The 72089-nt window shown below is 41.8% G+C and overlaps 1 protein-coding gene across 1 annotated transcript; it reads left to right on the top strand.

Moving 5' to 3' along the window:
* Positions 1-24148: 24148 nt before the first annotated feature.
* Positions 24149-41307, top strand: LOC127217946 (sodium- and chloride-dependent transporter XTRP3-like). Its single transcript, XM_051178943.1, has 5 exons — positions 24149-24257; positions 25749-25840; positions 27549-27775; positions 40665-40830; positions 41149-41307. The coding sequence occupies exons 1-5, from the start codon at positions 24149-24151 to the stop codon at positions 41296-41298; spliced, it is 744 nt and encodes a 247-aa protein (XP_051034900.1). The 3' UTR covers positions 41299-41307.
* Positions 41308-72089: the final 30782 nt, after the last annotated feature.

Below are 72089 nucleotides of genomic sequence, written 5' to 3'. Positions count from 1 at the left end.
AAGAGAAACTGTGGAAGAGTATCGTTCCTTGTAATACTGCAGGAAATAGGTATAACAAAACTGCTCCTAGGTAGTTCTTGAGCTATTTCCAGGCAATGTGGCATCTCAGCAAGCAGGGGAAAGTTTTGGGCTCCATGAATTCATGAGAAGAAATCTGTGTGGCATGTATAACAAAACTATATTCAATATAATTCAGAGTGATGGTGCACACTTATAATCCTAGCACACCCAGGAGAGGCAGGATATGAAATCTCTCTCTCTCTCTCTCTCTCTCTCTCTCTCTTGCTGTCCCTCTCTCTTTATCTCTCTCTCTCCCTCCTTCCCTTCCCCTCCATCCCCACTTACTTGATCTGAATTTATTTTGCAGAAGAAATTTTAAAAGTAGAAAAATCAGAATGGTGGCAGTGATGGTATTGGGAGATTGGAAAATGGAGGAGGGTTTCAGAAGGGAAAAGTTCAATGATATACATAAAGGTTAATAAAATGATTGATGCAGGTGGTGGTGTACACCTTTAATCCCAGCACAGGGAGGCAGGCAGATCTCTCTGTGTGGAGGCCAGCCTGGTCTACAGAGTGAGTTCCAGGACAGCCAAGGCTTATACAGAGAAACCCTGTCTCTAAAAAACAAAAATAATTAAAATAAGATGTGTGATAGGGAAGTACTGGTAGGACTCTTGCTTCCTGAAAAGGGCAGTATATTCCAGTTGCCATGACACCCTTAAGATGCCAGATACTTAGGGACAACCTATCAACCTCATTTTCCCCCCTTGAGACAAGCATCTGTAGATTTGGGATGTTGAGGTTATTGTTTTATTTTTTAGACAAGACTGCTGTTAATCCCCTTTGGATGTGATTGTGATGTTATCTTGCTTGTACAAATAAGGGCTGCCTGAAGGTCAGAGAATGGAGTTTGCCACTAGCTAACCATAGAGATCTGGAGGTCTGTACAGACAAACAGGAAGTAAAGTAGCTGGGCAGAAACAGGACATAAATCTGGGAAAACCTGAAATTGCTCTCTTGTCTGCTGAGGCACTAAGGAGATAAGGTGTGACGGCGGCTTGCTCCTTCTCTCTGATTGTTCAACATTTTCCTCTATATCTGACTCCTGGTTTTTATTACTTAGAACAATTAAGAGCTCCATTTACAAGTATGTGATCTCTTGATTCTCCTACTTTGACTTCTGGAGTGAGTGCTGGAATAGCAGGTATGCGCCATCTCTCCGAGCTTGCTCTTACTTTTTCAAAGTCTCACAAATGATTCTGATGTGCAGTCAAGTATAAAATCTAATATGCCCAGTTGGGATGCCTATGAACCGAGAGAGAGAAGGCCAGCCTATAATCACTAAGAGTACAAAAGTAGCACACGTACCTTGATAGTAACCAAAAGCTCTCTAATTGAACTTACCTGCTCAACAATATAGAAAGCTTGCCTGGAACTAGAAACCTAGCCAATTACTCAAGGTTAGTTCAGTTGTGGGTCTTAGAAGATAAATTACAACCACCACTGTATTAAAACAACATAATTCCTAACTACATTATAAATATTTGTTCATATACTCACATATATAAGTGTAGTCCTCACCCTCATCCAAGGAACATCTTTTTTTGCAGTGAAGAGAAACCAATACAGAAAAACCACAGCTAAGTAAAATGCCGAATTGTGGGTAAACAATCCAAGGAGTACATGTACAAAACAATTCCTGAAAGTAAGGCTTTGGGGGACTTTGCAGAAGGAGGGGTGGAGAGATTGTTAACAGTCAGGTTTTGAGAGTATGCTGTGAGAATGTGCCTCTTAGTAATGTCAGAAGCTACACCTATAAATTCTCTCCAACATAATTGCCTAAGCATGCTGCTACAGTGGACTGGAGGTATCTCGCAAGGGTTCAACTCTGTACAACTCCAGACAACCAAGGAATACTGAGAAATAGTCTTCTCCAGTGAAGGGCAATCGGTTTTCCAATACTTAGTGGTCAACACTGAAAACATAATAAATGTAATACTATACAAACTAAGCATGCTATATTTAAGAATGCATATGTGTGTGCATATTTAATTGTGTGTATGTGTGTGCATGTAGTAAACATTGATACAAAATAAAAGGCCATGAATTCTAAAGCTAAAGGACGGGGTATATGGGAGGACTTGGAGGGAGGGAAGGGAAGGAGAAAATGTTTAAAATATATTGTAATTTCAAAAACTAAAATATTTTTTTAGGCCAGTATGTGTTTAAGATCTCAACATGGATGTAAAACTCCTGGTATTCTTTAAATTGAACCTGAGAGTCTGTACAAACCTCCCCCCTACACACACACACACACACACACACACACACACACACACACACACACACACCATGATGCCCACATTTTATGACAGACCACATTTTCAGGATTCAGAGGTGAAAGGGATCCAATATACTTTGAACCCTGAGCATGTGATACAAAGCATATGTGCTTCCTGGCAACGTGGGACTCATAGCTTCTGCTGTTGTGAGATGAAAGAGCAAACACACCAGCCCAGCAGGACTCAGTGAGACTCCTTGGGGCTCACTAGTTGAGCCAGCATGGCCCCAACCACATTTTGACCCTGGAAAATATTTCCACAGTGTTCCAACTGTTTTCCCCAGCAGACCATGCCTTCAAGTTAGTCTTGATTCTTGTTCCCATCAAAAATAGTTGAGGTGAAGGAGTAAATTTAGCCAAGACCAACAAAATCTCTGAAGGCCTCACCACAGTTCTCTCAGGCCCCTGTTTCCATAACACGTGGCTGGGTCTTGCCAAACCCATCTCGATCAGCTTAGTGGTCATGGTGAGAAGCCAGAGTGTTTTCTAAATAAGCTTACTCCTTCTTTTGCTTGAACTGACCTAGAAAATATATTTGTTCCATTTGGGCCTTTCTGAGCAAACAATGTCCACTTTGTGTTGTGTATACCACCTAATTATTTCAGATTACACAACGTCCATTCACAGAAAATGATCCAGGCTACTTATACTCTTTTCCCATTTGTCCTTTGGAGGTGAGTATACACATAAAGGAACAAACTATACTGATGTTATCTTAGTTGAAGTCTTAGGGAGCCATGCATTTTTATCTCTGTATGTTAAAGAAATAGATATTTATTGTAGCATTTCCCCCACATTGTTTTTAGATTAAGACCTCTTTGCTTTCAAACCTTATACTTGTTTGATTTTTCTTTCCTCAACTTTGTCAGTCTCACAGCAGAAACAGCAGGAAAAAGCCAGAGCCTGTAGCTGTCACCACAGACCCAGCTCTGTGGTTTCCACCTTGCCTTCAGTTCTGGCTAACAATTTCTTGCTGCCCTGGGGAACTGTCTGCCTCTTATTAATTTTTTTTTTTACATAATCTAAATTTCTTGGAAGTGTTCAGATAAGAGTCAGGGCTGACTGCCCCCAGTTTTTAAAATGCAAAATGTAGACTGATAAAGGTTGTATACTTTTCAAAAAGTATGCATTTTCCCCTAAATTCTGTCAATAACAAATACAACTATTATATAAGTGAATTCCATCCTGTCACTGTGTGCATATACATATGTCATATGAAGATTAAATTAAGAATATTATCTCAAAATGAAACAATTACACCCTACACTCACCTCAAATTTGGAATGATCCTTGTTCCTTTGCTTACTGAGTGCTGGGATTATAGGCATTCCATCACACTCAACCTTTCTTTTATTCTTTGTATTGGTGATGAATTTTTAACAATGTTTCCTTCACCAGACTATGTAAGAATATGAGCAACTTGCCAGGCATCTGTGGCTCATGCCTTAAATCCCAGAACTCGGGAGGTAGAGGCAGGCAGATCTCTGTGAGTTTGAGGCCAGCCTGATCTACAGAATTATTTCTAAGATAGGCTCCAAAGCCACAGAGAAACCTTGTCTGGAAAGACAAAACAAACAAACAAACAAAAAAAGCAACATTTTTCATAATAGCATGAAACTGTAATCAATCCAAATATATGTCAATAGCAAAGCATTTAAGTAATTTATAATTGTATAAATACTGGCAAAAATAAAGAAGGAAAGAAAGAAAGGAAGGAAGAAAGAAATAAAGAAAGAAAGGAAGGAAGAAAGAAATAAAGAAAGAAAGGAAGGAAGAAAGGAAGAAAGAAAAACTCTAAAACTATAGCTCTAACACCAATGTCAATGTGAGGCAAAGTCAGTTACCAAAACAAAAAAAAAAAATAATAATAATGTGAAGTTTGAACGTAGAAAAAATTAAGACGTTTTCAGGAGTTTGTGTTTAGTGGATTTACAGAAAATTAAGGAAGGATCTGTAGAGATAACGCTTAAAGGGAAAGGACTGTTATTGAAAAGTAGAAGACAGGAAGGGGTGCTGGTAGCCCCTTCCGAGACAAATAAAACCATCCTTAGGTTAAGTCACCTTTCCTTTATTTAGAAATTATTGTACACCTAGTGGTAACAGTGTAGGTATGTGTAGAGAATCTGAGATTACCTTGTGGTCCTGGCATGAGAGGAAGCTTAGCCGGGAAGAAGGGTACTCCTCCACCCTTCCCACAGAACAGGGAAAAAAAGAAGGGTTTACTTTGTTTCTGAGTATATTTGAGAGTAGATTCATTATAATTTTGACCTAGATATCATTACCACCATATTCCTTTCTAAAAAAAAAAAAAAAAAAAAAAAAAAAAAAAAAATAAAATAAATAAAGGCATAAATGGAGTGATGAACAGAGGCTACTACAAATGTAGGCTACAAATTTATATAAAGAGTTGGTGGCCTGTAGACCTAAGAGGTTTTAAAAGTTGTTAGTAGACCTTGAGGGTATGTGTAAACAGAGGAAGGGAGGGAACATGGAGGAGAAGGAGATCTATAAGTAATTCCATGAAGAGGAAGGTGAGTTCCTGAAGCTCAAGAGAAAAGTGAGAGCCCATGCCGAAGATAAAAGGAAAGTAAAGTAAACTGCAGATAGGAGAGAGTTTCCCCTTAGCCATCTATGTAATTATTTGGGACCTTTGCTAATCAAGCAGTGGGATAAGAGGTGTGGGAAGAAACATTTGAGGCACACAGAGATAATATGACCCAGAGCCACAGGTCAACAGAGATGATTAATAAAGGAGCAGGGCCCTGCTGACATCTTGCACCTGGGCTTGCCCAAGGATCCAGAGCTCTTGGGGTTTGTGCTGCAGAAGGAATGGGGGAAATGTGGGTAGGAGCAAGATATGTAAACTGTGAGGTCTAGATAGAGAGGGAAACTTTGGAAAAACAGGGAGGGCCAAAAGCAGAGTTTGGTGAGACAGCAGAACCTGGATGGAGCTCATGAGAAATAAAGGTGAAACAGGAGCCCAGGTCTGATAAAGGCACATGACTTTCCCATCCTGTGGTGATTGTTGCTTCAAGGGATGGAGTCACATTTGATACATGTGACCTTCTTGGCAGAGGATGAGGAGCTGTAGCTCTGGAGAACCCTGACATGCATGTCCTTGGTCAGCACCCAAAGAGGGAGCAGAGAGGAGGAGAAAATCACATCCTTTTCTGAGGAAGCAGTGCAGCATGCAAAATAGGACTCCATCCCACACAGCTGCCTGCAGTCTAAGCATAGAGAGGAATGCTGCATGGCAGGTGTTATCAATGAACTTCCAGGCCAGGACTGCCTAGTGGAAATTGTACAATGATATTCTGTGTCTTTCCAGTCCACACACAGAAGCCACCAGCTACAAGTGCCTAAATGATTGTCATAATTAACAGTAAATCCCAGGCTCTTTCTTGACAAAAAAATACGCTGAGCTGCAAGTTTGTGGTGCTGAGGAACACTTGGCAACTGAAATTCCACATCAAAATGCGATGTACACTAGTTACTGTAGTGAGGCTACCCTGGACGTAATATCAAAATCCTGGACACTGTAAAAAATGTGGGCAGCTTCTGAAAAGATCAGAGTAACTAGTGTGAGACATATGACCCAGGAAATACAGGAGAAGAGCCATTTTAAAATTCTTAATATCTATCTAAAAATACATAAGAAAAACAATAGCTTCTTATACATAGTAGTATCAAAGTTTCAGTTTTATTTTCAAAAATGTTTATTTATTTATTAAATGTGCATGCATTGTTCCTGAGTGACAGGAGCCTTCAGAACCCAGAAGAGGGTATCAGATTCCCTGTTAAATGAATTACAGATAGTTGTGAACCACCATGTGCGTGCTAGGAATTGAACCTGGGGTCATCTAAGTGCCCCAAGCCCTGCAGAGCTGCATTTGTTCTGAAAAGTGAATTGTATGTGTTTCTTTGAGACTGTGGCTGATATGTCCTATTCATCCTTAGAGGTAGGTTTCTCACCTGCAGCAAAATGCTGTGTATTTTTAGACTTAAGAGTTACAACTCTGTTTTCTAGAACCCAGGTATGCAAGGGTCAAATTCCTCAGGGCTCAATTTAAAAAAAAATTTTCAAAGCTTTCAAAACAATGCTAAGGAGTGAGTTTGGACTTTGTCTTGTGGGGAACTGGAAGCTCTAGATAGTAGTTAGGTAACAATGGAAATCACCAAGATGAGCAAATGATTGAAAGCTGCATGGCCTTCATAAGGAAAGAATATAGAATCCCGGGATGCACTTAGTGGCCCACACCCATGCAGTCATGGCCCCTTCTTCTCCTTTTTAGGAAAGTGCATAACATAAACTTCAGTGTTGCCATTGTCATAGATGCTGTAAAAGTAAAGTCTGAGGAAAGTGTTCTCCCACAAGCCAGAGTAGGCTCCTCTGAGCACTAAAGCTTGTCTGAAAACTCTGCTCCTGGGACACCAAGCACCCAAAAGAGAAGCAAACACCTAAAAGTGCTGAGTGCTCTCTACTGCCCAATCCTCTACAGAGCTCTGAGTAACTACTTAGGGCATGTGGAAGGATTTTCAGAATTTGTTTTATTAAATACAGTCGTTGCTGAGGACTAAGTTGTTGTATAAATTATCTAAAGCAGAAGTAAAAGTTAAAAATCATTTCCAGTTATTTGCTACTCTTTACAAGCTAAGCTCTTGTAGCCACCCATGACACTGTACCTGCATGGTGAGAACTCAACATGATGGTTTGCCACTAAATGTCCTTTCCACAAAGCCGCCCGCTATGTTGGAAGCTCAAAATAGCCTAAAGTTGAGGTATTTGCACAGAAATTTATAAGCATTGGAGAGATTTTTCTGCAAAATGGTAATATACATCTGTCAGTCTACCATTAATGTTCACACAGTGCATCACTCTCTCTGAGTAGAGGTCCCCCACGACCACACTCTTTGTAATTGTAGTAGTCCATCACTCGATGAATCATTTCAGATAAAAGTTACCAAGTGCATGTTTAGTGTTCTATGGTGATGTGACTACTTTATTTGCATTTACTTGGACTGGGTGATTCTTTATATTACACACACACACACACACACACACACACACACACACCACAGATACACAAACACACACATACCACAGAGACACAAAGGCAGAGGATTTTCACTTACTGGGCCTCACATATTGTGATGGCTTCCCAAGGCAGGTAAGACTAGATCCTGGCCTGGTCCCTGGGGTAAGGACTAAAAGAAGGGCACTGCCACCATTGTACCAACAAATCCCATGGTAACTGTCCTGGGTATCTTTCTGAGGTGTCCAGTTCCTAAATGTCGCTATGTGGCTAAGAACCCTATAGGAGAACTGATTTGTGATACCCAAAACATAAGTATATAGCTAGAGTCAGCAACAGCTCTTTTATACAAACTATTCACCATCATGCCATTTAGGTAGACCCTCTACCAGGACGGCTGGGACTGGAGATGGCTCATTGAGTAAAAGGTCAGGGACAGTGGCACATGACTATTTCTCCCAATACTGAGGAGAGGGAAAATATGAAGACAGGAGGATCCCTGCGGTGCATGAACCAGCCAGCCTAGCAGAATCCTTGAGAACCAGGTTTGGTGAAGGGCAGTTTCTAGGCAGTAACTCATTCACTGCTGAGATTAGTTTTGCTAAGGGGTTGACTCCTCAGGAATATATTCATGACCTTGGACTTGATAGGGAAGAAGTTTTGCTTTTTGTTGTTGTTTGGGTTTTTTTTCTTTTATTTTGTTTTTGTTTGCTTTTTTGTTTTTGTTTTTTGAGACAGGATCTCTGTGTAATCACTATGTTAAACCAGGCTGGTCTTGAACTCACAGATTTTCCTGTCTCCCAATTGCTAGAATTAAAGGCATCTACTACTCTCCTGGTAGGAAAAGATTGTATAAAGTAAGACATGAGGGGAAAAAATGGTCATGAAGACAACTTTTTTTATAACGATTGATAGATTTGTTTTTTTTAATATTTATTTTTATTTTTTTTGTGTGTATATGTCTGTGTGTATATACAAGCACATGCATATAGGTACCATAAAAAAAAAAAAAACCATCAGATCCCCTACTACACCTGGAGTTACAGTTGGTAGTAAGCTTGCCATATGGATGCTGGAAACTAAACTCTAATCCTTCTGCTTACTTGTTTACTTTTTGAGTTAGGGTTGCCAATAACAGGCTAGCCTTGAACCTGCTATGTAGCTGTGTATCTGAGGATGACTTTGAACCTCGGATCTTCTTGCTTCTACCTCCCAAGTTCTGGGATTATAACTATGCACCACCATACATACCCACTTTATGGAGAGCTAGGAATAGAGCCCAGGGTCTCATGCATGTTAGGCAAGCACGCTGAACACTGAGCTACATACATCTCCAGCACAAATTGACCTTTCTTGAAGTTAAGAATTCTCTCCAATAGAATACACTTAAAATGGGCCAGAAAGGCAACACAGTAAGAAATGAAACAGTTGGTATATAAAGCAGACATAGGGCCGATAGCCAAAGTAGGGAAACAAATGCAAATCAGTAGAAAAAGACACCCCAGGAAAAACCAATCAAGGGCTCAGGCAGACATTTCTGAAACCCCCGGGCTCTTTTGATGGCCCAGTGAGCAAGTGGAAAGGTTGCAAACTTGTCATTTGTCAGGGAAATCAACAGGCAAATGGAAACATCAGTGCACAGTCATAAGTCTACACAAAAATTTAAAACTGGAACGGCAGGGTCAGTGAAATGGTAAGGTCACTTGCCTGGCTCCCACAAATTGTCTCTGACTTCAACTCATGCTATGGCACCTGCTCCCTATAAATGCTTGTTTAAAACACACACACACACACACACACACACACCCCACCGAGAGAGAGAGAGAGAGAGAGAGAGAGAGAGAGAGAGAGAGAGAAACATGCTGGAATGTACACACTAGTTCTGTTCATAGTAACCGCAAACTGGAACAACACAAATATCCATCAGTGATAGATTGGAACTAGGCATGGGGGGAAGCAGACAGAGGTTGGGGTGGGGGTGGGGGTGGGGAAACATAATCTGAAGCTTAAGTAGCCTGAGTGCCTTCTGCTGTATTGTGCCTGCTTTCTTTACTGTTTGAAGGTGAAAAGTTCTGGGATAGGTAGTTTAAGCTTGTTGGGGTGGGGGTGGAGTAGCAGGGATTTGTTTTTCTTTTCTATTGCAGATGAAATTGTCAGAGGTGTTAAATGACTTGCCCCAAGTCAGAGAGCTTAACCAGTGGTGGAGGGGAGACAAGGACACAAAGTCACTGGTGGAGTCAGGTTGAGCAAAAGCATGAAAATCTTAGGTTTCGGCCTAGCCTAGGTCCTAGCCTAGGGAATGAGACTCTGTAGCTTGCACAGGCTATCCAGAGCCTGAGCTGGAGCTCCAGCAGGTACCTGGCAGTGGCAGGGAACCTGCTGTCCCCTTGTGTCAAGACAGGCAGGCGCCTCACCCTCTACTGAGGTGTAAAAGTGAGCAACCTGCAGATCGGAAATTTAAGTCCCCAACCACAAGTTGAAACACAAATCAAAAGGGTTGTGAGTTGCTTCTTTACTTTTTATTAATAAAGAAAAAGATTGGTTTGTGGATGTGGGGACTTATTTTGGGTTTGGAATTACAGAATGTGAGGGAAAACAAATAATCCCACACACGGATACTTTGTTTCTTGGTCCTGCTGTTGTTTTGTTTTTACAATGTTTTCTCTGACAGTGAGTTGAAGGGGTACAACAGACAGCTGCAAACTCACCATGCATTCCTGTTAGTGGAACAACAAGCAGGGAACTCCTGGGACTCAGACCCGGACCTTCCTAAGGTCAAGTACCTTTCTGAAGCCTGTATGGCATGGAGTCTCAGCATGTATTTAAAAAAAAATTTCCTCTCCAACTCCATTTCTCTAAAGCCTCGTCTAAAGGACAAGTCAGCATTCTGAGGCACAAAATAACGTAATCACTGTCTTTTAATAAGATCAAAATGTTAACAACATTCTAAGCCCTTCAGAAAAGGGGGTTGGTTTAATAAATTGTGGAACATTCACATAATGGTGCCCTTGACAGCCTTGGAGGTAAAGTTTTAATAAGATTTTATCATATATTAAGTGGAAGGAGAGGAAGTCAGATTCAAAACTGGTAACATTTTAAAGCAGTTGTACTTAAAAGCATGCATGGAAAGGATAACTAAAAAAAGTATTCTAAAGTGTTTACAGTAGTTCCCTGGGTGGCTCTTGTTTACCTAATAGCATGTGTGTGTGCACCTGGGGGAATTAATCAGCCCTTCCTTCTCACCCTCAGAACTGTGCAAGATGCTAAACTGGTATATTACAAAATTTCACCTATTTAAGAAAAATCCCACCCTCCCTCATCCTGTTACTCTATCCAGACCAAAATCAAGTCAACAAAGGGTTAAGATATAGATTTTTTTTTTAAAAGGTCATTCTTAATTATCTGTCTCCTTTATTATAATTTTGAAAGGCCCCCATGAGACACCAAGAGTTTGGAGCCTGTCAGGGGGGAAGGCCCTTGCCCCCAAGAGACAAGACTTGCATACCACTGGATGGAAGTGTAAGAGGTTATTTATTGTTTACACAGGTACCTGTGGATGCTTCAGTCTTTCTGGGACTGAGCATGCTGAGGTTAAAACTCAGGCAGTTTGTATAGGGTTGGGGTGGCAAGAAGCAGGCTTACAGAAGCAGAAGCATGGTTACAGGGATTTCATTGTTTCATCTAATTGTAGCAGTTGTAGTTAACCAAGGACAGTTGGTTATTCGGGTTGGGCACAAAGAATACAAAGAATTCAGTTATGACTATCTCAGCATCCCGGATACTTTCCTGCTGACCTTGCTTTGGTCCAAGCTGCAGACCACAGATATCTGGTTGGTGTTGGATGAGAACAGCACCTGGTTCCCTCCTGTACTTTTCTCATAACTTGACCTTGGCAAATTAGCAAGAGCAATTTAAACAGGCAATAAGCATAGTGAGGTTCTTTCATTCCCCCCTTTTTTCTATAAAATGAATAAAACACTTTATTCATTGTTTCTCAGTTTTTATTTGTTTTAATTGCTGTTACTGCTGGGTCAAAAGTAGGGCCTGAATAACTGACAAGTGTGTGGTGTGTGTTTTAATGAACAGTACCAGTCTATTTAAAATGCATCCAGGCAGCAATCCTGTCTACTGTCAGGGCGGTGGGAGTTGTGAGGAGCACAGAGTAGGATCCCTTCCTGTGGGGCTCTAAGATCTTAGTCTGATGTCTCTGAACCCAGACAGAATCGCCAATCTGGAAAGAGTGGGGCTGACAAATGGTTCTTTGTTCCTCCCGATATGTGGCCGCCAGAGATTTCCAGACCTCTTCTTGGACTATCTGTAAGGCGCGTAGATGCACCTGCATGGAAGGGGTGTTTGCAAAATCAGAAATGTCAACATCAAAGAATGATACAGTTGGCGGTGGACTGCCATATAGGATTTTAAAGGGAGTTAGGCCATGAGGGCCTGGAGTGTTTCTGGCCCAGTAGAAGGCCAGAGGTAGGAGTTGTACAGAGTCCTTAGAGCCAGTTTCAAGCATAATTAGGATAAAGCCTCCTTAATGGTTTTATTTTTTTTTTAACCTGTCCTTAACTCTGGGGTCTGTAGGCACAATGCAGTATCCAATTTATCCCCAGTAACCTGGCCTCCAACTGACTTACCTGGGAGACGAAGGCAGGCCCATTGTCTGATCCTATTACCTGTGACATGTCATATCTTGGAAAGATTTCTTCCAAGAGTTTCTTGGTAATATGCAGTCTCATGTTTGGTAGGGAAAGTTTTCATCCCTTCTGAAAAGGTATCTGTGAAAACTAGTAAATATTTATATCCATACATTCCAGGTTTGACTTCAGTAAAGTCTATTTTTCAATGGACAATCAGGCCTATGGACACAAAGCTGGGTCCCAGAATTCAGTTTTTTTTTTTCTTGCTTGATCTGGGCACAGGCCAGACAGATGGCAGTTACTTGTTGCAGTAATAAATTCTGATGGTGAAGGTAAGTTTCAATTTCTTGCCAATCTAGCAAAGTTTTCATCTTTTTTGGCGCTTGGATGAGTCAGTTTATGGAGGTGGTCTATTAATATTCTTGCCATTTTGGTAGGCAACATAGTCTTTTCTTGGTAGACCCAGCACTGTCAATTGGGGTCATAATCTGCACCCAGTTCTGAACAATGTCCAAATCCGTTATATCATATTCCCAATCTGGAGTCTTATTTGTCTCCTTTTCAGTCAATATGCTTATAGTCAATAGTTGGGGGCCTAAGGTTGCTTATTAGGCTGCTTCATCAGCCAGGCAATTTCCCTTTGCCTCCAGGCTTTCCCCCTTTTGATGTCCAGGGCAATGCATTATGCTCAATTTCTTAGGAAGGAACAGGGCCTTTAATAATGTCAAGATTTCACTTTTATTTTTAATTTTTTTGCCTTCTGATGTTAAAAGGCCCCTTGTCCGATAAATTTCTCCATGGTCAGGGGCAGTGGCTATCAGTGTATAGGTTAAGCTTCTTTTGGAGAGCCTGAGTCAGAGCAATGAGTTCAGCTCCCTGAGCAGAGGTGCCTCCAGGGAGTGCAGTGGCCCATATGACCTCTGTGGCATTCATCACTGCAGCCCCTACCCGTCTCTCACCATTTAGCAAGTAGCTGCTGCCATCCGTGAACCAGGAGTAGTCTGCATCTTTCAAGGGCTGATCAGTCAGATCAGGCCACATTCCATGCATCTCTGTAAGGATCTCTTGACAGTCGGCAGCTTTAACAAGGTGGCTGGTTTCAGGGTTATTATTAGGGGTGGCTGTTGTATGGCCAGCCCCATGCCCCCTGTTTCTGCCCAGGCCAGGGGGTGTTGTTTTATCCATAAGTCCATTCCTTCCTGCTGTTCAGGAGGCTTTTTTTTTAAATGTCTATATTTATTTTCCAATTGTAAAGTCAATATTTGAAGTGGAGCCCCTTGTGGGCCAGAGACTTTAGCTCCTGATCCTTCAAAATGGATCTGGGCTTTTAATTAAGTCAGTAGGTCTCGACCCAGTTATGGATATGGACAGTCCAGTACATGCAAAAAGGAATGTGAGACTTTACCTGATGTGAGATGAACTTTTCTCTCCATGGTCCATCGGTATTGTTTTCCTCTGGTGGCTCCTTGTACATAAGCTGTTTTGGTATTCAATGGCCCATTCTTTTCGGTGAGAACTGAATGTTGGGCTCCAGTGTCCACCAGGAAGGTGACTGGTTGCCCCCCCCCCCCGCTTTTAAGGTTAGCCTGGGCTGGAGGAGGGGGCTCCTGGCCCCAACCGCCCTAATCTTCATCTAGGGCTAGAAGCTGAGTTGGTCTTTGGGGTCCTTCCCCATGCCACTGATTTTTAGGTCTCTTATGGCAATCTTTGACTCAATGGCCTTTTTCTTTGCAGTAGGCACATTGGTCTCCATCTACCCTGGTCCTCGTTTCTTTTTTCCCTTCCTTTCCTGACTTTCTGCACTATGATTATTCTGAGCTACAAGTGACCAGGATTTGTCTTAATTCTCTCCAGTTCCTATGGTCCTTCTCTTTCTCTCTCTCCTCTAGTTCCTTTTTGTTTCTTTGTTTTTTTTTTCACTTGTCCTCTCTTTCCTCCTGCAACTTTTTAAGTCTTTCTTCTTTTTTGTCAGGTGTTTTTCTATTATTAAAGATCTTTTCTGCTTCCTTTACAAGATCCTGCAGGCTATAATCTTGTAAATTATCTAGTCTCTGCAACTTATTCCTAATATCTGGAGCCGAATGACAAATGAAAGCCGTAGAAACATTGCCTATTTGCTCATTACTATCAGGACAAAAGGGTGTATACATAAGGTAGGCTTCCTTTAGCCTCTCCAAAAATGCAGTGTGAGTTTCCTCCAGTCCCTGGGTTATCTGTCCTACCTCAGCCAAATTCATAGGACGACACCCCAGGCCACAGAGACCCGCTATGAGTAACTGATGATAAAGAAGTAGGTGTTAAAGTCCCAGTAGGGACGATTTAGAGCAAAAATTTCCTCAATTTTATTTGGCAACAGAGTGGGCTTTTCATCATCCTCTAAGACGTTTTTCCGGGCTTCCAGATAGATGCGTTTTCTTTTTTTCTTTCTTTCTTTTTTTTTTTTTCCATATTAACTAACTGATTGTGAGCGCGGCTCTGTACCTCATCAATGATCTAAAGTAAACTTAAGGGGGTGGTTAAAGATTGTTCCATATTTTCTTCAAAATAAAGAATCAGACAGATAAACAGAACAGACAAAACACATAGACAGCCGGCAGAAAGACACACTGTGCGTTTTCAGCGTAAAACCGAAACCAGATACTGAGTTGGAGGCACAGAGGGTCTTAAAACCCCAGGCCCCTCCAAAACCACGAATCCCTGGGACTTGTTGTGGGCCCCGAAACATCGGGGGGCCCCAGATCCCTGGAATGTCTCCCAGGGTGGCGGGTAGAAGTCCAAGCCTGTCAGCTCCTTCTCAAGCCACCTACAGACACGACTAGCCGTTAACCGATCGCTGCACAACAAGCAACAAGTATGAACCAGACAACAAAGAACAGAAATTAAGCACTGGCCAGCTTACCTCCCGATGGGTGTCAGTGTCAGTCTCTAGGGGGAAGGGTCTCCAATCTCGGTGGAAACTCCAATGAAAGACTCCAGGAGGCCCCAAGAGTTTTGAGCCTGTCAGTGGGGAAGGCCCTTGCCCCCAAGAGACAAGACTTGCATACCACTGGATGCAAGTGCAAGAGGTTATTTATTGTTTACACACAGGTACCTATGGATGCTTCAGTCATTCGTGAGACTGAGAGAGCGAGCCTAGTTAAAGCATATGCAGTTTATATAAGGTTGGTATGGCAAGAAGCAGGCTTACAGAAGCAGAAGCATGGTTACAGGGATTTCATTGTTTCATCTAAATGTAGCAGTTGTAGTTAACCAAGGACAGTTGGTTATTCGGGTTGGGCACAAAGAATACAAAGAATTCAGTTATGACTATCTCAGCATCCTGGATACTGTCCTGCTGACCTTGCTTTGGTCCAAGCTTCAGACCACAGATATCTGGTTGGTGTTGGATGAGAGCAGCACCTGGTTCCCTCCTGTACTTTTCTCATAACTTGACATTGGCAAATTAGTACGAGTAATTTTAAGAGGCAATAAGCATAGTGGAGGCCTTTCACTATCCTATGCAATTCATGTTCATTCCAGTCACTAACCTCCTCCCTTCCCCAACTACCCACGAGTTAGGAATCCAACTACCCATTCGGTAGCTTCTTCTCCCTACCTTGGCTGTGTTTTGTTTTGTTTTGTTTTGTTTGTAAGACTCTCAGGATGAGTAGTCTCCTAATTTCGGTCGGTACCCCCCAAGAACTCAATGTCTAGTACATCTGCTGCAACACGCAAGAGGCTTTAATGAACAGGAAACATTTGAGCAAATGGGCTCCTCCAGCAGGCAAGCTAGAGATAAGCCGCCTACCCCTCCCTCTCCCCCCCACAGGTGTTTTTATAGGCAAACCCACAAGCTTAGGATGGGGGTGGGGCCCTCTGTCTATTGAGTATGTGACTCTTTCAGGCCAGATGATCTCCCTATTAGGGTCAACAGACCTTAGGGCCTCAGGATGAGCTAATTAATTTTGTCTGGGCAAACTGCAGTTGCAGCTATCTCTTTGTTTCCTAAGGACCCTACTCACCACCTGCTGACTCACAAGAAAGGAGGGGCAGTGTGAATTCTTGGAATCTTGTTATCTCCATTGTGAGGGGAAGTTAGCAAATTCCAAGGAACAGATATTGGTTTACAGGTTAGTCCTTCATTTCAAGTGAGGGGTTTCTTTAACTTTACATTTTTGTCTGTCAGTTTACTTGGGGAACTTTCTTATTTCCATCTTGTGTTTGTCTTTCTGACTCTCCTTACCTGTAAAATCAGATGAGCACTTGGTCATGGACACTGGGAGCTTTAGAGTTTCTCTCTCACTCTGCTCATCCAGTCCTCCAGTGCAGGGAAGCCAGAGGAAGAATCCCATTAAAAACTTATTAAATGAATGCAGCCAGAGCTGCAATGAAAGCCATACATTTGGACTAAGAAGGTAGTGGATTAAAGTGGATTAAAGCACTTGCAGTGCAATGGTGAGGGAAAGTTTGGATACCCAGAACCCAGGCAAACATCTGGCAGTTGTAAGAGTCTGCACTCAGGAAGCAGAGACAAGATCTTTACAGCAAGCTGTGTGGCTTCACCAGCCCATCAGAGAACTCTGAGCTCAAATAAGAGACCTTAGCTCAGTAAACAAAGTGGAGACTGATGAAGGAAGACACCCACCATCAACTTCAGACTTATTAAACGTGTGCACGTGCATACACACACACACACACACACACACACATACACACACACACCTAAAGTCAATAATGGGAGATGCTGGAGGCACTCCCACACCACTCTGGATCCATAGTAGTCAACTTCCAGCAAGTTATTAGTATCACCCAAACCCATGGTAAGGATGGACCAGCTACAAAAGCAAAACTGTCGACGCTAGAGCAGTGATTCTTAGCCTCTAGATCACAACTCCTTTGTCAAACCTCTGTCTCCAATATCAAAATTACAATTAGGTAGCAATGAAAATAATTTTATGGTTGGGAGTTACTATAGCATTGTAAGAAGTTTGAGAACCAATGTTCTTGAGTATAAAGGAAGGATGTAAAATGTCTCCGGACACAGATGCAATCATGCCAGTTAACAAGGAGTTTGTTTATAAACCGCCAAAAACCTGGAATCCAGCAGACTGTAACTGCTCCCTTCAGCCAGTCCTGAACAAAGAATGTTAATTCTAAGGGTTATGTTCCAGGTGTCCCTCCTCTCTTCATGACTCTGTTGCTCCAACCCCTACAACAAAGATGAAAAACAAAACCAACAAGGAAGCTGAAGGAATTTTACCAAATCCCACTTTCAAAAAAGTCAGCAGACCAAAGTCCATGGTCTTAATTACTTCCGGCTGCAAATGTGCTGAATACCAATGTGTGAAAACATACATGCACATGCACGAACAGTGAGTCTTAAATGCATGTAAAATGTGTGGGAGAAAGGCAGCAGTCATGTGACTGAAGAAAGATTATAGATTATGCATTCCCCCTCTTAATTATTCCCTAGATGATATTTGAACAAGGGGAAAATTAGAGGGCATTTGACTCTATAGAGTGTCATCATTCTCAGAGTTAATGTTCCATTTCTCTTTAATGCTTCCCTTCCTTCCCCTCCCATTCCTTCCCCTCCCCTTTAATTCATTTCCTTTCTTTTCCTTCCTTTTCCATTCCTTCCCTTTCATTCCATTCCCTTTTCTTTCCTGTGCTTTTAGTCCCTTTAATTCTGCCAATTCTCAAAATGTTACTTTTTTTTTTGAGACAGGGTTTCTCTGTTTAATAGTTCTGGCTGTCCTGGAACTGACTCTGTAGATCAGGCTGCCATCAAACTCAGCAAGGGCTGGGAGTAAAGGCATGAGCTACCACCACCCAACCAGGATCTGACTTTTTAAACGGGGCCTGTTAAGACTGATACTTCCAGTTCACAGACCATACCTTGGAAGAAGATTCAGGGTTATTCAAATGTCCCCATTCTGTCAGATTCTGTGGGCTTAGTCTGCCACCCTGGGTCCTAAATCATAGCATTAGCTTTCCATCCTAGTATAAACAGTCCCACTGTGGCTGGCTCCAGAATGCCACACAATTGCAGGGTGAAAGCCTAGAAAGAGGTGAGGATGGCTAGGTGTGTGAGCTGCACCAGAAAGGCTTGTATACACCACTGGAGTGAAGCTCTATGGTGACCATGGCTCAAATGAACATTCAGCCTGGGCGTGGCACACAACAAAATGTCCAGGAATGGATGGGGACTCACCCTACAGTGTTTACTTAAGAGTGTGTGCACACACATTCAGGCTGTGTCTTATCCTGTTTCTGCAGTTCTGGGTAGAACAAAACCCGAGATTTTTGTGAGCAGGCATTAAGCCTCTAGCTAGCATGTATAATTCCCAATTTGAGCTTCCAGTTACGAGGCCATAAAGTTGTGGTCTAGGCCATAGAAGTCCCCTCTGCTGCTCTTCCCTGGCATTTTCAGCATCAGTCCTGGTAACAATCTACTCCACTGGGCTTCATGCTGTAGAATATGTTCTACAGATGTTCAAAGGAGTCTTTAAGCACTCCCAGGATTGACCTTGTCTGTTACAGAGGAAAAACATGCCCAGGAACCAAAAGTGACTTCAGGAGGAGTAAGGAGGTTTAAACCATCCCTGTCTCCACATTGGGACTCTGTGAAACTCTGCTTCTGTATTTAACATGATAAAGGTTGGAGCTCCTCTTGAGGCTCTCTCAGTCAGGGCATTGGGTGAATATTGGAGGCGGGCCTGGCCAAGAGCTTATGTGTCCTCTGTGCTCTCTTTTAAAGGTCCCATGTACCTTTTGTTTCAAACTCTTCTCTAGTTCTGTCCTTCTCTGAGTGCACATCGGAATATCTGATGTCCTCCCTCTATCTACGAACTTGGACCCCTCACAATCTCATGGAAACCTCATTCTCCCCAAATCAGAAGTATCACATATAGCCTTTCTAGGTACATAGGCTAAGCCATCTCTCCTCTGTGGTGTTGTGTGTGGTAATGTGTGTGGTAGAAAGGATAAGTGACAAGACTCAGTGTCCATGGGTTGGTAGCGAAGCCTCCATTCTCATACATGATAGAATTATCAGTAGCTGTAAGTGTATGTGGGGGTGGGGTGTGTGGGTGTGGGTGTGTGAGCATTCCCCATGTCCCACCCCCCAGAAGTCCTAAACCTAGAGAGTTTTAAAACTTCCCTATAGGTTTGTTCACAGTCAGTAATCACTGTCTTATATTTTGTTCTTAGAAGAAGGGGCATAAAACAAAAATCAGTCACAAGGCAAGATTATATTATGGGTGAGCTAGCAGAGATGGAGACTATATTGGGGCAAGAAGGAGCAAATGTATAAACATCCTATGCAGATGGAGCTTTCACAGAAGGCTGTTTACTGAAATGATTGAGGAAGGACATATGTATGAAGGAGCCCAGAAAGCCTGTGGCAATGGCATCATTTAAATGAGCACATCAGATAGAGCTAAGGGCAGAATACTCCAAGCAGAGGGAACTGTGGAAAAAGCATAGAGAGCATGCATACATGAAGCAGAGACCAAGGTAGTGGTAGGAGTGGTGAGAGAAGTAGGTCCTTAAGGGTTTCTTATTCACAGGCAGACGAAGAAGAAGAGGAGGAAGAGGAGGAGGAGAATAGGAGAAAAAAAGAGGAGGAGGAGGAGGAGGAGAAGAAGAAGTGCTTTGCTTTTTACTCTTGAGGGCAAGGCCAGGGTTACCCATGAGAGTGGTATTGTCATCACTGAGGCACACAGGAGGATGGTGGCCAGAGAGTAAGGGGATAGTGGGTGATGGCGGGGATAGAGAAAGGGCTAGAAGAGAAAGTCTTGAAGCTTTAGATCCAGGAGACCTGGGACAGTAAGAAAGGCTTCAATTTTCCTCGCCTGTGCTTTTGCTCTGTTGCTAAATCATGAATCTGAGCCAACCCCAAAGGGAACCTGTAGAGTAAATTGAAGTGGGAGGAGGTAAGTGAATAGAACTAAGGAGTAGGATGGATGGAGCCCTGCATCCAGCGTTTACTTGCTAGTGGCTCTTCAAGTGGTCCCCATCACAGCAAGCGGCAGGGTAACCCAGGATGTGTGTCTTAAATCAAGAAAGTGTAGGCCTCAAGAAGGAAATCAGGCTAATGGACACCTGCTGTGGGTTTTGTAGACAACTAAGGTATGTAAGTGGAGGGGAGTCCAATAGTCAGAAACCATGAGTCGACTTCCTGTAAGCCACTAAAATTGGGTTCCCTCTCTCTCTCTCTCTCTCTCTCTCTCTCTCTCTCTCTCTCTCTCTCTCTCTCTTCCCAAAGGGATAGAACTCAGTGCAAGGCCTTGGCCATAGTGATAAATGTCACATAGAAATGAGTCTATCTTCCAGTGAGCCCCTTGGGTTCTGCAAAGAGGGTACTGCTGTGGCGGTTATAAAGATAAGTCATTGCAACGCTCCAAATATCCTATTTTATGAGTAGGAATTCTGGAAAATAGAGAAATTCATGAAGAATAAAATACAAACTCAGGGTCTAATGGTGAGGTTTAGTAGTAAGACATTGACTTAGCATGAATGAGGCCCTAGGTTGAATCCTGCACACACACACACACACACACACACACACACACACACACACACAAAGTCAACAACAAAAAACCCTGAAATTCTGCTACCCAGTGGTAATAATAGCTCCTATTTTTTTTTATTTTAAAAGTGAGAGCTACATTTTACATTTCATTTGATGCTTTGCTCTTAAAATTAACCTAGCCTAGTTTGGCCAGCAAAATGGCTCAGTGAGTAAAGGCTCTTGCTGCTAAACCTAATAACGAGTTCAGTTCCCAGAACCACATGATAGAAAGAGAGAACCAACTCCTGAGCACTGTCCTCTGATATTTGACTCTGTACATATGACTTGGCATACGTGAGAAAACACCTGGTTAGGCATGATGAGTAATAGCACTCACTTAGCTGAGGCAAAGAGATTTTAATTTCAAGACCAGTCTATGGTACAGACTGAGATCCTGTCTCAAAAAAATAAGATAAAATGAGAAAGAGAGAGAGAGTAAAAGAAATAAAGGAGGAAAGAAAGGAAGAGACAATAGAGTGGGGGGAAAACTTTTGTAATAATTTTCAAAGTCATATCCTATTATTTAAAAATATAAACTTAAAGGTTCAATAGCATTCCATTTATAGAGGTAACAACACATTTAATCATTTTCCAGTTGTGGAACCTAATTTCTTTAAAGTTTGACACTTTATTATTAAATTATTATAAACTTCTAGTGGAAGCGTTGGATCCATTTATAATCATTACCACACTATGTTTGCTGATTTATTATTATTATTATTATTATTATTATTATTATTATTATTATTGAGGCAGGGTTTCTCTGTGTAGCCTTGGCTGTCCTAAAACTCACTCTATAGACCAGGCTGGCCTCAAACTAAGATCTGCCTGCCTCTGCCTCCTGAGTGCTGGAAGTAAAGGTGGGTACCACCACCTATTGGCTATTGGTCATTTTATGTTCTTGCTGTTTGATTGTTGCATTCTGATCTCTTATAATACAAAATATAATTGCTTCTCTCTCAAATAATTACAGGTTTTAAGTTCCCATTTTACTCTGCTAATAATTAAATTTTTGAAAAATTATTCATTTCCTTCATCAGCATCATGAATGAAATGTTATCTTTGATATCACCCTTTGTAGTTCAAACTTTTAACACATTAGCATTCCATTTTATATAGTTATAACTGAATAGCACCCAGTGAGTAATATATAAAGCACAGGCATGTGTTCAGCTCATCAATCTGAAGGCTGAACAGTCTGAGAGTATGATGCCTGTATAGGCTACTTTTCCCATTGCTACGACTAATACTTGACAAGGGCAACTTAAGGAAAGAAGATTTTGGCTCACAGTTTTAGGGTACAATGCTTCCTGGCAAAGAAGTAATGGCACAATGCTGCTGTTTTCCCTACTACCACCAAAACTCTCATATCTGTTTGCACACACCCACACACACACACACAGTTGCATGTTCACAATTTATTTATACACATGTATGTTGAGGCCAAGAAGTCAACATTGTGTCTTACTCGATTGCGCTCTACCTTATTATAAAAAAAAATAAAAAACATTTAATTTTATTTTATGTCAAGGAGAGTTTTGTCCACATGTATATCTGTATGTACAAGCCTGGTGCCCATGAAGGCCATAGAGGGTGTTGGATCTCCTGGATCAGGAGTTACTGATAGTTGTTAGCTGTCATTTACGTGCTGGGAGTTGAACCCATATTGTTTGCAAGACCTTTAAGTACTCTTTAACCACTGAGTCTTATCTCTAGCCCTTTTGAGACTGAACTCACCAATTCTGCCAGACTGACTGGCCAGCAAGCCCCAAGGACTTACTGTCTCTGACTCCTTAGTGCTGGGATGGAAAGCATAATCAGTTTTTTTCTGTGGGTGTTGGGTCTTTACATGTATAGGGCAAGCCTTTTACAAACTGAAAGTCTCCCAACCCTTCGTTGCTCTGTTAGTTCAGTCCAGAACCCTAGTCCTTTGAATGTTACCATATTTAAGGTAAGTCCTCCCTTTTCATTTAAATATTCTTGGAAACATCGTCACTGACAGATCCAGAGGTATGTCCCTATGGTGATTCTGAATCTTCTCACCTTAACAATGAAGCTTGCACATCAGAGTCCCAGTATCTGCTCTGCTTTATCCGTGTTGTAACACAACAATGGAAACATAGGAGCTCTGTCTAGAAAACATTTTAATCCAAAGCCACTCCATCTATATGTTCCATGAATTCATTGATCCAGAGCCATCATGACCCCATCATCTTTCACAGGTCCCACCTTAATTCATATTCCAACACATGAAACTTGAGGAATACCTACAAATCACAGCATGCTTTTCCTTCTTGCTCCTTTCCTTACCCTATTCTACATAGCACATCTTTAAGATATAATCTGGGACTCCATATGTGATTATTTTACCATTGGTATCATGTTTCCCTAGTCATGAGTTCCTTTTCTCTTTTACATTATTTGTCCAGTGAAAGCAACAGCATTATTTTTGCCCTTCATTGTTTTGCTTATTGATTTACTATTGATACTTATTTTATAACACAATTTCATACTTGTTTTCTTTCTTCTGATCCCATGCTGCAGCTCATCAACAAGTAGTTGAAGAACAGAAAATAAAAGACTCGATATCTGAGACTGTCTTTCCTCTCAATGGGCAGTCATTTCATTTGCTCAAAATCTGTAGATTTTTTTTCTATTGTTTTCAGATATTTAATTCTATGATGGAGAATGTTTTTGACTGATTTTATTAATTCTTAGGTACCCTGGGCACTTCAAGTATCGCAGAAATATATGTGATGTTCCGTAATCTTACACTATCAGAAATTGTCTTACAAATTTCATTATTGCACACACTTCAACTGTTGTTTCTGTGGTGTTCTATGCCCCTCAGTTCTGATAGAGTAAAGGCTTAAGCTCTATGGCCATGCCTTCTCTCTGTTCTTATGATGTCCACCCCTTGATGCTTTTTTTCTGTGAGCTTAATTTATCATTATGACTGTGCTGTACGTTATCCTCCTGAACTATGTAACTGTGCGTTGGGACAGTGATATGCAAGTGTTCTCTGGGCAGTGCTAAAAATGTTCCCATTCCCCCTTGAGACCAGGCCTTGAGTTTCCACCTGACCTCAAACAGTAGTCAAGTAAGTAGGCCCTGTCACAGAGACAAGCTGACCATGGGACTCACTAGGCCTACTTTGGTTACTGTTTGACATTTTGTGTAAAAGAGAAAAGAGAGATACAGAGACAAAGACAGAGAGACAGAGACAGTGACAGAGACAGAGACATAGAGAAAGAGATTATTTTATAACCTCTGATGCTTGGTCTAGTATTCCAATAGACAGACAGAGGGACAGAAGGGAGAAAAGAAGGATGGATAGATGGATGAATAAATGAATCAAAAAGTGGTCAGAGAGATAGGTGGGCTGATATATGGTGAGAGGAATTGTAGAAGGATGGGTGTGTGAAAGGAGGAAGGAGGGGGGTAGAAGGGTGGCCAGAAGAGGCTGGTTGGGGAAAGGAGGGTGACAGAAGCACAGTTGCAGAGACATGAATCTCATATCTCCTCACTGACCTGATGCTGAGGTCTGGCCTCCCACAGGGAGTTTCCTGGTCCCCTGGTCATGCTCATTGTAGAGGGGATGCTGCTCTTGTACCTGGAGCTGGCTGTGGGGCAGCGCATGCGGCAAGGCAGCATCGGTGCCTGGAGGTGCCCCTACCTCAGTGGTGTCGGTATGTGGGACCCTTCTCAGATCCTCTGACAGAGATTTTGTGGGTTTCTGAGCATCACTGGTATGCATGGGCTGGACCTGTGACTGGATGAACCAACTCCCAAAGAGGGCTACCATGGAGCTCGGGCAGAGAGGGCCCTGGATTCTGGCCCTCACATGGTACCCCATCCCACCCCCAATGAAACTTCCACCTTAGGGCATCTCCACTCTGGACCTCAGCTTGATATTCTCTGACTGGCTGGACATAGCATTCATTTCGTCCCAGCTACCTATCCTCTGGGGATGTACACAAATGCCACCCCCTGCTTAATGTGTGCCTGGTGCTGAACATGGCATGCACGAGTGTGAGGTCATTTCATCTTCACCACACCACTTAGGGGCGTTGGGGCATCATAGTGATACCTGGATGCACAAGCCAAGCATCTATGTGAACATACCAGGTGTGGCCTACTGCACCCTTCCAGAGTGACCTTCAGTCACTGTCCCCAGGCACCTCCATGATGTGATTCTCCTAGTTTGTAAAAGACCAGGATCTAGAGCCATCAGAGTTCATACATGTTCTGTGTACTTTTCATGTCCAAGAAAGGGAAGCAGACAGGAAGCCTGAGCCATTGTTTAGGAATGAGGAAGGGTCCACCTGATGTGACCTCCTGCATCTTTGGAAGAAATATGTCCGGGGTATTAGAACTCATCATCTTCAAACTGCCTCCTCATGATGAAGAGCTATGAAGGCCATCAGAGTGTGCTGAGGCAGCAATGTATGCTGTATATTGGAAAACAGGGGAGGCTGCCTGGCCCCTTGGGCACTGACATGCACTTACTGGCCTGAGTTCCCAGTGGAGTGGGAGGAGTTGCTCTGTAATGCTATTGATACCTGTATAGTCTGCCACATGCAAAGTCAACAACTTACAACTCTTCTGGTTATGTGTGGGATGACAAAGGTTGACAACACTCCCAAGTAAACTCACTTTAGAGCAACCTAATGGCAAACTCTCACTTCTCACAGTGATACCCTCTGTGGGACCTCATAGATCAGACCAGGCTGGGGGTAAGTGTTGTCTGTCTGTCACACTCCTGCCACATGGATGGGGCTGGCTCCAGGAACTCCACCTCCAAAAGGAGCAAGTTCACATCAGGCATGTAGTTGGCCCTTCTCCATAGCTCTGCTGGGTAGTTTTGGGAAAGCTCTGAGCTTTAGTTTGCTCTTTGGAAGGAGGATAATGCTTTTGTGTGAACTAACTGCACACAAAATACTGAGCCCAGGACCTGACACTTAGATGTCAAAAAACCAATACTGATCTACCATCTCAGATGATCAGAGTTGAGGGGTAGTAATTCTCAAGAAGATGTCATAGGTGTAGTATCAGGTCTAATGAAAGCCTAAAGGAAGAGTGTTCTTGTTTGGGGATGTCACCATAGTTGTGTCATTCAAGTCCCACTGGTTAAATTACACACATCTGATCTTCAGCATGGCCCTCTGCTTTGCTCACAGGTGTTGCTAGTGTGGTGGTCTCCTCCTTCCTCTCAATGTACTACAACGTCATCAATGCCTGGGGCTTCTGGTATCTCTTCCATTCCTTCCAGGTAAGCCAACCTCTGGTCAGAGCAAAAGCAAAAAGGGTAGAAAATGCAGGGCCACTCACCAAGTGGGGAGCTGTTAGAGGATGAGAACGCCAGCCTGTGGGAACCCTCTCAGTGATGGGGGAGCGTGATGGGAGCCACAAGCCAAGCAGGGATGACAGAATCTGGATCCACTACTTGTCACAATGTAAGCCAAACTATGCACTGTGTGTGTGTGCGTGCACATGCGTGTGTGTTTGCATGTGCGTACACACATGTGCACACTCATTTCTGAGGAGCAGGTCCACAGCACTCATTGGAATATCTACAGGAATATTTTCAATGACAAGCATTTTAAACAGTGCATTATCTAAATTCTTGTTACTGATATTCTGGAAGGGTCTAGGCTTTGGGGAAAATAAATAAATGCCACAATTCCACACTGAGCGCTGGAATGTTCCTCTTCACCAGTCATATTCTATCCCACCCCACCCCCATCTTCATCCTTTTTACTCTCAGAGACTCTAATCCCACTGCCTCCATATCAGCCTCTTTCCAGATGGAAAAAGAAGAGAAGGACCCAGGAATTACCACTCTAATATCCATGCATTCCATACTTCACAAAAATCCCCCCCCCTTACCTCTGCAGTAAATCCTCTCCCAAGGTCATAGGATAATGACACAGCAGACCTTCACTTGGATGTCTATGGGCCATGCAGGTCCCCGGAACATATAAATCTACACTGGCATGGCCATATACACGACATAAGAGCTTTTGTTCAATCCCACGAGCTACAAGTGACTCTACAGGACTCTACTTTATGGGAGGGTGTCGTCCTTCTTAGCGGGTACCTTTAGCCAAGCAAATGTAAGGACCCTATCTTTACCTTCTGATGCAGATGAAGGGAGAAGAAAACTGAAAATCTCTCAGTTGTTCCATGCCCTAGAGCTTCTTCATGTAGCATGTTCATTGGCAGGAATATTAAAAAACAAAAAATAAAAACAAAAACAAACAAACAAACAAAAAAAAAAACCTGAAGTCAAGCTCATCTCAAGCAAAGGACCCCAGAGGTATCCTCAGATTTGCAGCCAAATATGTGAAACAGTGTGAGTTAGAGTGGCCTCAGCAGAGGGCCCAGAGAATGTCGGCTAGGCAACTGAGCTTAGAGGGCTTCTGTTTCTTAGCTGGGACCTGCTGCTGGTTCCATCAGATACCACAGTGTCTCCCTCCTGTGGCCTGTCCATCCAAATGGGCTCACTGCTCAAGATTCTAACTCAAGTACGTTCACAGCTTTGTTTTTAAATTATTTTTAAAGTTTATCTTATTTATTTTATGTATATGGGTGTTTCACCTGAATGTCTATGTACAACATGCATGCCTGGTGCCTGCAGAGGCCAGGAGAGCGTGTCAAATTCCCTGGGACTAGAGTTACAGAAGGGGAGCCATCCTATAGTTACTGGGACTCTAACCTGGGGAAAAACAGCCAGTACCCTTAACTAGTGAGCCATCTCTCCAGCCCTACAACTGGTTTTGAACAGGGTAGCTACAAGGATCTGGAAAGACTAGGCCAGGAAGCCTCTGATCCACTGTACTCTGTTGTTTCGCGCAAGCCAGGCTAGCCCATATTTTCAGGACAAGGTGTGAAGCCTCCTGTCAAAGATGCTTCCTATCATCCCACCAAGCCCTTGGCCTTTCCCTTGACTCTCTGTTGATTCTCACTTCATTCCAAAGGATCCCCTGCTGTGGTCTGTCTGCCCACTGAATGGTAACCGCACAGGCTACGATGAGGAGTATGAAAAGGCTTCGTCAATGCAGTACTTCTGGTGCAGGAAAACACTCAACATCTCACCATCCATCCAGGAGAATGGAGGAGTGCAGTGGGAGCCAGCACTGTGCCTCATCCTGGCCTGGCTGATGGTGTATCTGTGCATCCTGAGGGGCACTGAGTCAACCAGCAAGTTGTGCTAGGGAGTGTGATGGGACTGAATCTGGTCCATGCTAGAGCTGTCTCTTGCTGTCCAGAGTAGAGGCTCAGTGGGTCAGAAGGCATGGATGGTGTTATTGGCATGTCCCTGTACTAGCTGACAGTGGAGGGTGTCAGAAGTGATTAAAGTTGTAGCACTGAATCTGAAATGACAGGCCCCAGCCAGTTCTCACACTCACCTGTACCAGGTCATTTCATGGAGATATTCAAACACCCTGCTATTCAGTCCTTGCACCTCAAATGCCAGAGCTATTATTCTGTGGAGGGAACCTCAACATCAGACTAGCAAGCCTCTGGGGACTTTATTGTGTAGTTGGATTTGGGGTCCCATTTCAAAGTGCTTTCAGGAAATCAATACTACCCAGAACTGTTGGGTTCTCCCTTGGTTTTTTGTTTTGTTTTGTTTTGTTTTGTTTTGTTTTGTTTTGTTCTGTTGTGTGGTATGGGGTTTTAGTTCTTGTTTTGGCTTTTATTTTTAAAGTGTCTCCTTATGTACTTCAGGCTGGCATGAAACTGGCAGAACGGCCCAAGTTGGCCTCAAACTCAGTGATCCTCCTGACTCAGCCTTCTGAGTGTTGGGATTTTAGGCCACAGATATGCCAAAATACCCAGCAAAGGCCTTTTATTTGCCTAAGCTCGTTCTTTCTGTTGAAATGCCCAGGTTTCCATTCATCCTAGGGCTGGAGTATCTGCTGTATTTCCATCACCCATACCTGTTTCAAGCTGGGGTGAATGCTCCATACTCAGCTATTCAGCAAAGCAAATCCATAGTTGATCACGGTGTCTTATTCTTGTAACAGCCCCTCAGAGTAGATACATGAGGTCACTCCCAAAAGGCTTAGATAGGCAAAGTATTCTTCACAAAATCACAGCCAGGGACTGCACACTCAGGACATAGACCAGATTTACTCCAAGCTCTTCCCATCTTATTGGTGAAATGCAGCATGAATGTTCTCTTCACATCTTTTGTGACTTAGTCATTTACAATTTGTCTTCTTCTGAGAATCCCATGAGACCCCTAGATCTCACTCTTCTGATCACCTGCCTGCCTTCTCCAGTACTGACATGTTTGTTTGCTTTTGTTCTTTCATGAGGCATCAAGCTTAGAACAACCTATGTCATTGAGATATTGCATGACAACACCAATGTTGTGCCTGGCGTGACATTTCACATTGTTTTCTAAGTCCCCATAGTGGCCAGCCCCACATAGTCATCTTAGCCCCACAGCACTTTGCCTCACAGCTGAGCATAAGAATCAGGGTGTTCTTTCTCAGCTGAGCTCAGACCTTGCAGCATCTTCTCTGTCCCAACCTAGACCAAGCATGATCCAAAAGATCTAAGGGCGATGTCTGTACCCTTGAATATTAAAGCAGTCCTTTCCTCTCCAGGCCTCTTATAGTTGTGAAAATAAGTAGAGTCTGGACATTATTCTCCTCTGAAGTTTTACTTAATGGTCAGTGTTATTTCTCCTGATAGGTTAAGCTAAAGCTAGATCACATGTCCAGCCATCCTTCCCACAAGAAAAAGAAGGAAGCCACTTTGTGAGGACTCTAGAAAGCCCATAAGAAACACGGACCACTGGCGGGGTAGGGGGGGAAGTCCAGAGCTTTCCCCAAATGTCTTCTAAGTGCCCAGTGTTATGGACCGGGATCAGACCTCCACCATGCCCCTGAATTTCTTTCACATCACTGGCAAAAAGACTCTTATCCATTTGCATCTCACCTGGTTTGACATATTAGATATTTGGGTAAATTCACTAACCCCCTAAATGTGTAAGCAGCCATGGTAAACATATATCCCACTTTCTCAGTGTCCTTCTGACAGTCTTAGAAGTTCATGAAGTATGGTGCCATGCCAAGGACGAAATGGAAGTCTGAGATTAATTCAAGCATATCAAGATATGGGTTACTAGCTGGGTTTCTCAGAGGTGGATCCAACCTAAAAGAAGATTGATAAAACAAAACCAACCTTGTGAAAAGTTTTGTTTCGTTTTGTTTTTGTCTATGAATCTAGGCAAAATCCCTTATAGTTTTATGCCCATGATACATTGTTTTTAAATTTTATTTATTAACATAATATCCGTGCATGCTTATGAAGGGCCTGATGCTTTGATACAAGTATGAAACACATAGCAGCTAGACCAATGCCACTAACATTTCCTTCTCCTCATACATGAATTATATATACATTTTTTTACTCTTCTAGTTATTTTTATGTATCATGGATTCTTGTAGATTAGAGTTACCTATAGTGCTGGGCAAAGAAGCAATGATTTCTGCTTCTAATTCCTGTATTTTGGTTACTCTTGTCTAACCTCTGTCTTCCCTTGCTGCCTTTCCCATCTTCTTGGAGGTTCATTTACCACTTTCTACAAATGAGTGCAAAAAATGCATTATTTGTCTATGATTTGTTTTATTTACCATGATGCCTGAACTTGTCTATACCTTTACATGTGACAAGATTTCATTCTTTTTATGGCTAAGTAGTATTCCTTTGTGGATACATACCATGTGATTTCTATATGTTCACTTTCCATGGATGGTTTTATATCCTAGATTTTTTTTAAAGGAATATCACAGTAAAAATGAGAGTGCTGCTATATCCTTGACACATGGCTTTTAAGATCCCTTTGCAATAATATCTAATTGTGGTTTTTATTTGTATTCCCTTGAAGATTAATGATGCTGAATTTTTGTTCATATATTTGCTGGCTATTTGTGTCTTAACTTTTTAGATGTATTTATTTTATTTGACACATATGAGTATTTTGCTTGCATGTGTATGTGTATGCCACATGTATGTCTGACACTCGCAGGGATAAGAAGAGGGCTATGACAGTGGTTATGAGTTGCCAGGTGGGTGCTGGAAACTGAACCCAGGTCCTCTGCAGGAACAGCAGGCGCTCTTAACCACTGAGCCAACCCTAAAGTCCCCTCATGTCTTTTTAAATAAATGTCTATGTAGCCCATTTCTTTGCCCATTTTTTAAGGTGGACTCTTTGCTCTCCAGTTGTTTGAGCTCTGAATAAAAAGAATTAAGGGAATGAGAGGTATTGGCAATAAAACTGTGAAAATATTAATGAAAGATGTCAAGATGACTCCAGGAAAGGAAAGATACTCTATGGAGCAGAAGATGTCCTAGTTAATTTTCTGTTCCTGTGAAGAGACACTATGTTCTATGTACTCTGTACTCTGTACTATGTACTATGTACTCTGTACTATGCTTATCAAAAAGAAGAATTTAATTGAGACTTTGCTTACAGTTTCTTTGAGTCTATGATTGTGGCAGGAAGTGTGGCAGCAGGCAGGCAGGAAGAATGCCTGCTTATATCTAATCCACAGGCAAGAGGCAGAGGGAGGGGAAGGGTGAATGGAGAAGGAGGAGGAGGTAGGAGATGGGAGAAGAAAGAGAGAGATTGGGTTCAACCTGGGCTCCCTCAGTGGCATACGCACTCCCTTCAACAAGGCCACTTCTCCTAACCTTCTAAAATAGTTCTACCCACTGTGAACCAAGGGCTCAAATATATGAGCCTGTGGGGGCCATTCTCATTCAAACCATCACAGAGCTGGTATTATTATTATTATTATTATTATTATTATTATTATAAAGTGTACATACTACCCAAGACAGTTTACAGATCCAGTTCAATCCTTACCAATAATAATATTCATAGAATCAGAAAAAAAATCTTAAAATCTACATGACACTATTGAATAAAAGAACGAAACTGAAGTCATATTAATACCTGATTTTAAGTCTGTCTACAATGTGTCTGGTATTGGCTTGAGAAAAGACAAGGAGACAAGTAGAACATAGTAGAGTACCTGGAAAACCACATATTTCTGTCAAAGACACCACGAGAATACATTGGAAAGCCATCAAATCAATTGCTGATGCTAGATCCACATCTCACATGCTGTACAAAAGTCCAAAGTATGAAAAGTCTAAGGCGAAACACTTGAAGACTTAGATTTTTGTGTACCTATGTTTTGGGATAAGACCCGAAAACTTGCAACAAAGTAAAAACCAGTAGGATTACATCAAAGAAAGAACTTTCTGTGCAATAAAAGAAATAGTCAATATCATGAAGAAAATATTTAGGAACTCACACACACATTCACAGAGTAAGGGGGAGACTTAAATAAATAATATTGTTTTGTTAGCAGTTTTACTAAGTAATGACAATTTTAAAATAGTAAATACATAAAAACCAAATTTAATTATGGCATTTTAATACATAAGTATCATTGCTCCTTATTCTTATTCACCCTCTCTCTATCCTCCCTCTTTACCCCTTCTTTCTGGTATAATTTAGAGGGAAAATACATGTTTGAGGTGTAAGAATAGAGGAATTACTATAAAAGTGCAAAAAGAATAGTCATAAAAAGCTGCTCAAGTACGATGATTGTGGTTGATACATTGTTTATGAACTAATAAAGCAATGAAGATCAGAGAAGCAAAGCATCTAGGCTACCAGAGAGCTCGGTCCTGTACCAGGGCTGGAGAGATATTATCCATAGCAAGCTGGAGACAAATTGCCAAGACTAAATCCTTAATGCCCTGCTCCTATCTTATATATTAGTGCTGGGGTTTAAAGCTGTGAGCTCTGTTTCTCTTTTAGACTGATTCACTTCTCATGTAGCCCTGGATGGCCTTGTAAATCTAACATTAAGTATTTTTGGTTTTTATGTTTTCTTACTCTCTGTTGTTGACTGTGGCCTTCTCTTGTGGCTCACCTTTTAGTTAAACTCTGTAGGGATATGGAAGAGTGTTATCTCTCCCTCCGTCTTTGTTCCAGGGGATTGGGTTTTGATTTAGGAACATGCTTTCTCTCATTCACCTAACTCTGTCAGATAATTTCCTTTGTGAATGTCTTTGCATATCTTCTGTTACATTGCTATTGTAAATAGTGTCTTTCTCCTTATTTCTACGGTTGTTTATGTTGGTGGCAGAAGAAACAAACATTTTTTTATGTTAGTCTTGTACCTTGAAATCTTGATGCATTTCCTAATGAATTCTCACAACTACAGATTGCTTCTGTTTACTCTATAAACTATCCTATAACCTGCGGATATGATTTAGCACATTTCTTTTCAGTGTCTGTATTTCAACCCTTTTTTATTGTGGTTTCACTATTATTACTGATTTTATTGGAGTCTCAGGCACAATTGTTTTCCTGTACTTTGAACACAGTGAAATTCCAAGTGTTAGGTGAACACTCTGACTAGTTCTTTGATTTACTATAAAGGCTTTTTCAGACTGCTTTTAGAGAATACTTTCAAGGCCAGGATAAAGTTTCCATGGCCTTTGCTTATTGGTTAGGTTAGGGAGTAGTTGGTTGGTTTTTTTGTTTGTTTGTTTGTTTGTTTTGTTTTGTTTTGTTTTCTGGGGTTTACCATTGTCCACGGAGAGATACATCACTTTCCTCCTTTTGCTTGTTGTTCTAGTTAGAGTAATAATTGCTATGAGGAAAGGCCATGACCCAAAGCAAGTTGGGGAGGAAAGGGTTTATTTGGCTTACACCTCCATCAGGAACTCAAGGTAGATTCCTATAGATAAGAACTGATGTAGAGGCCACAGAGGGTTGCTGCTTACTGGCTTGCTCATGGCATGATCAGCTTACGTTCTTTAAGAACTCAGTACCACCAGGCCAAGGATGGCACCAGCCACAATGGGCTGCTCCCCTCCCCATCACTAATTAAGAAAATGCCCTGCAACTTATGGAAGCATCTTCTCAGTTGTGGTCCCCTCCTTTCAGATAACTCTAGTTTGTGTTAAGTTGACATAAAACTAACCAGCACCATTGTAAAGCTCTGAGCCCTGCCTATAGGATCTATAGCCTGACCCTCCATTCCTGCACAACACAGACACGCAGACGCTGACACCCAGGATTCGAGATCTAGATCCCACTTGTGCATCTATGGCTCCTGTTCTAAACTTTGGCATCCATTCAGTTCCCTTCTTTTGGTTCTGACACTTAGTTTTTCCTCGCTTTTTTTTTTTTTTTTTTTTTTTGAGATTGGCTTTATGTCCAAGATGTTATAATTACTGATTTTATTTTATTTTATAGTTTTAGAATTATTTCTTTCCCCTGCTCCTGCCATTCTCTCTCTCTCTCTCTCTCTCTCTCTCTCTCTCTCTCTCTCTCTCTTTATTTTCCTTTCCTTTCTAGTATATATTCTCTACTGTTTGAAATTTGGACTTTCATATCTCCTTCCAGGTGTGTGCCAGACCTGGTTCCCCTCTTCCATTTTAAACATTATCGTCATGCAGTTCAGGCCCTTTGAGCCTATAACTTTCTAAATACCGCAAACTTAGGATGCACAAGGCACTGAGATCAGTCTCTGGCTCCAGGGATGGACACACACACACACACACACACACACACACACACACACACACACAATTTTATTTGTAAATACTCTTTCTTGCATTCCAGCTATCTTTGGGAGAGAGGAACTAGCTTTAAAATACCTTCCTGTGGGGCTAAAGAGATGGTTCAGCAGTTAGAAAAGCTTGGTGTTCTTCCAGAAGACCGGAGTTTAGTTCCCAACACTCACATCAAGTACTTCAAAGTCAACTCCAGAGAATCTGATGTTTCCTTCTGGCCTTGTGGGCACCTGCACAGACATGGTACAAAAACATGTACATATACATATACATGTACATATACATATAACTAAATAAATCTTCTTTTAAAATATTGTTCTATAAGGCAAGTTTGTTTATCTGGGGGGGTGGAGAAGGATGTCTGCTCAAGACAGAGTTTCTCTGTGTAACACCCCTGGCTGTCCTAAAACTTGTTTTGTAGACCAGGCTAGCCTTGAACTCACATAGATCTGACAGTCTCTGCCTCCTGAGTTCTGGGATTAAAGGTTTGAGCCATCATGCCTGGAAAGGGCAAGTTCTAAGGATTGTAAATTTTGTTAGATTTTTGCTTCCATATAAACATATGTTTTTGGCCCCATTTGTTTTCTTTCTTTCATTCTGTATTTCTTATTTTTTATTTGTCTGCTTGTTTACTTGCTTGCTTCTTTTTGAGGCAGGCTTTTTCTGTGTAGCCTAGACTCTCCTGGAACTTCCTCTGTAGACCAGGCTGGCCTCAAACAGAGATCTGCCTGCCTCTGCTTCCTGATTGCTGGTATTAAAGGCGTATTCTATCACTGCCTGTCAATGTATAACAGTCTTTTTTAAACATTGTTTTATGTGTATTTTGTCTACATGAACCATGTGCATTCCCAGTGCCCATAGAAGTCGGAAAATGCTGTCAGATCTCTGGAATCAGAGTTAGCCACTCTGTAAGCCACTGTGGGTACTGGGAATTGAACCCAGGTCATTTGGCAGAGCAGACAATGAATGCTCTTTTCTCCTTGAAAATCTTCATTTAGATTTATGTTAATCTTTTCCCTCCTATTCCACAGGTCTTATAACTTTTTGATTGCATATTACACTATCCATGTCATCATTTCTTTGGGTTATCTTCTATGTTGTTAAAAGGGAATCTGAGGTAGTTTAATGAGAATGTCCCCATAAACTCACATGTTTAAATACTTGTTCCCTAGCTGGTAGAACGGTTTAGGAAGGATTAAGAGGTGTGGCCTTGTTGGAAGAGGTGTGTCTTTCTGCCTGCCTTCCTGCCTGCCTGCTGCCTGCCTGCCTACCTGCTGCCTGCATGCCTGCCTGCCTGCCTGCCTGCTGCCTGCTGCTATGCTTTCCTCATGATGATCATGGATTCTAACCTTCTGCAGCCCCAAATTAAACACTTTCTTTTTAATAAGAGGAAGACAAATGTTGGTACTAAGGGGTGGGGCATTGCTGTGACAGGAAGCTAGCCATGCTGCTTTTGGAAGGAATATGGAAAACCTGGGGAAATTGGATTAGGAAAGCTGTTGACTGCTATAAGCAGGGCTGAATGGACATCCTAGTAAGAGCTTGGAGACAACAGTGCTAAGATCATTGAGGGTTATGGATGCTTAGCTCAAGAAACTTCAGAGGGCAACAAAATTAGTGACAGTGTTAGAAACCATTCTTGTGGTGCTTGGGGAAAAAATGAGGATGCTTTCTGCCTGAGGGCAAATTGAAATAGTTGGACTAATTTTATAGGCAGAGGATATTTCAAAACAGCCTAATATTAACTCTGTTGCATGGTTATTAGTAATCACATTCATGCAGAGCTACCATAAAAAATAATAAGCAGGGCAAAAAGAAACACAAAATGTATAGTTTGAGGAGGGGAAAAAGCACCAAGAAATTTGATGTCTGTACTGAAAGAGATAAGGAGAGGCCTAGTGTGAAATGGAATAAAGGGAGTGTTGTCTTTGGGTGAAGACCCCACCCAGCTAACCCGAAAACTTGCATAAAGGAAATGCCTTTTGTATTTCTATAAAGCTGCAATGGGGGAAAATGTTATGCAAATATAATTCAAGAAGGGGAACAGGCTCCAACCAAAATGGCTGAACTTGGCTTCATTGGCCAGGTCATTCTGGCTTTAGATCCCTGAATGATACTGGAGTAAAGGAGTTGTGGAATCTTCCTCCGCACTTAAGAAAATCCTCTGAAGCGAGGTGTTTGGCATGGGAATCCCTTCAAGGAAACTAGAGAAGCTATATGTGAATTTATGAAAATGAAGCCTGGATTGCATTGGAGACCTCAAGATCTTGGAAATGTCAAAATCATAGACTTACCAAGAAGCTTGGGACCAAATCAAGAGAGAAAGACACATGTTGTAGCCAGCGGAACTTGAAGGGAAGAGCCATCTAAGCCCATTGGCAGCAGATTAGAGCTATAGGATTTGGAGTTTGCCCTCCTGAATTTCCATTTGCCTATTAGAAATAGATTAGAGATACAGGATTTGAAGATTGCCCCGCTGGATTTCTGTCATGCCTTGCTCCAGTATTTTCTAACTATATTACCATTCCTCCCTTTTGAAATGGTAATGTATATTCTATGCTGTTTTACATTGAAGTTTATAATTTACTTTTTGATTTTACAAGGAGTTATAATTAAAAGTTGCCTTGGGTCTCAGAAGAAACTTAAAATAGTGTTCACATCATGAAATACTGTGGGGACTGTTAGAGTTGGACGAAAGTCATTTTGCATTATGATATGGCCACAAGCCTATGGCAGACAAGGTGTGGGGTGTGGTAGTTTGAATGAGAATGCCCCCCATATGTGCATATGTTTGAATACTTGCCCCCCATTTGGTACAGTTCTTTGGGAAGGATTAAGAAGTGTGGCCTCATTGGAGGAGTTCTGATGCTGGCAGTGGGCCTGAGGTTTCAGAAGCCCAGGCCATTCCCAAATAGCTCCCTCTGGTTCCTGTTTGCAGAAAGGGATATAAGCGCTCATGGGCCAACACCATGCCTGCCTGCCAGCTGCCATGTCCTCACCATGATGGCCATGGACTCTAACCCTCTGTAACCATGCACCCCAAATTAAACACTTTATTTTCTGTGGCCTTGGTCATGGCATTTTGTCACAACAGAAAAGTAAGACAGAATCACTTTCATAGATTTTAATTGGCTTGATTCTGTAGTTAGAAAACATACTGGGCAAAATGAAATTCAGAATGTTCTACCCTCACATGTGCAGGATATCAAAAGAAAAGAAAATTAAATATAGAAAGTGGAAATGAGGGGGCTGGAGAGATGGCTCAGTGGTTCAGGAAACTATCCGCTTTTCCAGAGGACATGGGTTCAATTCTCAGCACCCTGTAACTCAAGCTCTAAAGGATCTCTCTCTCTCTCTCTCTCTCTCTCTCTCTCTCTCTCTCTCTCGCTAGCTCGCTCTCTCTCTCACACACACACACACACACAAACACCACATGCATGCGAGCAAAACACCAATTCATATAAAATAAAATTTTAAAAAGAAAATAGAAAAGAAGTATACAGAGTGCTCATTGGGTAAAACTTATATTTGCTTTCTTTGAACCTGGTTTTAAGCAGTTGGCTACCTGGCTCTTAGAGGCTGGCTGATGTGATTAGCTTAAGGTTCACAGTGTACAAAGACATCTTTAGGTCAAACTACATTCTATTGAACAGAATTACACTGAGAAATAACTCCCTGCCCACTAATTCTCTCTTCAACCATGTCTAATTCAATATTAACATTACAGTGACATTTTAAACCAATAATTATGTTAATCATTGAAAACACTATTTTTTTAAGTCATTGATTCCAATTGTCTACAATGTGGTGCTTTCGGTGGTAGTCATGGGCAGGAAAGTGAGTTCAGAGTACCCCAGTAGGGTGTATTTTAACACTGACATTGTTTAGAATTGATGGCTCCTGCTAATAATAGTGAAATAATTGTTGTGTGATATCTAATATTCACTTAAAATGTTCAGTGTCATGTTATCCTCATCTGCTCCTGAAGCCTACTATTCCCCCCTTTGCTTATACCATTTAGCTTATTTCATTTTTGTATCAGTCAATACAAAATTGTGTTGCTATAACCAAATACCTAACATGGTCATGAGTGAGGCACTTATTTTATTTCTGGATTGAAAGGCACAATCTAACATGGTGGAGAAGGATTGTACAATTCATGACAATAGACTCATGAGCCTAAGATTTTAACTATTGATGGACAAGGAAGCAAAGAACAGACAGGAAATGACAGCGGGCTATACAATCTCAAGACACTTACCCAATGATCTACTTTCTCCAGTGAGAGCCCAGCTCTGAAAGTTATATGTGGTGATATATTACTTATGACTTATCAAAGCTTGCCTGAGGATTCAGAAAGCAAAGCCAGCCACAAGCTATAGAGGTCAGGCAATGGTGATACATACCTTTAATCACAGAAACCATACTAGCTAGCCAGGCAGTATCCACATGCCTTTGGGTGGATTTCTGTGAGTTAGAGACCTCCCAGGGATACACTAGAGTGAATCAGTCTGAAAGATTTAACAGAGCTCATGCCTTTAATCCCTGCTCTAGAGAGGCATATGAAAGACAGGAATCCAGTGTCTCAGGCAGCATTGTGAGATTTAATCTCTAGCCACCCCGAGGATAGGCAGCAGTCTGAGGTTTGCTGGAGTCCTTGTGGAGACAGGATCACCCCCTTTTGGACTGAGGTAGATGTAAGACCTAGTGGCTCAGCTGCTTTGCTTCTCTGACCTCAGCTTGAAGCTTGAACCCCAATATCTGTCTCTGGGTTTTTATTTTTGGTGTTACAGTTACACACCTCGAAGAGTGCAGCAAGACAGGGAGGGTAGACATTCCACATCCGAACTATGGTGTTTCATTCTTGTCCCCTCTGACTCACATGTATATCTGGTGTCTTTTAATCATCAGCAGGCTGTTCAGGGCACGGGCCTGGCCTTCATCGTCTACACTGGGGCCATTAAAAACATGGAAGTGTCCCAGCTCTGGTCAGTTCTCTACATCTTCATGCTGCTGATGATGGGTTTTGGGAGCATGCTTGGAAACACAGTGGCCATCCTCACCCCTCTGACGGACAGCAAGGTCATCTCCAGCTACCTGCCCAAGGAGGCCATTTCAGATCAGGACACCAGGCAGTGGAGGCGGGGCATGGGAGAGTGGCGAAAGGCAAGACAATCAGTGGAAGGGTCTAATTAGGGGCCATGTGCTTCTAAGACAACTCCAGAAAGGCTGCAGGGGTGTAGCTGTGCTCCTGCTAGGGTAATACTCGGTTCCACTTGGGTAAGTTGTTCTAGGTGCTTTATGCACATGTAATGTGCACCACAGAGACCCATTTTTAATTTCAACATCTTGCCACCCAGCCAGGATCATGAGAACCCTCCTGTGCCTCTGATGGCTCTATGTCCAGGATAGATAATGTCACATCTGATCACATGTCCTAGCTATCATGTGGGAAGTGTCCTCTTCCCCGCTCCTCGAAGCCTGATAGCACTTGGTTTTTTTTTTTTTTTTTTTTCTGAAATTGGGTCTCTGTGGTCCACAGTACAAATGCATGTAGCTCCCAATCCAGCACTTAATCCTCTCCTGAGGGGAGCCTCCCAGTGGCTGATATTGTATGGTATGGCAGTGGGAAGGGCTACTATGAATTCAGAGGCACCATGGAAAGCCTTAGGAAGTCAGAAGAAAACCTGGAAAGAGTCAAATATTGACTCTGCCATGTTGTGCAGTTATCTGACAACACTAAGCCCTGGTACCCCCGTATATAAGGGATCTCTGACTACTACCTTGGAGGCTTAATCTGCTCTGGTACATGACCAGAGCCTGGCATGTGAGAGCATCTATGTAAATTGTAGTTTCTTCCCAAACCAATCCTTATCTAGGGCCCCACACCACATTTCAGTCCACTTCTCACAGTCTCAGGGGCTATCTTTAGCATTCCCAGACTTTCAGCCATTATGATAGAATATATCCACGATGAGAAGGCAGAGGGTGGTCTTGAGTTTAAGCCTAGCAGCTTTGTTCCTGCTCTAACTCTGCCTGCTCTCCCATGCCAAGGCCAGGCCCTTCCAAGCACATAGTGACCATCTCTAGGAGGCAGTAGAGTATACTCGGAACCATCACTGATGGACAGAGTGGGAGGGCAGAGGGAATCTCACCGTAGCCCTGTGGACTGAGAGGGCTGGCACCCCCCTCCCCCACCTTCTCTGGGAACTAACCTCTGGTCCACACCTGGGACCTCTGAAGGCCAACACCGGGGAGATGATGTCTCATGACCAGTTCTTCATTGGTCATCCTCAGGCAGCCTCAGCCCTTTTCCCTTTACCTCAATAGCTCCCCCAGAGAGGATCAGATGGGTTGGGGTCACATTCAAACATCAAACCAGAACAGCATCTTCCCAAGGGCAGAAGGTATGCAAACTAGAGTCCCTCCCTCCAGAGCATGAATAAATCTGTCTCTCTCTGTGCTCCCAACAGATTTGAAAGTGACCTTCAGGCCATGACTTGCCGCTCCCTCAACTGGTACTGGAAGGCCATGTGGGCGTTTGTGAGTCCAATACTCATCATCAGCCTCTATGTCTTCTACCTGAGTGACTATATCCTCTCAGGGACACTGCAGTACCAAGCCTGGGATGGCACTCAGGTACCCGATGTTCCTGCAGGGCTGGGGAATAAGGCAGAGACCACACAGTCACTCAGAACACAGGGGACTATTGCTGTGCTGTGAGAAGGCTCCATGTGAGTATTTCACAGATGCTCAATTTAGCACAGCAGAAGTGGGCTGTGAGTTTTTAACCATGATGCATGGAGAGAGCAAGAGATGCCCAAAGCATCACAGTGGGCCTTTCCCTAGAAGTACCAGTATCCTTTGGTGTGCCACACTGTACACCAGGCTTGGGTGAACAGTTCTCTTGGACTTGATAGGAGGGACCTTCCCCTGATGCTCAATCTCTTCTCCCAGGGGCAGCTGGTGACCAAGGATTACCCCCCACATGCACCAGCTGTCATCGGTTTGCTGGTGGCTTCATCTACCATGTGCATCACCCTGCTGGCCCTGGGGATTTTCATCTGGAATTGCCTCAAGAGGGGAGGTTCATCCCCAGTGGTCTAAGAATGGACCTCCCAGGGATGGAAGTCAGCCACTATCTGTTTCACAGTTGCTGCCTGCTGGTGGCGACACCTTGGCTGGAGTGCTGGTCTGGGACCTCCTGAATCTGTAAAGAGGATTAGGGAGCTTAGAAAAAGAAGACTACCTTGGGGAGGGGACCACATCCCTTAGAAGACTCCCTCCATTATTTGCCATCTGAAGACTACAACTTGTAGCCTTCTTGTCGTCAGGGGTTAAGGCCAGTACTGAAGATCATTGTCACCTAGACTCTAGGAAGTCCTAGAATTCAAGGTAAGCTGTCGTTAGAAACTTGACCATAACCCTGAGGAGCCAAACAAGCACTTCGGTTTATGTTTGTTTGTTTTTTGTTGTTATTTTTGGTTTTGTTTTTTTTTTTTTTTTTTTCTCAAAAGAAAACAAGATACTAATTGCTTTTCATCCAGTGTCAGAGGTTTTTGAAGCACCTAGGGCAACACATTACAATTCTTCTCATTGAAGCCACAGTGAGTGTGTAATTTTTGTATTACTACACTGTACTACACTGTAAATACTACCGGGATTTAGTGTCCACGAAGGGAGAGTTATGTTGGGAATGCAAAGGTTCCTCACAGTGGGCTGTGGCAACGCTAAACTGTACAAGGAATCTGAACAGACATTCCCATCCCTGGGGTTTCAGGGTCAGATGATCCACAAGGGTACAAGGAACTGTAACTTTTCTACAAACATCACTCACAGCCACCTTCATTCACCTCTGTATAGTAATGCTTTCTAAAATGTACATAAGTCACACAGAGCAGTGTATAACTGAAAACACTCCATATTAATGGCTGTTATTCATCCATTATGTCAATTTGTCTGTTTTCTTTTCTTTTTTTTTATCATAATAAAGTGGATCAAGGTTATCCAGACTGAGAGTTCCCTCCTGTACTAACAAGCCGAGCTCATGGAATTGAAGGACTTCTTTGGATCCATCTGTGCAGACACCTCTGAAGACACTTAGACATCACTTGGAACATCGACCAGAGAGATCTTTTATTTCTCTCTTTTTCCCAATGACAAAAGTAGGCACTGGAAAGGTCTTTGATGTGGCAGGTGGTGGTAGTAAAGAGAAAATTCTCTGGCTAAACACTTGCTACATTTGCAGAGAAACAAAATAAGGTTCCCAGAATCCACGTTGGAAAGCCTACAGTGTCTGAAAATCCAAGTTCCAGATGATAAAACATCCTTGTTGTATCCTTTTCTATCCTTGTTTTCACCAGCATGAACATGTACACAAAACACATACACATAAGTTAAAATAATATACATATCAAAAAGGTAGATAGTGATGATGTCTTTCCAACAGTTGAGTCTTTAACAGAGGACAATAACTCACAGGACAAATTGTTCACTATCATAGCTGCCTTCTTATTTTCATTTTAAAATGATCACTGTCCTTAAATATATGAGAAGCAGCATTTATTTACCTAAGTGTTTACTCCTGGTTTTCTCATCAGATGGATTTTAGGCTCGAACAGTGGGTACACCCTGTGATAATACATCAGAGTCTATTCCTGAACACTTAAGTGTCTGTCCCCTACTCTCAACCTAGGCATAGTGACTGCCTTTCTGCACTTGTCATGCCTTCCTAGGGTCAGTCACTGACAGGGTCTCAAAAATCATGTACCCTCAAAGGTGAAAAGAGGAACATTGTCATGTTATCATTATTCTATTCTTTTTCAGTGTGCCCATCACCTCTGCCATTCTAGACACATCAGAGCATTGAAAATTTGCAGTGTCCATGCTACTGGATTCAAGGAGCCTTTGTCAGAAAATCTTGGGAGTGAGTCTGGTGCTCTTGGGTGAATACAATGTGCAATCAAATCTGAGAGCCTGGGCAGAGCCTATTGAAGGAGAGGGGAAAGTATGCACTGTGTTTAGACATACTTACATCCAGAACAACTTGTAAAAATATAAATGCACTGTTGAACATCTCTAGGTATGAGTGGGAGTCACCTCAACAGAACAGTTGTTCTTATGGAAATCAGACAGGTGAAGTAGTGCTATCATGAAATACAGATGTGCCTCAGTTTACCGATCTAAAGGTAGTGGAACCTGGGAGAATGGAGCCTAAAAAGGGGGAATAAAGTCTCACACAACAGCCAACTTTATTAAGAACATCAGGCAATATCCACTTTGAGCGTTAAGAAAGATCATGTGAGTAAAGCTCTCATGAGTTCAAACTGAATATAATCACAATAACAGGCTGCACATGGAAAAAACCCCATGAATTTCTATAGAGGTGTATAAATAAGTACTAATAGCCAGTTAGAATGAATAATCTGAAGAAAACTCACTCCTATATGATACACCTGGGAGGGGTGTAGAAGAATAATCCTCCAAGAACAATTCGGTGTTTTGGAGAAACTGAGGTCACGAGACTTTTATTTTCTTGGAAGTTTTCTCACAGGTACTCAGAATTGTTTTTCTTTCTTTAGAATGTTTCTTCTCTTTTCCATTTTTTCTTTTTTAATTTTATGTGCGTTGTTGTTTTGTCATGGGTGTCAATTCCCCTGGAGCTGGAATTACAGACGGTTGTGAGCTGCCTTGTGGGTGCTGGGAATTGAACCCATGTCCTCTGGAAGAGCAGCCAGTACTCTTAACCACCGAGCCTTATCTCCAGCCCCAGCACTCAGAATTCTCACAGGACTACATTCTTGGATTGTGTTAGGATACTCTTCCATCCACATTGTGGTTACATCCCGCTAAACCCACTTTAGATCGAAGAGCCCCCTAAATTAAAAATGCATTTGTTACACCTACCTTCCTATCCATCACACTCAGAGCTGTCAAATGATCATCCCAGAGGCCATGTGATCACTGGGGTTCCCAACATCTCCACAGAATACCCTCTTCAGATTGCTTGCCCACAAAATGTTGGGTCTCAAATTATAGCTTCTACAGATTTCATTTCCCTTTCACACATTGCAGAGTCAGAAGACACTAAGCTGAACTGGTCAGCCAAGGAGCTCTCCACATACAGTCAAATGCCAGTTTCTCCATGGGGACGTACCTTTGCTTTGTTTTGTTACTGTAAAAAGAGAAAGAAAGATCACTGTAGAATGATAAAAGATCAATTATAATGTTTAAAAGCTTACTCATATAACAGCTGTAGAATTTACATTCTTATCAGCACACTGAAATTCCCTCAAATCAAATCTCAAATAATGTAGTGGTAATTAGATGTCAACATGAATCAGGAGGGTGGGATGCACCTGTAACCTACCAACTTGAGAGGCTGAAGCAGGGAGACTAAAGACCCAACCTAAACAATCAACCTATCTAAACCCCATCTCAAAAGGGGAGGCTGCAGCAATGGCTCAACAGCTAAAAGCTCTGGCTGTTCTTGTAGAGACCATGGGTCCAGTCTCCAGCACCCAGATGGTGGTTCACAGCCATCCACAACCCCAGTCCCAACTATGTATTATGTATATACATTTTGTATGTATGTATGTACATATGCATATGTATATGTAGAATATGAAATAAAATAAAACCTTTCTTTTTTTAAAGGACAAGAATTGCAACACAACCCAAAACAAACAAACAAACAAAAACTCTCAAGGTCTTGCCAACAGTGCTAAGGAGTTTGGACTCTCTCATACAGGGAAACTAGAAACTCTTATGATTCATTAACAGTGGACTCACCAGGATGAGCAAATGATTCAAAATTGTATAACCTTAGTTTGCAGGGTAAGACTATAGAACCCTGCGTAGAGCTATTCCTGCTTTCTCTCCTTCCCTCAGGAGTTCTGGCGAATCGGCTTTATCATGTTCTGTATTGTGTTTCTGATAGGCACAGTGAAGTTCCTACCCACAGGCAGTCATCCATTAGCCAGAATTGCATCCTGAGAACTCTCAGGTGGGGCTAAGCCTGACTGAGTCACCTGCACTGGGAATCTGGACACCCCAGAGAACTGAGATTCATCCCCTTTGTTGAGATAATTTTTAAATACAGTTATGACCAAGGTCTGAGTGAAGTGTAAATTTTAAATCAGACACAATGCTCAAAACTCATGATTTATGATTCCTTGTCAGTTGTTCTCCTGAGGCTACCTATGTGACTGTAAGTGCAAGGTGGGAGGGAACCCAAAATAATAGTGTCCCTTTGCACTTATTGGTAGCTCAGGATGTGCCATCATGGAAGCGTTTATGCTATAGAAATTGAAAAGCACATAGATCAGAGACTTTCTGCAGTTTCCAGTTCACCATCAGCCTCCAGCAGACGCAATCGTATCTTCATGAGCTATTTTTCAGTAATCCTTAATACTATGAGGAGCCCAGAAATCCTGGAGTTTGAGAGTCATGACACAGAAAAAAGAATGTGGCCAAAGGTCAGTGGGAGGCTGTGAACTGGCCACCACTGAGGTTAAAGCCGAGGGAGGCACCGACCCACCAGGGAAGACTCACACCAGGGCCTGACAGTGCAGAAAGCTGAACAACAGGAAACCCAAGGGACTGGAATCCAGAAGAGAGCACAGGAGTGGGCCCATTCTACCCTGAGTGTTGTCTCAGAAGATGGAATCACCCTTGGCGCATGTGGTCTCCCTGCCAGAAGATGAGGAGCTGCAGCCCAAGGGCAGCCCTGAATGCCCTGACCAGCACACAGGAAGACTTGGCCCAACCAAGTATGCCCAGCCTAAGGTTGTGGAGAAGGGGCAACCAAAGTGGGACAACCCCAGCAGTTCTTGCTTACCTGCATATCCTATGCCATGGACCTGAGCAATGTGTGGCCCATCCACCACCTGTTCCAGATGTAGTGCAGAGGTGAGTGCAGTTTGCATGGACAGCAGTGTCTGAGTAGCTGAGTGCTTCACATCTCAAACCTTCACCTTCCTGGAATCTGTATGAATTATAGGACTAGTGGATGTCACCCCCAAAGAGCTGGCCCACAACCCAGCGAAGAAGGAAGATTGGGTTTTGCTTTTGCTTTCACGGACAGTGCTTTTGTGCTGTCTTAAAAAAAAAAAAAAAAAGTTTGCCTTTCCTAACTTGAAGTCAAAAAAGCTTTCTGTTCCTCCTCTGAGTTCTTAACCACAGGGTTGTTGAAGCTGTGTTTTACTTGCTTTCCTTCCTTTTTTTTGTGTGTGTGTGTATAAAATATGGTACCTAATGAGGTTCAATATATTATGTTGTTGTATTGTTGTTTTCATGACAAAAAGATTGCAAAGCTCTTTTGCTTGGATTACATCCTTGAAGTTTGAGTAAGTGATGGAAAGGTTGCTAGGCAGAGGTGCCCACACTCCCACGTTGGTTAGAGCAAGCAGGCTGTCACAATGACAAGTTGCTGTGAGCCATACCAGACCTGCTGTAGTTGCTACTTGGTACTTTGAGTTAAAATTAGACTATCTTATGACCTTTGTGTGTTAGAGCACAATTCCAAACAGCTGTGGGGAACATGGCTATGGCTCCTGCTCCCAGGTGTCTCTAAGACTAATACTCACAGGCCTCAGCCTCCTTCAACATCAACCTGAAAGTAAAACCCCAGTGTTTAAAGAGCAGGATTCCCCTCTGCAAAGCAGGCTCTGAAATGACTATTTCCTGTTCCTAGAAGGTGTTGTGAGGAGAAATAGTAGGAAGGTGTTGGTGGTGCGGAGTGTGCTTGCATGTGATGGGGGCATCTAAACAGTACCAATGAGGGAAAAGGGAGTAAAGGCTCACAGCCTTAGGTCCACCCCCATTCCAAAGGGATAAAGCTATTGCTTTCACTTTACCTACACCTGTTACATTTCTTGGAGTCTCCCATCTGTAATTCGAGAAGACCTCTACATAGTGTCATATACGAGATTCAAAATTGTGGAGGAGGACGTGGACATGTCCAGACTGTGGCAGCACTCTCTCCTCAAGTGAAGGAACCATCTCCAACCAGGGTAATCTTGGTGAGAAGCCCAGACAGCTTCCACCTCCACCAAGAATAAGGAAAGAAGGGCTTCTGTCTGTCTGTGCAAAGTGATTGATCTCATTTGGCTATCCATGTGATAATTAGGGTAGAGGGGTAAGTCACAACTCCAAAAGCAAGAGACTTAGACTGCAAGGAACCAAGAATCTTTTGGAGAAGGAAGAGTGGTAGGGGTGGCCCTCCCCTGCCCCCCTCCTCCTGTAGATTGCTTCATTGCCCCATGCTGGGCTTTTGAGCTAGGATTGCTGAGTATAAGCACCTGGTGGTAGGCTTGGGTAGGGAAGATTTGCTCAGCTTTTTTCTTTCCTGAACTGTTCTAGCCCACAGGCAAAACCTGAGCTACTCCTGAATTTTCCATCTTCGAAGGAAGACATACAGAGCCTGCTTTTGAATTTGAAGTGGGGATTGCCTGAAATTCCAATGGAGCCTGTGAGTGATCTAGCAGGGCAAGCTTCTAAGTAGGAAATCTTTGTTGGGTATTAGCACCCATTTGCCCAGAACTCACATATTTACAGCTGGGGTGCTGGAACAAATGACCCCTGTATTCACCTCCACCCCCACCCCCATCCGGTTCCGTAGGCTCCCCATGTCCCTGGTGTACTGGGCTGTTGGGTAGGTCTATGTCAAATAAAGTGCCAAGAGTACTTAAATGAGGGCTGTGGGTCAAGGTTGCTGGAAACCTTTTTTTTTTTTTTTTTTTTTGCTTTTCGAGATAGGGGTTCTCTGTGTAGCTTTGGAGCCTGTCCCAGCACTTGTGAAGTATACCAGGCTTGCCTTGAACTCGCAGAGATCTGCCTGCCTCTGTCTCCCTAGTGCTAGGATTAAAGGGATGTATCACCAAAGTCCAGCAGGGCTGCTGATATCTTAAACATTCCTGAGGCACAGGCTTGCATTCCCAGTGAAGTTACTATCAATCCTTGAAGCTAAAGGAGACTTCCAGTTTATCTGGTCCTGAGCCTCCAGCACTAAGATAACCGACCTGGGAAGCTCATGTGAATTTTCAGCAGCACAGGGTCAGGTGTTAAACAAGCTGTTACCATTGGCAGATATAGGCAAAGAAGGATCAGCTTGCCTGAGTAGGGAAGATGGAGACAGGGGCATTGCTGGGGTAGTGCTGTTCTTTGTAGCTAGCATCTGCAAAATTGGTTTGCCTCAGTTGGATGTAGAATATTTTTCCCCATTATCCTGCCTGCTTTTTTTGCTGGCCCATTAATATTATTATCATTACTCTGATTATTTTTGAGACAAACATTTCCTCTTTCCTTTGGAGATTGTCCTAAAACACTCTCTGTAATAAAACAGGCTTGGAATACAAACAGATCAAGTTTTGTTTGCCTCCCTAGTGCTGATGGGATTGAAGGACAATATCACCATTGCCTAGTCTATACTACATTTTTCCCTTTTCCTTGGAATATAAACTCACATTTCTTCTCTCTTATTTTCTTTTTCTTTCTCCTCACTCTCAATAGGAATCTAAACCTGGGTGGTAAATTCATTTTCATGTAAGACTGTGCTTTCTCAATATGAGAATCTCCTCACAATTCTTAATGTGAAAAATGGTTTAAGTTCTCACTAGGAAACAACAACAAAAAACAAAACAAAACAAAAAAAAACAAAAAGGGTATTGAAAAGTATATCATGATTGGGTGCATCTTAGTATCTTGTTGAGTTAACTAACCGAAAGACCTGGAAATGAAAACCAAAGTAGGTAGAAAAGACGACATGTGTTCCATCATTGCTGGAATTTGTCAAACAACTATGCTGGCCTTGTGAATATTAGCATTAAAATCCCTTGTCCACCCTTAAGATCAATGGCTCCTATACCTCCTTCCAACACGTGCCACAAGATATCTGTAGGTCTTTATCTTCTAGGGAGTGTGATGTCTGTTAGGAAGGCAAACATTCTTGAATGATAGATATCCAAGTAACATCATCTCAGTTGGTAAGATATTATCTCTGGGGAATGGGAAAGAACCATTTTAGTATATATTGTACTTGTTTTTTGGGGAACAGAGTTGATGTTGCTCATCAACATCATCATCATACATGTGGCTCTTGCTGCCTTCATTTTACAAATTAATGCCTCTGCTTTCCTGAGGATAAATCAAATGGATAGTCTAACTTGGATATGGTTAGCTTTGGAAGTGTGTTATTTTTGTTTTTTTAAGACATGTTCTGTCCCTTCATCTGTCCTCCACTACATGGAGCAGGTCTTTTTTCTGAGAACAGATATGAAAGCATTGAGCTACTTCAAATTAGTTTACCTCTACTAATGTTGTTGCTCTCACTATACAGCAGAGACAGGGCAAGCCATGCATAAAAGTCCAGCTCTGTCAAAGAGCAAAGGGGACCTTTCTTGCTGTAGGGCTTAACAAAGCTTGGCCCTAATTCTCTTGTACTTGTAATCATGGATACATTGTGAATTTTAAAATCATTGAAATCCTGATAGTCCCCTTTGTCACTCTCTAGATTTTCACTGAACTCTTGTCATTTGTTTGTTTTTGATTTATCATTTAGTGTGTGTGTGTGTGTGTGTGTGTGTGTGTGTGTGTGCATCTCATCTGCCTCCTTGCCAACGTGCCTACTCAGTTTGAGCATGAAAATGTTCAGATTTATAGTTAGATTTAGTGCAAAAAGACAGCTTTCAATTTTTCAAGCTATGATTTTACTGTGTAGCTCTGACTGTCCCAGCACTCAGTCTGTAGACCAGGCTGGCCATGAACTCATAGGTCCTCCTGCCAATAGAGTGGTTACATTCTAGACATGTGGGGACATTTCCTGCTCCATACTGCGTTTTCTTCTTTCTTCCTTTCTTCCTTGCTTTCTTTCTTCTACCACATCAACTTCTTCCTTTCCTCCTTCTTCTCCCACTTTGACTTCTTTTTGTTTTGTCTTTCTCATCACCTTCTTCTTTTACTTCCTCTTATCCTTAGTTTCTTTTGCTCTTTCATGATGAGGCTTCTCTATGCAGGTTTACTGACCTGAGTCTGTGTTGAACTCAAACTCACACAGCTTCTTCAGTGCTGTTTCATGGCCACTGACCAGTAATTTTGACTTTCAATTCTTTCTATCTAGACATTTAATTTTTTAATTACGTACCACTTTGTCTTTTTGTCTGTGCACTCATGTAAATCCAGATCCTCAGACCTCCCTAAACAATCAAAAATAACTAGAGATAAATAATTAACCTGGCCTTCATACAGGTAAAAATCAAAAATAAATGAAGAAGATCAAAGGGAGCTTGGCCTGGCGTTCAGATGAAACTTCCCTGAATTGCTGGACAGCTGAACTAGTCTAGTAGTGTATGCTTACACAGAACAAACAAGTTGTGGTGCTTGTTTGAACTTGGGTTAGTATGTGAAGAAACACAGATTCTGATTCCAAAGTGAATCTTTCTTTGTCCACCTTTATTTATTTCATAAGTAAAATCAGAGAACCGGTTGGCATGGAGCTTATATTGCCGGTCCCCCAGGCACACAGGGTTTGGAAGCATTGTGCATACACACCCCATTCCATTGTCTTCTGCTGTATCATACAAGTGCATAGTCTTCTACCAATTTACACACACACTCACACACACACACACACACACACGCACACACGCACACACACACAACACACACACACACACACACAAATATTAAAGAATAGGGCCCAGGATCATAGACTATAAATTCTTGGTAGCATGTAGTGCCCTCTTTAGGTAAAAGGGCATACCTGCAGACAGAATACTCATGCATAAAATCAATATAGGAGCATTTAACTTTTAAATCATTATTACTATTATCATCATTATCTTTACTATGATTATTTTTGAGACAACATTACCTCTTTCCTTTGGAAAGTGTCCTAGAACACTCTCTGTAATAAAGCAGGCTTGCAATCCAAACAGATCAATTTTTGTTTGCCTCCCTACTGCTGATGGGATTGAAGGCCAATGTCACCAACAGACCATAGTGTGTTCTCCTTTTGTCCCTTTTCCTTTTTCTGTAAACTCCCATTTCTTCTCTCCTATTTTCTTTTTCTTTCCCCTCACACACAATAGGAATCTAAACCTGGGTGGTGTTTTCCTTTACACGTAAGATGTGCTTTCTCAATATGAGTGCCTCCTCACAATTTTTCACGTGAAAATTGGTTTTTCGTTCTCACTAGGAAACACAAAGAACAAAAAGGACCTTGAAAAGTACAAAATATGATTGCGTCCATCTCGGTATCTCGTTGAGTTAACTCACGCAAAGTTGTAGAAATGAAAACCAAAGTAGGCAGGGTAGCCGGCAAGTGGCCCATCACTGCTAGAATTTCTCAAACAACTGTGCTGGCCTTGTGATTTTTAGCATTATACTCCCGTGTTCCCTCTTACTCTCCATGGCTCCTTTACCTCCTTCCAACACGTGCCAGAAGACATCTGTGAGAGTTTATCTTCCAGAAAGAATATTCTCTGTCAGGAAGACAAACATTCTTGAATGATAGATATCCAAGTAACATCATCTCAGTGGGCAAGGTATTATCTCTGAGGAATGTGAATGAACCATTTAAGTATATATTGTACTTGTTTTTAGGGAACCAGAGTTGTTATTCATCAACATCCTCATCATACTTGTGGCTCCTGCTGCCTTCCTTTTACAAATTAATGCCTCTCTTCTCCTCTCATGAGGGTAAATCAATGGATAGTCTAACTAGGACATGGTTTTCTTTGGAAGTGTGGGATTATATTCCTCTTTGCTGAACCTGGACCATTCAGGGAGGACTGAGAGTTGCTGTATTCACTGGAAAGTCAACCAAGTATTGATGATGGCTTTTCATAAGCATACAGCTGGAGCCCACTTTGCATAAAATCAATACCCTATATATCCTCACCTGGGTCATCACAGTGCCATTGCTAGCTGAGTGCGGTTGGATATAAAGAAACGAATCACTTACAGTCAGTGATTTCTCCTCCCTTGTCTTTTCTTTTTATTTTATTTCATTTTATTGTTTATTTTGATTGTTTGGCCAAATGGATTCTATGCATCTTTGCAGACTGTCCTGGAACTCACTCTTGATACCAGAATGGCTTCAACCACACAGAAATCAGTTTGGCTCTGCCTTCCAAGGGCTGGGATTTATGATGTGTGACACAACCCCACAGTTTTTATTTTATTTTGGTTTTGGGGGAAGGGAGTATGGTGGGAATGCTTTATCACTTCTTTCTTTACATCCTTCAGGTTTGATTTCATACAAAGTGTTCTGACCACAGTTTCCCCTTCTTCCCACAACTCCATCCCCTCAGCCAAATCCACATGGTGCTAGCATTAGGCTTCTTGTTCTCTCTTTTTTTAAAAATAATAAAGGGGGCCTTGGCCCCGGGCCTCAGATTAACTTCCCTATTGCGCGGCACCTCTACTCCTCTATTAGTTTGTTTCTTTACACAAAAAAAAAATTTTGTTGTTTTTTTTTATTTTTTTTTTTTTATGAAAAAAAATTGGTTTCTCTCTCCATCCCCCTTTTTTTTTTTTTTTTTTTTTTTTTTTTTTAACTAATCAAAGAAAATATATTATATCAAATTAATAAATTAAAATATTTTTTTTAATTATTAAGGGGGGGAAAACCCCCCCCCAACCCGGGAAATAATGCCCACCCTGCCTTGAGAATTCTTTTCCTCACTTGAAGCAACCCTTGGAATCTCTGCTGGGCAGAATGAATTCATCCACAGAGCCCTCTTGAGGCTCTTCCAATGTAATTCTACAACAGAGTTTGTCAAACTTCATAATGCTTCCTTCTTCCTGGCATGCCGATCCCAAACCATAACATAATTTGTTACTACTTCACAATCGTAAATATTCAAGTTGTGAATGCTACACAAATGTCAGTGTTTTTTAATGGTCATAGGCAACCCCATTGAGAGTGTCATTTGAACACCCAAAATGGTCCATAAAAGATGTTGAGAACTGCTATTCTAGAGTGTCCTGCAGGATCCTCTCTGTGTGTATGGAGATAATGGTAAACCTTGCAAAATCTAATGAGTCTGTTGCATAGAAATATAAAAATTTCATCCATTAAATCTCAGAATAAGGATAAAATTGTATTTTAGTTTCCCACCGAGGAAAAGACACTAGCAGCATCTCCAATAGACATGGGGGCAGGTGGAGATACCTGCAGGATGAGATATTCAAATGGATGATGAAGAGCTGGTACAGGTCTTGAGGGGAGCCTGTATGAGGCTGTGGAGTGTCCTTTGAATTGAAGGCAGAAAGGTGAATGCTGACAATTCCTGGCATCCTGCTAGTGGTGAGGCATTGGGGAGCAAAGCTTTTGCTTCAACAACAAAGGGCCACATCACCTGTTCTTTTACTTTCTGGTGAAGTGATTGCCTGTGTCCCTGGGAAACCTTCCTTGCTGCCTCTGATATTTGTTTTACTTGTTTCCAAGAGATGGACTATTGAAGTCCAGTCTGACCCTAAAGTTTATATAATGAAAGATAATTTTGGACGACCAGACTTGGGTTCACCTTCTAGAGCTGAGATTGTTCAGGACACTTGCTAGTTTCTCCTCTTAATGCTGATCTTGCTTTATGTACTGGACTTGGTGAGAGTCGTACCTGAGAACTTGTTTGTGTGACACAGCCTTTCCTCCAGTTTGGGTTCTTTTTAAACCAAAGCAAAGAACTGGGGGCCTCCACTTACCCAAATGGGACTGAGCTAGGCTACCCTTTCACAGAAAAATGTGGTCTCACTGGAGACCTGCACCAGTGCTGTTTCTATGGTGAGAAACAGCAGTGTTATTCGGCCTTCCACCAAGGCAAGGTGAGCGAGCAGTTATTGCCCAGCTCCATAAGCATCTTTTCCTCTCAACCTCTTGAGTTAAAAAGAAGCAACAAGGACAGTGTTTTCCCTTCTGCCCATCCCTTCCAGAGAAAGAGGGAAGATCAAAAAAATTCAGTGAGTTTTATTGGTGGCATAGACAGCTACCCCTAGGTCCTCCACGGTTGTTGAAGTCAGAGGTTTTAAGGATGTCTGCCTTCTGCTGATGGCATGAGACATGTGGATTAGGAAGCTTGGAAGACTTACCTACCATTGGCCCAAGCAACGTGGAGAAAGTCAGCTGCCAGCTTGTCCATGGCCCTTAGAACCCTTGGCAGCAGTTGAGATGAAAGGCAGTATTGCTCAGTAGCTAGTGTTGCAACTTTTGTGGGTGGAGCTTCATCAGTGTCTTGGAGGAAATGTGTGTTGCCAGCAGCTGGCCTGTCTTTCTGTTATGAGAGCTTTTTAATTAAACATTTTAAATTCCTTATTCTCTAGATCTCTAAGCATTTGAGGGCTGTCTTACTGTTCAGCATACCTTAGTATACAAAATTTGTGTTTAGTTACTTGCCTTAAACACATAGGTGACTGAGTGATGGTTTATCCCTGTAATTAATTAATCTGTCTGGAAAAGTGGATAAAAGGTGAGAGTCTGTGGAGGGATGCTTTACTTAGAGCCCTGCAGCCTGACTGTAACTGGTTTTAACTTAGTCGGTTAGACTTACACCTGTAAAGGACAAAGAGGTACAGAAAACTCCCTTTGATAATAGAGGATTAACCTTTATAAACAGCTTACAGGAAGGACTGTATGGCATAAATATTTTGTTAGTTTAAATACCTCTGTCCACTGGCCCACTTGCTCAAGTATGACATGAGGTTGTCCTGTGTCCTGAAATGTGTAGAAAAAACTATCAGCATGAAGGAGCATAACAGGTTTCCTCGCTAGAGCTCCAGAGTGGTAAATACATATTAAAAAATATGACAGTTACTTAAAGGCAGAATGTTATAGACAATTACCACAGAAGTATGTCATTGTAGGCTGCAAATTAGTATTGGGGTCTTTTTGGACATCTGAAAATTTACAATATGCTGTAATTCACATTAGCTGTCAATTTAATGGCTGAGTTTTCATCCATTGTGCTTTGGTTACATCTGTGTGAGATTATGTTGATCAACATAGGGTGAACCAGGTTGAACTGTGCTGCATAAAGAAGGTACTGTGAGCAAGTGAGAGAACCAGAGATGAGCTGACAACTGCATTCCTCCACAGTTTCTTCCCACTGTCCTGCTTGAGTCACTGCTGTAATTCTCATTAGGGACAGTGACCTGGAGTGTAAGCTAAGTAAGCCCCTTTCTGGCCTGCTTTGTGTTTGGTCAGTGTTTTAGCACAGCAACAGAAGCAGCCAGAATGGTAAGATATGATTTTCTTCTTTTTAACTGTGGTGAAGTAAATATATGTTTTGTTTATTTTCATCTTATTTGTTCTTTTTCCAAGATAGGCTCTTAGCAATGCAGTCCTTTCTGGCCTTGAACTTGTGACCCCTGTCTCAAGTTTATGAATGCTGAGCAAGGCGTGTACCATCCCACTGGTTTGTAATTTTCACTAATTAAATATGAGATGGTTACATTTAAGTTTCTTTATCTATATTTATTTGTTTTGAGGCAGGGTCTTGCTTTGTAGCCAAGGCTAGCTTGGAGGTAATAGCAGTCATCGGTACATACTTCCAAGTGCTACAATTATAAGCTTGCACTACACATAGCTACCTAAATGTATGGGGCTTTTTTGTAAAAGTAAAAAATGATATATGTTTAGGCTTAAATTTTGTGATGTTCAAAACAATTTTGTTGTTTCTTTAAAGAGTTAATTTTTAAAATTTTTCCGTATAGTTAGGTTTTTCATTCAAAACTTCCTAAAAATTTGAGAAGCCCATGCATGACATTAGACACTGTGATCTCAAAACTGGGGTGGATGAAGGAGGGTTGGATGTTAGATACTAGGCAAGGCCTAATCTAGAAAAGTATCTTTTCTTTTTCGGTCCCCCATCTACTCCTCAAAGGGAAAAGACCTATTTTCAATAGTCTACTAACTCTGACAAACCAAGCTGAGAAAGCAGTAAGGCACTCCATCATGGATCAAGAATGATCAAATTATCCCACCACAGGTAGTGGCCTCGAAAAAGCCAGTTCATGGACTTGCGATGGATCCTGATTTCACTGACAGGGGCCCCTCAGCATATCAGTCACATAAATGTCACCCACATTCAGGGAGTCTAGTTTGGTGCCATGAAGTTTTCACAGCTCTCAGTCCACAGTCTGTGATCATACGAGTGACAGTAGGAGGAAGTGTACCTTTTTTTTTTTTTCTTTAGAGTTGGCTTTTCACTGTTAGATGAAGTATGACTCTATGGGTCACACAATTGAGGTTTCTTATCTTCAGGGTGTTGCACAGTGTTATTAGTCAACTTCCTGTTGCCACTGCTTAAGCTTTTAGGACTATAACTTCCAGAACCTTAGCTGCCTGTATGCTGCCATAATGATGATTAATTGAACCTCTGATATTTTAACTGAGACTCCTCAATGAAATGATTTTATTGTTTGTTCTTGTTTTGTTTTTAAAAGTTGTCAGGGCCCTTGTTGTCTCTTCACAACAATACAAACCTCACAAAGACAGAAGTTACTACCAGGGTCTGGGGTATTGCTGTGATAGGCTGGGCCTATGATATAGTTTCTCAGATGAGTTCTCAGTAGTGTTGTTCTGCAAGCTTTCCTCTCCCTTTATGACTCTTCATTGTGATTTCTTTCTCAGGGCTATAAGCAATTTGAAGAGCCAAGAAATGGTGCATGTTTAACTCCCATTCATTTCCCACTAAAATGACTAGGTGAATACAGCATGAAGACCATGTCATGATGTAAGTGTGAGAAGTACCAGGATTTTATAACTATATTGGAAAAGAAGAAGACATTTCTAATGTGAGTATCACACTTACTCTTTTACACATGTATGGGTTATTTTAGGATGCAGTGACCTATGATGATGTGCACATCAATTTAACTCAGGAAGAGTGGGCTTTGCTGAATACGCCCCAGAAAATGGTCTACAAGTATGTGATGCTGCCCACTTGAAATCTCACTGCTAAAGATAAGATTGCATTTTCCTTCTTGCTTGAAAATAAGGGGACAGGTATCCTTGCTTATTGATACTATTGTCTAATTTCAATTGAGTAAAGACAAAATTAGTTGAATAAGGCATAGTTCTTAGAATTTTTTAATATATTAACTTACATTCTGTACTATTTCAATTAATATATGATATATATTCTGGTCTTATATTTCAGGCTACTTTTGGGAAGAATTTACTATTAAAGAACATTGTCAACGTTCTAGAAAAAGTGAATGGTAAATACATTAATTTATACAAATTAACCTCTGAAATAATTTTAATTTTTCATGCAACTTTTACATAAAAACAACAGTGTACATAAGCACAGCTTAAACTTTATTGATTTTTCTTAATTTCTCACAAACAAGTACCACAATGTCACATAGCTATTCTGTGTTTTCAAGGAATTCCTGTGGAAAAAAGACAAGGATACAATGACTAAACACATACCACTGTTTGAATTATAGCCCCATGAAAGATATGCTGTTTTTGCAAGACCCAGTTTCTCTGTATAGCAGTGCCTGTCCCTGGCATTTATTCTGTAGACCAGTCTGACTTGAACTCAAACATTTACATGCCTCTGCCTCCTGAGGGCCGGGATTAAATTTTCACCTTTGGGAAATATAAAACCATTTGGGATACATGAGGAATAGTTATTACAAATCGCTGAGGCTCTGAATAATCATATCAGGGTAAATTGAATGGCACTGATCTTTCTGCAGTGAGAACAAGAGGTACGGGTGTTGCTGCCTTATTTGAGACAGCAGGCATACAGACATTTAGGGGCTTGTATGGGAAACTTAGTAGGTATAGGCATCTGCACCTCCATGATATATGCCTGAAGACATGAGCTCAATCACCAGAACACATCCATAGAAGATATATCTTATGGCATCTGCATTCCTCAAATGCACATCATGAGCAAACATAATGATAAATAGAAAGAATAATATTTAGTCATTCTTACTGGGATAGCACAGGCTCTTCCTGATTTTGATTATTTAGAGATCTTTCTGCAAAATTTGAGTTTATGTGAGTTTTAACATCCTAGTTAGTTTTGTTGTGTTGAGTTTTGCCTTATTCCGATTGGCTCCAGAACTTTACCAACCATTTTCTTTATCACAGGAATTTCTGGATAGGGTTATTACTGAAGAGGAGGGAAGCCTCTTGAGACAGCTTATCAAAAGCATATATGTTGCAATCTTGGCATTGTGCTGACCTTGCCCCCAAACTATGGGCAGGACATGCATGCCCAACATGGCCACACCATGGATACCTCTTCTCTCCCTCTTCTCTGCTCTGTGTTGGCTAACTTTTTTCACCACCCTTCTTTTCCCTCCAACAATGAACTCCAGGTGGCCTCATTGAGTTTCTTGTTTGTGTTTCATTGCTAACTGCTGTAGCAAATGAACAATATCCATCTTTCAGGAAGAATTGAGTACCCTTTGTAGTGAGTTACAAGGGAAGCCAAATTTCAGGTGTGTCAGTTCAGAGTGATTGGGAGCTGGTGGGGATCTAAGACAGAGGAATATGTTGTGAGTTTAGCAATGCAAATGGAAGCATTCTAGTTGGAGGAGAGATATATATGACAAAAGTGGAAGGAAGTTACCGTATTCACTCTTTTTACAATATTTCTGTTTTATAGAGCATAATAATATATTTTTAAATTTTTATCTATCTATTTATTTATTTTTTATAAACAAGTCCATTTAAATGAAAACAAACATGTATAGACAATATTTGGGAATTTGGACATCGTTCTTTCCAAACTACTTCCTGCTGGTAAGGGGTGCTGTCTTAGGGGATTCTAAGAAGATGCAGAAATCCTGGCTGTAGTCTGTAAGTCTGCATTGTCCAGCTGTTTTGAATGTAGGATCACCTGGTACTCTGTTTCAGGCAGTCTGGCTTGATCAAACCACATTAGTCTGGAAGGAATCCACAGCTTTTCATTTTCTGTGGAAACAAAAATAGAAATCCTTTTGCCCAGTAACTTGTCCTTGACCTTAAATTTTGGAGTCAAAGCATTTTTTTATTTAATTGATTATTTTACATGTCAATCCCAGTCCCCTCTCCCTCTCTCCCTCCCTCCCTTTTTCCCTCTCTGCCCTCTCACATGCACCCTAATCACCCTCCCCTCCCATCCCCCCCCACCCGAACTCCATATATAGGGGAATGTCATCCATTTTGGGTCATGTAGGCCTGACAGGTCATGTGAAGTAGGGACTATGGCTTTGGGTCTGTGTCTCCACTCCACCACTGGTTAAGTTCTCTGACTTGGGGCAAGTCATTTAATACCTCTGACTGTTTCATCTGCAATAGAAAACAAAAAGAAATCCCTGCTACTCCACCCCCACAAGCTTAAACTACCTATCCCAGAACTTTTCACCTTCAAACAGTAAAGAAAGCAGGCACAAAAGAGCAGAAGGCACTCAGGCTATTTATGCTTCAGATTATACGTTTCCCCCACCCCACCCCCTGTCTGCTTCCCCCCATGCCTAGTTCCAGTCTATTGCTGATGGATATTTGTGTTGTTCCAGTTTGCAGCTACTATGAACAGAACTAGTGTGTACATTGTAGCATGTTCCTATCTCTCTCTCTCTCTCTCTCTCTTTCTCTCTCTCTCTCTCTCTCTCTGTGTGTGTGTGTGTGTGTGTGTGTGTTTGTGTATGTGTATGTGTTTGTTTGTGTGTGTTTTAAAAAAGCATTTATTGGGGGCAGGAGCCACAGAATGAGTTGAAGTCAGAGACAATTTGTAGGAGCCAAGCAAGTGACCTTACCATTTTACTTTCACTGCCGTTCCGTTCCAGTTTTAGACTTTTGTGTAGACTTATGACTGTGCACTGATGTTTCCTTTTGCCTGTTGATTTCCCTGACAACTGACAAGTCTGCAACCTGTTCACTTGCTTACTGGGCCATCAAAAGAGCACGGGGTTTCTGAAATGTCTGCCTGAGCCCTTGATAGGTTTATACTGGGCTGTCTTTTTCTACTGATTTGCATTTGTTTCCCTACTTTGGCTAATGGCCCTATGTCTGCTTTATATACCAACTATTTCATTTCTTACTGTGTTGCCTTTCTGGCCCATTTTAAGTGTATTCTGTTGGAGAGAATTCTTAACTTCAAGAAAGTTCAATTTGTGCTGGAGATGTGTGTAGCTCAGTGTTTAGAGTGCTTGCCTAATATGCATTCGACCCTGGGATTTATTCCTAGCTCTCCATAAACTGTGTATGTATGGTGGTATATACCTATATTCCCAGAACTTGGGAGGTAGAAACAGGAAGATCAGAGGTTCAAGGTCATCCTCAGCTACACAGCTACATAGCAAGTTCAAGGCTAGCCTGTTATTGGAGACCCTATCTCAAAAAGTAAACAAGTAAGCAGAAGGAATAGAGTTTAGTTTCCAGCATCCATATGATGAGCTCACTACCACCTGTAGCTCCAGGTATAGTAGGGGATCTGATGGCTTCTTTTTTTTTTTTTTTTTTTTTTTTTGAGGGCACCTGTATGCAAGTGCTTGTATATACACACAGACATATACACAAAAATAAAAATAAATATTAAAAACACACAAATCTATCAATCTTTTTTAAATAGTTGTCTTTATGACCCTTTTTTCCCCTCATGTCTTACTTTACACAATCTTTTCCTACCAGGAGAGTAGTAGATGCCTTTAATTCTAGCACTTGAGAGACAGAAGAATCTGTGAGTTCGAGACCAGCCTGGTTTAACATAGTGATTACAGAGAGATCCTGTCTCAAAAAACAAAAACAAAAAGCAAACAAAAACAAAACAAAAAATCCCAAACAACAACAAAAAGCCCAACTTCTTCCTTATGAAGTCCAAGTTTATGAAGATATTCCTGAGGAGTCAACCCCTTCGCAAAGCTAATCTCAGCAGTGAATGAGTTACTGCCTACAAACTGCCCTTCTCTGAACCTGGATCTCAAGGATTCTGCTAGGCTGGCTGGTTAATGCACTGCAGGGATCCTCCTGTCTCCATATTTTCCCTCTCCTCAGTATTGGGAGAAATAGTCATGTGCCACTGTCCCTGACCTTTTACCCAATGAGCCATCTCCAGCCCCAGCCATCCTGGTAGAGGGTCTACCTAACGGCACGATGGTGAATAGTTTGTATAAAACAGCTATTGCTGCCTCCAGCTATGTACTTATGTTTTGTGTATCACAAATAAGTTCTCCTATAGGATTCTTAGCCACATAGTGACATTTAGGAACTGGACACCTCAGAAAGATACCCAGGACAGTTACCATGGGATTTGTTGGTACAATGGTGGCAGTGCCCTTCTTTTAGTCCTTACCCCAGGGACCAGGCCAGCATCTGGTCTTAGCCTTCCTTGGGAAGCGATCCCAATATGTGAGGCCCAGTAACTGAAAATCTCTGCCTTTGTGTCTCTGTGGTGTGTGTGTGTGTGTGTGTGTGTGTGTGTGTGTATAATAAAAAAACTACCCAGTCCAAGTAAATGCAAATAAAGTAGTCACATCACCACACCACCCTAAACATGCACTTGGTAACTTTTTTCTGAGATGATTCATTGAGTGATGGACTACTATACTTACAAAGTGGGTGGTCGTGGGGGACCTCTACTCGGAGAGAGTGATGTACTGTGTGAACATTAATGGTAGACTGACAGATGTATATTACCTTTTTGCAGAAAAATCTCTCATCTGCTTGTGCAAATACCCCAACTCTGTGCTATTTTGAGCTTCCAATATATCACTAGTTGGGGTTGGGGAGAAGACATTTAGTGGCAAACCATCATGTTGAGTTCTCCCCATGCAGGTACAGTGACATGGGTAGCCACAAGAGCTTAGCCTATAGTAAAGAGTAGCAAATAACTGGAAATGATTTTTAACTTTTACTTCTGCTTTAGATATTTATACAATAACTTAGTCCTCAGCAATGACTGTATTTAATAAAACAAATTCTCAAAATCCCTCCACATGCCCTAACTGGTTACTCAGAGCTCTGTAGAGGATTGGGCGGTAGAGCAAACTCAGCTCTTTGATGTGTTTGTTTCTCTTTTGGGTGCTTGGTGTCCCAGAAGCTGAGTTTTCAGACAAGCTTTAGTGCTCAGAGAAGCCTACTCTGGCTTGCGGGAGAACCCTTTCTTCAGACTTTACTTTTACAGCATCTATGACAATAGCAACACTGAAGTTCATGTTATGCACTTTCCTAAAGAGGAGAAGAAGGGGCCATGACTGCATGGGTGTGGGCCACTAAGTGCATCCCGGGATTCTAAATTCTTACCTTATTAATATGTAGGCCATGCAGCTTTCAATCATTTGTTCATCTTGCTGATTTTCATTGTTGCCTAACTACTATCTAGAGCTTCTAGTTCCCCACAAGATAAAGTCCAAACTCACTCCTTAGCTTTGTTTGGAAAGTTTTGAGGACTTTTTTTTTAAATGAGCCCTGAGGAATTTGACCCTTGCATACCTGGGTTCTAGAAAACAGAGTTTTAACTCTTAAGTCTAAAAATACATAGCATTTTGCTGCAGGTGAGAAACCTACCTCTAAGGATGAATAGGACATATCAGCCACAGTCCCAAAGGAACACATACAATTCACTTTTCAGAACAAATGCAGTTCTGCAGGGCCTGGGGCACCAAGAGCTAGCTCAGTGGTTAAGTGCAGTTAGAGGACCCAAGGTTCAGTTCCTAGCACCCACATGGTGGTTCACAACTATCTGTAATTCTTTTAACAAGGGATCTGATACCTTCTTCTCGGTTCTGAAGGCTCCTGTCACTCAGGAACAAATGCATGCACATTTAATAAATAAAAAATTTTGAAAGTAAAACTGAAACATTGATATTATTATGTATATGGGGCTATTGTTTTTCTTATGTATTTTTAGATAGATATTAAGAATTTTAAAATGGCTCTTCTCCTGTATTTCCTAGGTCATATGTCTCACACTAGGTACTCTGACATTTTCAGAAGCTTCCCAAATCCTTATAGTCTCCAGGATTTTAATATTACGTCCAGAGTAGCCTCACTACAGTAACTAGTGTACATTGCATTTTCATTTGGAATTTCAGTTGCCAAGTGTTCCTCAGCACCACAAACTTGCAGCTCAGCCTATTTTTGTCAAGAAAGAGCCTGGAATTTATTGTTAATTATAGCAATCATTTAGCCACTTGTAGCTGGTGGCTTCTGTGTGTGGACTGGAAAGACATAGAACATCATTGTACAATTTCCACTAGGCAGTCCTGGCCTGGAAGTTCAGTGATAACACCTGCCATGCAGTATTCCTCTCTATGTTTAGACTGCAGGCAGCTGCGTGGGATGGAGCCCTATGTTGCATGCTGCACTGCTTCCTCAGAAAAGGATGTGACTTTCTCATTGCCTCTGCTCCTTCTTTGGGTGCTGACCAAGGGCATGTCAGGGTTCTCCAGAGCTACAGCACCTCATCCTCTGCCAGGAAGGTCAGTCACATGTATCAAAGGTGACTCCATCCCTTAAGGCAACAATCACTACAGGATGGGAAATTCATGTCCCTTCATCAGACCTGGGCTCCTGTTTCACATTTCTGTCTCATGGGCTCCAGGTTCTGCTGTCTCACCAAACCCTGCTTCTGGCCCTCCCTGTTTTTCCAAAGTTTCCATTTCTGTCTAGACCTCACAGGTAGTCCATCAGTTTAAACATCTTGCTCCTACCCACATTTCCCCCATTCCTTCTGCAGTACAAACCCCAAGAGCTCTGGATCCTTGGGCAAGCCCAGGTGCAAGATGTCAGCATCTCTGTTAGAGGTGTTGACCTGTGGCTCTGGGTCATCTTATCTCTGTGTGCCTCAAATGATACTTCCCACATCTCTTATCCCACTTATTGCTTAGCAAAGGTCCCATATAATTACATAGATGGCTAAGGGGAAACTCTCTCCTACCTGAAGATTACTTTTCCTTTCCTGTTATCTTCGGCATGTGCTCTCACTTCTTTCTTGGGCTTCAGGAACTCCGTAACAGTCACCTTTCTCTTCGTGGAATTACTTATAGATCTCCTTCTCCTCCATGTTCCCTCCCTTTCTCTGTTTACACATACCCTCAAGGTCTACTAACCACTTTTAAAACCTCTTAGGTCTACAGGCCACCAACTCTTTATATAAATTTGTAGCCTACATTTGTAGCCTCTGTTCATCACTCCGTTTATGCATTTATTTATTTATTTATTTTACAAAGGAATATGGTGGTAATGACATCTAGGTCTCTACAGATCCTTCCTTACTTTTCTGTAAATCCACTAAGCACAAACTCCTGAAAACATCTTAATTTTATCTACATTCAAACTTCACATTATGGCAGTGGTTTTTCTTTGGTAACTGACCTCACATTTACATTGGTGTTAGAGCTATAGTTTTAGAGTTTTTCTTTCATTCTTACTTTCTTTTTTATGCCAGTACTTATACAATTAAATGCTTTATACTTAAATGCTTTGCTACTGACATATATTTGGATTACTTACAGTTTCATGCTGTTATGAAAAATGTTGCTTTTTTTGTTGGTTTTGTTTTGTCTTTCAAGACAAGGTTTCTCTGTGGCTTTGGAGCCTATCTTAGAACTAACTCTGTAGATTAGGCTGGCCTGGACCTCAGAGATCTGCCTGCCTCTGCCTCCTGAGTGCTGGGATTAAAGGCATGAGCCACCAATGCCTGGCAAATTGCTCATATTCTTACATAGTCTGGTGAAGGAAACATTGTTAAAAATTCATCACCAATACAAAGAACAAAAGAAAGGTTGAGTGTGATGGAATGCCTGTAATCCAGCACTTAGCAAGGCAAAGGAACAAGGATCATTCCAAATTTGAGGAGAGTCTAATTGTTTCATTTTGAGATAATATTATTCTTTCTATATTTTCCTCTGGTTATTTGTAGAGTATTGTTTAATTTAATCTTCATATGACATATGTATGTGCACACAGTGACAGGATAAAATTCACTTATATAATAGTTGTACTTGTTATTGACAAAATTTAGGGGAAAATGCATGCTTTTGGAAAAGTATATAACCTTTCTCAGTCTATATTTTGCATTTTAAAAATGGGGGACAGTCAGTCCTGACTCTTCTCTGAACAATTCCAAGCAATTTAGATTATGTAAAAAAAAAAAGTATTAAGAGGCAGACAGTCCCCAGGGCAGCAAGAAATTGCTAGCCAGAACTGAAGGCAAGGTGGCAACCACAGAGCTGGGTCTGGGGTGACAGCTACAGGCTCTGGCTGTTTCCTGCTGTTTCTGCTGTGAGACTGACAAAGTTGAGGAAAGAAAAATCAAACAATTATAAGATTGAAAGCAAAGAGGTCTTAATCTAAAAACAATGTGGGGGAAATGCTACAATAAACATCTATTTCTTTAACATACAGACATAAAAATGCATAGCTCTCTAAGACTTCAACTAAGATAACTTCAGTATAGTGTGTTCCTTAGTGTGTATACTCACCTCCAAAGGACAACTGGGAAAAGAGTATAAGTAGCCTGGATCATTTTCTGTGAATTGACGCTGTGGAATCTGAAATAATTAGGTGGTATACACAACACAAAGTGGACATTGTTTGCTCAGAAAGGCCCAAATGGAACAAATATATTTTCCAGGTCAGTTCAAGCAGATGTAGGAATAAGCTTATTTAGAAAACACTCTGGCTTCTCACCATGACCACTCAGGTGATTGAGATGGGTTTGGCAAGACCCAGCCACGTGTTATGGAAACAGGGGACTGAGAGAACCGTGGTGAGGCCTTCAGAGATTTTGTTGGTCTTGGCTAAATTTACTCCTTCACCTCAACTATTTTTGATGGGAACAAGAATCAAGACTAACTTGAAGGCATGGTCTGCTGGGGAAAATAGCTGGAACACTGTGGAAATATTTTCCAGGGTCAAAATGTTGTTGGGGCCATGCTGGCTCCACTAGTAAGCCCCAAGGAGTATCACTGAGTTCTGCTGGGCTGGTGTGTTTGCTCTTTCATCTCACAACAGCAGAAGCTGTAAGACCCACGTTGCCAGGAAACACATGTGCTTTGTTTCACAAGCTCAGGGCTGAAAGTATATTGGATCCCTTTCACCTCTGAATACTCAAAATAAATGTCATAAAATGTGGGCATCATGGTGTGTGTGTGTGTGTGTGTGTGTGTGTGTGTGTGTGTGGGGGGGGGCTTGTACAGACACTCAGGTCCATTTTAAAGAGTACCAGGGATTTTACAGGCATGTTGAGATATTAAAAACATACTGGCCTAAAAAAAATCTTTTAGTTTTTGAAATTACAGTATATTTAAAACATTTCTCCTACCCTTCCCTCCCTCCAAGCCCTCCCATATACCCCCTCCTTTAGCTTTAGAATTCATGGCCTTTTTTTTTTATCAGTGGTTGCTACATGCACACACATACATACAAGTGAATATGCATGCACATATACATTCTTAAATACAGCATGCTTAGTCAGTATAGTGTTACTTGTATTATGTTTTCAGTGTTGACCACATAGTATTGGATAATCAACTGGTGTGCTCTTCCCTGGAGAAGATTATTTCTCAGTATTCCTTGGTTGCCTGTAGTTGTATAGAGTTGAAGCCTTGGGAGCTTCCTCCAGGCCACTGTAGCTGCATACTTAGGCAGTCATGTTGGAGAGAAATTATAGGTGTAGCTTCTGACATTACTAGGAGGCACATTCTCACAGCATTCTCTCAACACCTGACTCTTATCAATCTCTCCACCCCTCCTTCTGCAAAGTCCCCAAAAGCCTTACTTTCAGGAATTGTTTTGTACATGTACTCCTTGGGATTGTGTTCCCACAATTAGGCATTTTACTTAGCTGTGGTTTTTATGTAGTGGTTTCTGTTGACTGCAAAAAAGAAGTTCCTTGGATGAGGGTGAGGACTACACTTACATATGTGAGTATATGAACAAATATTTATAATGTAGTTAGGAATTATGTTGTTTTAGTACAGTGGTGGTTGTAATTTATCCTCTAAGACCAATACTTAACTAGCCTTGGGTAGTTGGCTACGTTTCTAGTACCAGGCATGCTTTCTATATTGTTGAGCAGGTAAGTTCAATTAGAGAGCTTTTGGTTACTATCAAGGTACGTGTGCCGCTTTTGTACTCTTAGTGATTATAGGCTGGCCTTCTCTCTCTCTCGGTTCATAGGCATCCCAACTGGGCATATTAGATTTTATACTTGACTGCACATCAGAATCATTTGTGAGACTTTTAAAAAATAAAAGCAAGCCGGGAGAGATGGCACATGCCTGATCTCCCAGCACTCACTTGGGAAGTCAAACTAGGAGAATCAAGAGATCACATACTTGTAAATGGAGCTCTTAATTGGTCTAAGTAGTAAAAACCTGGAGTCATATATAGAGGAAAATGCTGAGCAATCAGAGAGAAGGAGCAAGCCGCCGTCACACCTTATCTCCTTAGTGCTTCAGCAGTCAAGAGAGCAATTTCAATTTCTCCCAGCTTATATCCTGTTTCCGCCCAGCTACTTCACTTCCTTTCTGTCTGTACAGACCTCCAGATCTCTATGGTTAGCTAGTGGCAAGCTCCATTCTCTGACCTTCAGACAGCCCTTATTTGTGCAAGCAAGATATCATCACAATCACATCCAAACTGGATTAAACAGCAGTCTTGTCTTAAAAAATAAAACAATAACCTCAACATCCCAAATCTACAGATGCTTGTCTCAAGGGGGAAAAATGAGGTTGATAGGTTGTCCCTAAGTATCTGGCATCTTAAGGATGTCATGGCAACAGGTACATACTGCCCTTTTCAGGAAGCAAGAGTCCTATCAGTACTTCCCTGTCACTCATCTTATTTTAATTATTTTCGGTTTTTAGCGACAGGGTTTCTCTGTATAAGCCTTGGCTGTCCTGGAACTCACTCTGTAGACCAGGCTGGCCTTCTGCTTGCCTCTCTGTGCTGGGATTAAAGGTGTACACCACCATCTGCATCAATCATTTTATTAACCTTTATGTATATCATTGAACTTTTCCCTTCTGTACCACTCCTCCATTTTCCAATCTCCCAATACCATCACTGCCACCATTTACTGTCAACTTCTGATTTTTCTACTTTTAAAATTTCCTCTGCAAAATAAATTCAGATCATCAAGTAAGTGGGGAGGGAGGGGAAGGAAAGGAGGGAGAGAGAGATAGAGAGAGAGACAGAGAAAGTGAGAGAGAGAGATTGCATATCCTGCCTCTCCTTGGAGTGCTAGGATTATAAGTGTGCACCATCACTCTGAATTACATTGAAGATAGTTTTGTTATACATGCCACACAGATTTCTTCTCATGCATTCAAGGAGTCCAAAACTTTCCCCTGCTTGCTGAGATGCCACATTGCCTGGAAATAGCTCAAGAACTATCTAGGAGCAATTTGTTAAACATATTTCCTGCAGTATTACAAGGAACGATACTCTTCCACAGTTTCTCTTCTGATTTTTGTTTCCATTTCTTAATATATAACATATACAGTTTCTTATTTTTTATTGATGTCTATTGTTTTGTTTTCATTTATGCAATATTTTTCCTTGTGGCATGTCACAACCTCTGAAAAGTCAAATTAAGTTGAATAACTTAACAAAGCAAATGTTTACATAATTAACACACAGGCAACAAAATACAAAGCCTTCAGGATTCAAGGATATACCCTATCTACTTCAACTTTACACAGTCCTCCCCCCCCAGATTATATAATCCAACTTTTTAAAATACAGATTTTAGAATTTTATTACCTTTTTTTTTTCAGGATTTTTATTCTGCTGTGGTTTGAATGTAAACTGCCACCATAGACTTGTGTGATGGGCAGTTTGCTCCTCAGTAGTCTGTTTTGGCACATTGTTGAACCCCTAGGAGGTGGAGTCTTGCTGGAGGAAGAGGACCACTAGGGTCAGGCTTTGAAGTTTTATGCTCTGGCCTCACTTGCTTCCTGACTACAGAGGCAATGGAAAGGATTCACACTCCTGCTACCAGGCTTTTCCTACCAAGACATACTATATATCCAAAATAAGCCCTATTTCCCTTAAGTGTTTTTCTGTTATTGCTTTCGTTTTGCTATGTCAAGTATTTGGTCACAGGAACAAGGCAAGATACTACTATACCTTCCCACATACCATTGATTTATGTAGATCTGAATTTTATAACATCTTTTTCATGTTTTACTTTCTCTACTTGTCAGACATGCTATATGTAGCTATAACCTGTACATTTTCACTACTCTGGACATAGCATTTGGGGATTTTATAAAACTAGACTGTTTTAGAACCAGCCATTAGGCTTTGATTTCCATGATAGCACACCAATGCTGTGCTTAAGAAGATGGGATACCGAGCAAAGAGGGTGTGCATGCTACATTTACTGGGTCCAATGTGTTGCTCCACTCACCGAATCTTTTGTGAGTTTGATCTGTCAGTCACAGAGAAAACTTACATCCTCTGTGATGATTGTGGGCTTCAGTCAGTGTGTCAACTGGTGCTGTAAAGGCCACTCAAATCAAACTGTAGTTTTCCTACAGATGGAAACTTCCACCAAGTGGTATGGTAGGCTCTAGCAGTGCCAGGCTCTCCTTTTATAACCCTGCAGTGCTGTCTTTAACATGCACAATCCTGTCATCTCTAAGCCATACCATCTATAAATGCTGGCCATTTTGTTTTCTAGCCTTCTGTTCTGGTTTAGACCTCCAGCACAATGCTGATATGACTTAGGGGCAACAGGAGAACTCACTGTACTCTGGAGATTAAAGTGGAAGCATGTGACACATCACTACTAATCATGATGTTGAAGCTTATCGAATTAAGACAAAATATGTCACCCTTGGGCCCTAAACTTCTGAGGAGCTTCCCCGTTTCGGCACAATGGACAAAAGCACTTGCAGTGACCTCTGAGAGGCTATGTGACCTGGCCCTTCATTGCTTCCCTGGCCAACTTTCCCACTATTTTCCCTGCTCACAGTTCCAGGCACAGCATGCCACCTGCTGTTCCATCGATACTTCATGTCTACACTGCTGTGTCCTCTTTTCAGACATCCCATGGCGAGCTCCCTTACTGCGTTCATGTCCTTGCTTAGAGCACATTCTCATGTGTACCTAGTGGCAGCCCTATTTCTCTTATACTTCCTCTAATTACTCAGGCCAATTCTCACTTGGGGAGGGGGGAGGGAAGATACCAAAGCTAGCATGGTCTCAAGCAATGCCCTGTGCACATGCCTAACTGACATGGCACCTTGTCAGTCTTCCTCTGGACCTGTGTTGCCTGGACAAATCTCTCCTTCCAGATGTGCTTCATGAGCAGGCCTCTAAGGATGCTTGAGGTTTCCCTGTAGCCTTAGAGGCTTCTACTGTTTTGTATTTGCTGCTTCTCCCGTATCCCAGATTTCATGGTGACAGGGCATCCTGTGTTGTCATCTCTACTCACTCCCTTGGTGAGACTGCCTCTGCCATGGCTTAAATTCCCTCCATGGATGCTCATATTGCTTTGTTTCTAATCCAGACCAAGCTGTTGAGGTTGGGACTTGAATGTTTACCCCTTTTTTGATACCTCATTTGACATCTCAGGATTATATAGAACAAAATTCCCACCTTTCTCTTCTTTTCACCTACACTCCCAAATCCCTGCTTCTGGTCCAGCTGATACCGAGCCTTACCTAGCAGTGGCCCAGCTGCAAACACTTGGAGTTAACCCTAGTTCTCTTCTGTGAGACACGTGGATAGGCTGTTTTACCTCCAAAACATACACAGAACCAAGCTCTTCTACAGTGTTGGCAACTTGGAGAGACTCTGAGCAGTATCCATTACTGCTGAATATCCACACGACACCACACTTTGTTTATATAATTCTTTGTTCTACCCCAAAGTGGAAAACTCCAAATGTGCATCAGTAGTAAAGCAGATGATTAAATGATAGGCTGTTCACATAAGACAATGTTATATAACCACGAGAACAAGCAAATGATTTCTCTCTGTAAAACAGAAATGAATCCTCAGAAATCTCACTCCAGGGGTGGATGGAGCAGGACTTAGTGGAATATATAGGGTGAATAATCCCATTATAGTTACAAACTATGACAAAAACTGACAGCCCAGATGAACCACAGTGCTATTAGTCAGGAGAGTGCTTTTGGAGAAAGTATGTGGGAAAGAGACAGGGGCTCTGTGGGCACAAATAATGGGTGTTTCTTCATCTGGGCTCTGGAGGAATCCTGAGGCAGGATCTCTGAACCCTATCCTGTGGTGTGTGTACTCTGCAGTCTGCTGAGTCTCAGACATTCTTCCCACCTGAACACTTCTAGTGTAACCTGCTACTTCTTACTTGTATCACCTTACTCTCAAACGACTTTTAATGTTATTGTCAATTTTTCATTATTCGAAGGTTATCCACCTTGCAAAAGCTTTCCATGTCCTTAAATATAAAATCCGGACCTCGTGGCTCAGTAGTTAAGGACACTTTTTACTCTTGCAGAGGACGTGGGTTCTGTTCCCAGCACATACATGGCAGGTCACAGCCCATCTGTAACTTCAGATCCAGAGGATTCAACACCCTCTTTTGGTCCCCCCAAACCACCAGGTATACATGGGGTACACAAAAACATGCAGGCAAAACACTCATACATGAGGCCAGAGAAATGGCTCAGAAATTAAGAGCACTGACTGCTCTTCCAGAGGCCCTGAGTTCAATTCTCAACAACCACATGGTGGCTCACAACAATCTATGATGAGATTTGGTGCCTACTTTTAGCATGAAAGAATACATGCCAGAAAACTTTATACATAATAAATAAAATCTTTAAAAAAACACTCATACATATAAAATAAATCCCAGCTCTTGGGAGACAGAGGCAAATGGATATCTGTGAATTTAGGTCTACCTGGTCAACAAAGCAGGTTCCCAGACAGCAAGGGCTACCCAGTGAGACCCTGTCCCTAA

Source organism: Phodopus roborovskii, unplaced genomic scaffold (assembly GCF_943737965.1).
Source record: "Phodopus roborovskii unplaced genomic scaffold, PHOROB, whole genome shotgun sequence".
NCBI lineage: Eukaryota > Metazoa > Chordata > Mammalia > Rodentia > Cricetidae > Phodopus > Phodopus roborovskii.
Note: the sequence above shows the minus strand (reverse complement) of the source record. Positions and strands in the feature narration are given on the sequence as shown.

Bases quoted from the DNA above. Each gene is read 5' to 3' on its own strand.
- LOC127217946 (XM_051178943.1), top strand. From the start codon at position 24,149: ATGCTCATTGTAGAGGGGATGCTGCTCTTGTACCTGGAGCTGGCTGTG. The intron at 25,841-27,548 runs GTAAGCCAACCT...TTCATTCCAAAG, and splicing joins ATCTCTTCCATTCCTTCCAG to GATCCCCTGCTGTGGTCTGT. The intron at 40,831-41,148 runs GTACCCGATGTT...CTCTTCTCCCAG, and splicing joins AAGCCTGGGATGGCACTCAG to GGGCAGCTGGTGACCAAGGA.